Source organism: Cervus canadensis, chromosome 24 (genome assembly GCF_019320065.1).
Source record: "Cervus canadensis isolate Bull #8, Minnesota chromosome 24, ASM1932006v1, whole genome shotgun sequence".
Lineage (NCBI taxonomy): Eukaryota > Metazoa > Chordata > Mammalia > Artiodactyla > Cervidae > Cervus > Cervus canadensis.
The window spans coordinates 6,257,528-6,329,401 of NC_057409.1; the positions used below are offsets into that span (position 1 = coordinate 6,257,528).

A 71,874-nucleotide genomic window follows, 5' to 3' on the forward strand; every position below is an offset into this window, starting at 1 on the left:
ATATTTCTGCTCAGATCACACCCCTCTTACCTCTCTTTATAATCTGAAATTTTATCCCTGTTACCTTATTATTTCTCCTTGTTCCGTTAATTGCCTCACTACCCACCCATCTAGTTTTCCATCATACGACTATAAGATCCTTGGGATGGAGACTTTATTTTTTGGCGGGGGGGCGGATGGAGACTTAAAAACAAAAGTCTAACATAATCACCAGTCCTCAAGTTCCTACCCCCCAAAAACTTAGCAAATGTTAAGAAGTACATAATTTTATCAAATTATATTAAAACCATCCCATGCTGCACTCCAGGACAGCTGTGGTAGAAAGCATTAAAATTGTTATTCCTGACATAAACTTACCAGAGTCCATTACATTATTACACAAACAGCCTAACTGCATTTGTTATATCTTCTATCTTCAATTAGCTTCTGTATATTCCATAACAGTCTTTCATGTTAAAGACATTTACTGTATCTTTAAGTTTATCAAGACCTAAAAATGGTATTCTTCCTATCCTCAGGAACGTAAGCCAAAGCTGACCTCATTTACTCAGGGAATAATGATCTTAAATGGACACAGTTCATAAAATCATCTCGTCTTCTGGTTTGAGCAATGTAATTTTCAAGAGCAAAGATGGAGTCAAAACCTAGCTTGGCATTCACCAGTTGACTTTGGGCAACCGAGCTCATATCTTAAGGATTTTTCATCTATTAAATGGGGATAATTAACAGTATCTACCCCCAAAGGGTTTTTAAGAGGAAGATTAAATAAAGATATAAAAAGCACTTAAGTACAGTGGCTGGAACATAGTCAATAAACACTAGGTTTCATTATTAGTCCTCAATAAGAAAGATTCCTTAGAAAAATTTTCTAGTATAAGACTTAAATGAGCTGATTCATTGATATTAGATATAAATCACTCAGATGGACTAAACCAGATAAATTATCCCAAGTAATTAGAAATAGACAGTGTATTTGAAATCTGTTTCAAGGTTTAAAGAGCCAAAAACTGCTTCTATTATCTGTTCAGCATTCACTTTTTCCAGTTAAATGCTTGAAACTGGATGAAAGTAGAGATTTTATGTTTAAAAACAGGAAAATGCTGTCATTTTTCTATTTGAACTCTTTAGCCTCTGCAGAAAGTCAATACAAATAATGCCTTGGTAAGTGGGAAAATACCTTTCACTTTTTTATTGTAAGTAATTTCAAATCTGTTCCCATATAGATTTGACTCTCAGCACACTAAAAATGTTCCTTTTCCCCTTTTCAAAAACTTTTAGTAAAAAAAAAAAAAAAAAGATTAATTTTTAAAAGGCTACAAATAAAACCATGTTGATATTAATATAAGATAATGCTTTCATTAGAGAGTTTCCACTCAATCATAATACAAGTTAAATAAGTTCATGTAATTATTGTTATCTTTAGAGGGTAAAAATGAGTACTGTTATACAAGTCATTTTGGGAAGCAAGTTTTGCTTTCAACAATGCCGCCAAGGCTCAAAACCTTTTTGAAACTTCTTTTCTGAGATTCTTAAAGACAAGCCTCATACACCAAAAATATCCTAGTCTCCACCTTGAGAATTACATCTAATTTATGACCAACATAATGTTGATTACTCACTTCATTCACCAGACTTATCCCCAAAAATTAAGTATAATTCCCCCAAATGAAGACTTAACAGGATTAAGAACATGAAATATGTTCTATAGATAAGTTCAAAAGAAGCACACCAAATATTTCAGTTTGGAAATCTCATTAAAATAAATATATAACTATTCATTTTGGAAACTGTTTTTAAAAAGCAGTCATATTCCCTTACACATACCCTTTACAGGGACTTCCTGGTGGTCCAGTGGCTAAGACTCCATGCTCCCAATGGAGGGATCAATCCCTGATCAGGGAACTAGATCCCACATGCCACAACTAATACCCAGTGCAGCCAAACAAATAAATAAAAATCTTTTAAAAAACTACATAGTAACAAAACTAGAAATCTGAATGAGTACTGGATCTATGTAAAGCAAGAAAATAGTACTGTGGATAATGACTAAAGTTGTTCAATTTGAACCATTAAACTCCATGCTTCCGTATTTGCTCCCCCCTTGAGTGCCTCTGAAGGAACAACATTTAATAAGGTTATTAATATCCATTTCTCTTGAAAATTTAATTTGATTCACACCAGTTTGGGTAAACTGCGTGCTTGTTAAGTCGCCTCAGTGGTGTCTGACTCTTTGTGACCCTATGGACTGTAGCCCACCAGGCTCCTCTGTCCATGGAATTCTCCAGGCAAGAATACTGGAGTGGGTTGCCATTCCCTTCTCCAGGGGATTTTCCCAACCCAAGGATCAAACTCAGGTCTCCTGCACTGCAGGCAGATTCTTTACCATCTTAGCCACCAGAGACCCACCCTAACATTATGATCTAACTGTTTTTATCCATTTGTTTTGTTTAGTCACTAAGTCTGTGTTCAACTCTTTTGCAACCCCATGGACTGCAAGTCCACCAGGATCCTCTATCCATTGGATTTTCCCAGGCAAGAATTCTGGAGTGGGTTGCTATTTCCTTCTCCAGGGATCTTCTCAACCCACAGGTCTGGATCAAACCCGTGTCTCCTGCATTGGCAGGTGGATTCTTTACCATTGAGCCACCAGGAAAGACTTTTATATGTTGAATTATTTAATCCTCACAACCACTCTCACCATCTTAAAAATGGGGAAATGAAGGCTTTCTCAGGCTACAGAACTGGAATCATAGAGTTTTACATAATCTTACTTATAAGGTAAGGTGCTATTTAACCAAAATAGTCACAAGTATGAAAATAAAGCACAAATGAATAATCTGTCAAAGAATCAGAAAACAATAAACCACATTAATAAAGCTTTATTTGAATAAAATCTAATGATTCAGAAATGTACTCCAAGATCTCATGATGCTTAGAAGCCAACATTACAAACAATTCTACAGTGAATGTGTAAAGTGTAGGCGATTAGTTTGAATATATACAAACTTTGTAATATATTCTGAAAATTATTTTTTGTAATGAATTCACCACAGCTTATCATTTGCTTCCTTACACTTCAAAAGAAAGTTCTGATTACTGAAGTTTACTAGTGTTTTGAAGTATGGATAAATGTAAATGCATTCCACCTATACTTATTATCTTTACACCTAATTGGAGTAAAAGCTAAAAAGCAATAGACTGATTTCATAAAATATTATTAAATTGCTAAAGAATAATGTAACAATAAGAAGATTATGAAAGTTTAAAAAATCACTCCAATGTCTCAGAAATTTCCTAAATATCTGTCCAATAATTCCATAAAAACAATTATTAAGTTACCCTATAATCTTCTGATATAGTTCCATCAGAAAACTCAAATGATCACTGCTTTAGAACACATAGTATCAAAAATTCCCGAGCGATCCAGTGGTTTTGGACTGTGTTTTCACTGCTGAGGGCCCAAGCTCAATCCCGAGTCAATCCCCGAAAGTCACACAGCCAGCCGAAAAAGAAGAAAAGAAATTTAGAATACATAGGTATCTCTTAAAAAACAGATTTATATTTATCACTCAATTGTGTTACACTTATATTAAGTTAAACTCTCCCAGTTACTACTAATTCAAATTTGCACTTAAACTGGCTTAAAGTAAATATGTAGGAAATTCATATATACATTCTTCCTTTTTTCTTTTTCTTTTTTTTTTTTTTTGGCCACACCAGGAAGCATGTGGGATCCCCTTGAATTGGAAGTATCTTAACCGCTGGACCAACAAGGAAGTCCCACATTTTCCTACCTTTAATAAAAAAGAATAACTACTGAGAGAGCTTATTGGCAAGTCAAAGAAGGTGGCTTTAAACAGACTTAAGTGGCTTAAATTTTTCTTTGTTGATATCAAAATAAAATATTATTCAACAAAGTAATTCAAATGAGGTACTACCCAGTATCTCATTTCAGTTAAGAGCTCAATCTGAGCATTAGACAAACACTTGATTAAGGGTCATTCCAAAAAGAAACTGTACATAGTCCTTTGCCAGTGACAGATTCCAAAGTAGCTGCACCAGGAATGGACTCCTGTACCTTCTCACCTGAAGCAACTGGGGCATCTCAGCCTTTGGATTAGAGAAAATATTAAGCAGAATTCTCATTAAAATGTTAATAAGCCTAAGAAATTAAACTGTTACCTATACATAAGCATCATTATGATCAATCACCTGAAACTCTACTGAGGGTCTAGTATGTGCAAAACTCAGTGAAAGGAATTGAGGTGAGTACCAGTGAAGACAAACGCCCCCCCCCAAAAAAAAGACAAACCCAGCTTCTAATCAAGAACCTTCTGATCAAATTAATTAATGAAGATACGAGCTAATCAAATTAACCAAGAACACGAAGGGTACGAGCATTACAAGCCGCAAGATTTTTGAGAAAGTAAGAAGCTTCTGACCTGACTAAGGAAATACAAGCTAGTGTGACTTAACCAAGAACTTGAGGAGTATCAGCAATAAATGTCAAAATTTTAGAGAAGAAACACTACTGCAAAGTCAGGACAGACTTCAAAGATGGGGAACTGAGCTGAGCCCTGAAGGGTGGAAAAAATGAAATTAAACAGCAAAAAAGAAAAGGACAAAAGATAGTGGAAATAAAGGTGCTAAATTGTGAATATGGTCATTAAATATTTATTAAATACCTACTACATGTCAGTCACTGTGTTATGTACTAGGTGAACAAAGCAGATGAGTTTCCTGCCCCTGTGAAGTCTACTGGGGAAGACAGATAATAATCAGGCAGGCAGATATACCATTATAATTGTAACAGGTGTTATAAAGAGAAGCAACAGACGCCAGTAACAGGGAATAACGGGAAAGGACTAGCAAGATAAGATGATGAAGAAAAGTATCTCTGAATCATAAGCTGAGGCTAGAAGGAGGCAGCCAGGCAAAGAGCAGGGGAGAGAGTGTTCGAAAAAGAAAGAGCCACATGTACAAAGGCCCTGAGACAGGAAAGAACTTGGGTTTAAAAATAAGTAAGCAGCTAGTGGGACAGAAGCATAACAGTACCATGAAACTAACATAAGATGAAGTGGTACCCAGGGGCCAGGTTATACAAACCATTACAGGCCAAGACAGAGTTCAAATTTGGATTTTATTTAAGTCTCAAAGAAAGTTAAATCCATTGAAAGTTTCTGCAGGACTTCTCTTGTATGCCAGCGGTTAAGAATGCGCCAACCAATACAGGGGACATGGGTTCGACCCCTGGTCCAGGAAGATTTCACATGCTGAGGGGCAACTAAGCCTGCTCCCCACAACTACTGAGCCCACCTACCACAACTACTGAAGCCCAGGTGCTCTGGAGCCTGCGGTCTGCAACAAGAGAAACCACTGCAATGAGAAGCCCACACACCAAACTAGAGAGTAACCCCCGCTCACCCTAACTACAGAAAGCCCTTGAGCACAATGAAGACCCAGAACAGCCAAATAAATAAATAAAAGTTTCTACATACTCACATACTGCTGAATAAGAGGAGGCAGACCCAAAAGGGTATATGCTATATGATTCCATTTTTACAAAAGTACAAAAACTGATCTAAAAGAAGTCAGGATGGTGATTATGCTGGGTGGGTGGAAGGGCAGCAAGAACCTGAAGGGAACTCAACAGGGGCTTCTTCTAGGTCCTGGTAACATTGTTTCTTGATCTGGGAGCTGGTTAGATGAGTACATTCAGTTTGTGAAAAAATCATCAAGTTGTACTGGTAAATGTACTTTCCTACATATAAATACTACATACTCCAATTAAAACATGTAATAATGTTTCAATTTTGAGGGGAAGTTTTTAGTAACATGTTTTTAAAATATTACTCTGTCCAGATAAAATGGCAACAGAGGAGCACATGCAAATATGGAAGGACTTGATTGACAGATTAACCTGGTAGAAGTTTTCAGATACATATAATATAGGGGAAAGGGTAAGTCAAGCAACCAGTGAATACAAAGTACCATGTTTATAAAGAATAAAAGTTAGGTCTAGAAAGGGAGTTATGCAATAAAAGATAAGCTATAAAGTCCTTAGAATGTAAGGAGGTACCTCTAGAAATTAAAAAAGGAATAGACGAAAGCAGCAATGCCTAAAAAGTTTAGCAATGCTTGTTATCTTTTAACTTATTTTTTATATGGTATTTTCAAGCACTTCCCTTCCTGTCCCAACTCCAAAACAACAGTGTGATGAAACAGAAAGATTCTAAACTTGAGCATCAATCAAATCTGAGCTGAAATGAAGTCTGCCCCTCACCAGCTCTGGCAGTAACTGCTCTGAGCTCAGCTCCCTCATGTACAAAGAGGATAATGACTACCTCATAGTTATTGTTTTCTATCACCACCTAAAATGTTGAGTTGGTAGACTGGTATTTTAATTTATAATTTCCTAATGGTATATGGCTGAGTGACTAAGCAGCAGCCGCAATGGTACATGGAGGGTCGAATGGGTTTCCATCCTCAAGATTCACAGGTGGGAGAAGAGGATTATATAAGAGTCAACATACAGAAACAGCATGGATAAGGAAAAACAAGAGAGGAACTTCCCTAGCGGTCCAGTGGTTAAGACTCTGCACTTCCGCTGCAGGGGGCACAGGTTCAATCCCTGGTTGGGGAACTAACATCCTGAATGCCATGCGGGGGGGAGGGGGGCGGCGCAGAATACAAGGGGTCGAAGATAAACAAGTGGCTTCTAGCAGTTCGGATAAAGTGGTTTCAAGCATTTTCTAAGACAGAGACTTGTGCTAAAGCAGACTGGGGACAGGTGCAGTGACTTGAGAAATTAAGAGAAGGAAAAGACAATATACGTTTCCCCAGCAAGATGGAATTCCTACCTAATGTATTCCCTTTGTGGAATATTAGCTAAAACAAGTTAGAGATTAACACTAAGAATATTCTATCACAGGTGGAAGGGCAAGGCCTTTAATCATTTTATGGCATCCCCACCCTTCAGAATTATTTGAACAACCATAATGTGTAAAGTACTCCTTAAGTATAGCCAAAGATGTTAAGTTTCATATTTCAAGAGCTACCATTTCAAAAAAGATACAAAAATCAAAGTTCAAGTTTTTAACAAATTTTCAGGTAATTTTTATTTTCCCCACAGTGTACCCCCATCCTAAAAAGTAATGAAAACCTGGTTGCTCATGAATTTATCTTTCTGCTGATCTGATAAGTGTCCCCATCTCTACCTCTCACTCTTCTCATGCACCTCACCATTAAACACCTATAGTTCCCGCTGCTTCCTACAAAGTTGGCACGCTGACTCACTAGGATTCACTCTGATCTCACCAGTATTGATTCTAAACATAGAAACTTCACAGCATTCCCAACTGATCACTTTGCTAACCAATAGCTAAGAGATAACACATGGTTTAAACAAACAAAGGCGGTCGTGGTGATTACACAACTGTATGTGTTTATCAAAGCTCATTAAACTGTACATTTCAAACTGGTGAATCTTATCGTATGTAAATTACACCTCAATAAAGCTGATTTTTTTTTTTACAAGAGAATGCATGCATTCATTCATCCAGCAAATATTTACTGAGCATCTATTGTGCATCAAAGTTTATATCACATCTTTCAGCTTGACTATCTGGGTCCTATCTGTATGTAATGTGTATGCTCTACTCATAAACTAATACTGTCCTCAAAAGCCATGTTCCACGAAAATGGCTCCATTTCTGATTATGAATGTCACCTTAATGATGGCCTCTACAGCAGAAGGACCATTAGCTATCCATCATCTTCCATCACATCAATGAAATCTATGCTCTTTATTTTAATACAAACCCTTCCATCACAAGAAAAAAATTAAGCACCTACTGTATATATCACCACCACACCCTTATGTTTATCTTTCTATCAAAAAAAAAAGAAAGAAATATATCAAAACTTACTGACAACATTGCCAGAAGACAGTATTATCGGGGAATAGGCTTAATTGACTCATTCTAGGATCCATGGTGACACCATAGCTGACTCAAAGGCCTAGAAACTAGGCCTCCTGGATCCCAACTCAATACGCACAGTGGACCTTAGAAACAAACTTGGGTTCGAATTCCAGCTCCACTTCTTACTAGCTATATGCATACACTTAGCAAAGTCAACTTCAGTTTGCTCATCTGTGAAACAGGGATGCCAACTACCATCTCACAGCATTGTTGTGAAGACTATACGAGACCAATACCACCCAGTACAATTACTGGGCATGACATGATTAGTTCCCTTTCTTGGTCTTCAATTATTTAAGAGTAAGAAAATATCTATTAGTCAAAGTTAATTCACAATTCCTATTTTCTGCCTTGTTCATACTCCACATCAACTTCCTTCCCATCCCAGTTCTTCAAACTTCAGTTACTATGTTTAGAAGTGACTTAATTTTAGAAACCTGGAAAATTCTTCTGAGTAAATTGAGCAAAACCTTCATCTGCCCCAAGGGGAATTCTGAGCAAAATAATTATTTCTAACAAGAAAAGAATTTTTTCTATGGAGGTTATTCATTTTAACCACATGAATGCCACCAAGGCTGCACACAAAGTAACAGAAAACCATCTGGAACATACTGTACAGATCCTCCGAAGGGAAACAGCCCCCTAAAATCCAAACACCTCCCTCCCTAGTCTTAGGTAGTAAAATCTTAACAGGCGATCTGAATTCCCCCAGCTCTGACACCAGTCCAACTCCTTAGGCCAGAAGTGCAGCAGTCTGTAAAATGCCCTGAACAAACCCCACCTCTCGAAATATCCCCAAAAGGCAGGGAGGTCCAGAGAGTATTTTCTCCTTCATCGACAGATAAAGCACTAGAGGCACAATTCCTTTCATTCAAGGTCATTCAAGTCAGTGGAGGTGCGACGGGGAATCTGCAGTCTCTCTGGCTTTCTGGAGATCACACTGCAGGGATTTTTTTTCCTTTTTTTTTTTTTGGAAGCGGGTGGGGGGACTGCCTATTCTCTTCCCCTCTCCCACCCTTCAAGTGTGAGCACTGGTCTCGGCATTTCCGAAACAAGCCACAACAAGCTCTGCAGCGTAAGGAAAGGGGCTGACGCGATGAAGAAACAGATGCTCCAAAGCAAGATGGTCTTTCTCGGCTCGCAGAGCCTCCTCCAGGGTTATTAACAGAAACCGCAGGCACCCCAGGGAGTTCTGTACTCCCGGCTCCTAACACCCCCAGCCCGGCCGCCCCGGGGACGCCGAGCTTCCTTCAGCAGCCTTCGCCGCCCGAGGCCACCGGCCCCAGAAACCGCACTTCATTCCTGCGCTCCGGGAAGCCATGGCTCCTTCCCCGCCCCGCGCGGGGCTGGGGGGTGCAGTGCGGAGAGGCGGGCCGCGCGCGCTGCGGAAAGTTCACCGCGGCGGCCGGCCGGCGGGCGGGCGGGCTAGGGGCGGCCCCGGCCCCGCTCGCCCGCGTTCCCCAGCAGATTCCACCATTAATTAGTCCTGAGGACTGTCTACTGGCAACTTAAACAAAGCGAATGCCTCGAATTCCTTCCCGGCCCAGCGGTCTGGCCGCGAGAGCACCATCGGGCCGGGGCGCGCGGGGCGGGCGCTGCGGGCCGACCGACGGCTGCGGCGGAGCCCTTCCCTTGCGCGGTCCGCGCCCCCGCCCCCGCCGCCGGGCCCCGCAGCCCTGCCCGCAAGCCGGCCCGCGCGCTCCCAAATCTCTCCTCCTCCTCTCCTCCTCCTCCTCCTCGGGAGCTCTCGGGCTCTTCCTGTAAGATCACTTCCTTCCTCCCCGGGTGCCCGCGGGCCCCGCGCAGCCCCCCTCCCCGGCGGTCCCGGCTCCCCCCCACACCCCGCCCGGCCAAGCCGCTCCCCGCCCCCCACCGGGCCCCCGCGCCCCGCGCGTCTCCCCACCACCACCACCACCCCCCCACAACTCCCAAACTCGACCCCAAAACTCCTCCTCTGCCCCCTCAAACACGTTCCCCTCAGTTCTTGGCCCCAAACATTTTTTTTTCTACCTCAGATTCTCGCTCTCCCACCAAGAAGTCTCTCAGAACCTTCCCTGCCCCCCCACCACCCACCCTCCAAAGGAAAAAAAAGAAAAAAAATCTCTCAACTCCAAAAGAATTCTCAAGGTCTCGCTCCAGAGATGTCCCCTTCGGAGCTCTTTCTCCGAAATGCCGCTCAAACTCTACCCCCCACTTCAACTCCACACACCTCACCCCCGCCCGCCCTCGCCGGGGTGCGCCCGCCGGTTCTGCTGGGTCACCCCTGGGTGCCCCGACCCCCTTTGGCGGAGCAGGCCGCCCCCTCCGAGCGCTCTCCTCTCTCTGCCCGGCCGCCCGGCCTCCCGCGCCGCCCTCCCGCCACTTCCCCGCGGACTCCTCACCTCAGCGGCTCTGGCCCGCGCTCCCGCCCGCCACGGGCTCCGGCGCTCAGCTCTCCACAGCCGGCGCCTCCTCCGGCTCCCGGGACTGACAATGAGGGGCGGGACTATCTGGTGACGTCAAGGTCCTAAAAGGCGTGGTTTTGTTTAGGGGCGGGGCTAATCGATGGTCCCGCCCCCTTCATCTTGCCTTTTCCCCGTCTCTAGGACTTGAACTATTCCAAGTTTTTACCGCCGGTCTAGCTAGAGTGCCCAGCGCCTGTGCTAGGCGCGGTGGCAAATCGAAATGGAAGACAAGACCAGTTTTCAAGAGGGGCATTCTCAGGGGATTGTGGGATTAAATGAGATAATCCATATAAAGGTATTTAGCCCAGGGCCTGGTATGGAGTAATCTCTCAACAAACACTATTTCTATTACTCAGCAAAATGTAGAAAAGGAACTCAGCTTGAACTCAGAAGGCATGGTGGGTTCCAGTCCCCACCTCCGCTATTAATTCCTTGTGTGATCCTAGGAAAGTCCTTTGCTATCTACATTCCCTCCTGTTGCCTTTAAAATGGGAGGGGGCCATGACCAGATGGTCTCAAAGAGCCCTCCAATAATACTGTGACATTTACCTGTGGAACTATACTATGTGCAAAGCACCTTGGGGGCCCAGAGAAGTGGGGAGGGGGCCTTTGAAGGGAGTCCAAGACCCAGCCCCAGCATGGTACAGGACAGAGCTCTAGACGCTCTCCTGGCTGGTGCCCTCCCACGTACTGGCGTAGAGTTGCATTCACAAGCCGGGACACAGATGCACGAGGCCCGCTTCCTCTCTGATTGCAGCAGCATAGCTGGTCTCTTGAGACATCACTTGTGTAAGCTCCTTATTGTCTATGGAATAAAGGCCAAATGTCTGGCCTGGTCTGATCTCTTCCTACCTTTACACACACACACACACACACACACACACACACACACACACACGCAGAGTTTATCCAAACTTCCCCTAGCACACCCACTGCTTTCCCACATCTGCCCATTGCTCATGCTCTGCCCTTACTGTCTCATCTCAGTTTACAACTCCTCCTAGTTTCCCCCAGCCAGAAGCTGACTCTCCCTTCCCTGCATGGCATTGTGTTAACTCTCATGTAGGCACAAACATTTTAACTTGTGTCAAACTGACCTCCCCTTTGTTTCTTAGCACTTCCTCACTTCCTTGAGGTCAGAACCCACACATAAGTTTGTGGAGCTCAGCTTCTGATGCCAGAAAACCTTGTGATGATATATCCATGTTCTGGCCCATACTAGCTCTCTTTGAAACTCATTCTCCTCATCTGTCAAATGGGCATATTAAGACAGTCATTGTGGTGTTTGTTTTAAAATCAGAGAAGACACTGTGTGGAAAGCACCAAAAGCAGTGCTCCACAAATGATGTAGCTGCCATTCCTATTTATTTTTGTTGTTATTATTATTATTATCAGCAATACTGTTTCTAGTTCCTAACACCAGATAGCATCCCTAGTGATGATACACCCAATCATTTCATAGTGGGAGACTCTAAGGGGCTGAGAGAGAAAGAGACTCTCTGAGAGGGACCCTGCACAGCATGGCCATTGGGATAGGAACTCCAGTTTCTAGACCCCAGGTGGATTCTGCAGAGTCACAGCTGATACGCTGGAGTGTCTCTGTCACTCAGCACCCGTCCAGGTTGGGGACACCTTCGAGTTCTCATCTTTGGCAGCAGAGCTGACCCGGTTCTCCCTCGTGCCTCTCTCCTCTCATTTTCCTTACAGAGAGATGGATCTGTGTTAAACTGCCCTTGACACCCCCACAGTCTTCTAGCAGAGCTGTAGCAAGGCACTGGGCGTTTCCAGAGTGCTGGCCTGTGGGAAAAGGGAAAAGGCTTTGGGGTTCTGATTAATTTCCTGCGAGGCTGACAGGCAAATGGCTGTTCTGAATTGCCTGGGCTGGTCCTCAAGGGCTCCTAACAAATTGCAGCTTATTTTTAGAATAAGAGATTCAAAAATGCCACTTCCCTTGAAAGGAAGGCACAGCCACGGGATTGCTGCCGGCAAAGAATGGGCCTTGACTGAGTCCCTCTTATGTGCTGAGTCCAAGCATTGCAGACACTGGGAAGTGAGAACCCAGGACATACAGGGGAGGTTCTGAAGATAGAACTTTCTCTCCAGGACCCATGACCCCATCAGCCACTTATTCATTCATTTAAGCAAAAGCCTTGTCACAGGACAGATAGGATTCAAATCTCAATTCCACCACTTACCAGTTGTGTGACCTTGGGCTTTCAAGGGTCTGCACCTCAGTTTCTGGTCTGAAGAATGTGAGTAATAACAGTACCTATTTCAGACAGTGGCACAGGGGCTGTGAGGATCAAATGGTATAACGTGTGAAAGAGCTGTGTCCAGAGGCTGGCATCTAGTTCATGTCAGGATATGGTGGCTACTGTTACCATTCCAGCAGGACCTCCCGGTAAGGCCTCTCATGTGCTGGCATGTGGAGTGGAAGTAACAGTCCTGACCATGAGAAGCTCATTTGGTAAAAGGAATGGAGGAGATTTTCAGGAATAACCAAGAGAAGGTGTCTACCGGATATTGTTAAACAAACAAAAATTGCAGAATTATCAGGTGTAGTAGCATCTCATAATTATATACTTAGTATATGCACTAAAAATGGAGAATACTGGGGACTTCTTTGGTGGTCCAAAGAATCTGCCCTTCAATGCAGGCGACACAGGTTCAATCCCTGGTCGAGAACTAAAATCTCGCATGTTGAGTAGCAATGAAGCCCACGTACCACAACTACTGAAGCCTGTGGACCACAGCTAGAGAGTCTGTGTGTGGCAAAGAAGGGCTGTAGTACCACAGCTGGGACTTGACACAGCCAAAGAAGAAAGAAAGAAAATTTTTAATGGAGAATATAGAAAACTAAATAAGAAATTTTCACCTTTTCTCCTTCCTTTTTGCTTTGCTTTCTTTGTGTCTGTGCCTGTGTGTATATATAGCAGGAATTTTCAAAAAAAGACTCCACTGAATGCTAAGAGAGAGGAAAAAGGATGAAGACATAGCTACAAGGTGTATCCAGCAACGGACATCTGGGCCAACTCTTCATAAGCTGTAGAAAATTCTACAGGTTCCATCTCATTCTTCTTGGCATTCCAAGGAAAGCCCCTGCCCAGACAATTCTCACCTTCTCCATCTCCCCAGCCTTTAGCTGCAGTTGAACTTTTCAGTGGTATAGTCAGAGGCAGGACTCTGAACAGAACTCCCAGGAACCATGGCAAGGCCAGGAGGAGAGACCTTTACGCAGGAAGAATTTTTTTTTTTCTCCCTGTCCTATGCCCAATTCCCACCTCCCAAGGAAAAACAATCTGTCAGCATCTTATACCCACAGTGCCTAAACCTGACTGCAGTCTAATTCTCTCATTATATATTTCTGTAATTTAAGTTTTTTACAAGGAGGACATATTACTTGGTCATCAGAAGAGCGGCAGTAAGGATGCAGGTAAAAAAGAAAGCTAACCAAGCCCAAGGTGGTTCCCTTTTGTTGATTTGCAATCAATAAATTAGAACAATGTGGTTGCGGCCAGTGCTTAAGTCTCACAGGATCAGAGAAAGTGAGAGCGGGAAGGGAGAAAATCACCCTCAGTTTCTCCTACCACCCCTCAAATGTCACGCTTTTAAGTCTCCTCACATTTCAGACCATGCATCAACACATGTATTTCATTCATCCACTCAACAAACACCTATGGATCCTCTGCTATAAACCAAGCACCATACAGGTTATGAAGGTCATTATTCCCACCTTGCAGATTAGAAAAACAAGGCTCAAGGAAGTAAAGTAACTTGCCCAAAGTCTCACATCTAGAGGAATCTAAAGGAAGACCTTCATAACATTAAAACCCAATTCCTAAAGTATGAGGACTGAATTCCAAAGTGAATGAGCTGCGCACTCAGGCCACTATGATTGCCTGGGTGGCTTCGGGCAAGTCACTGAACTCTTCCAGGAGCAGTTTGCCCATCTCTCGGGAGTAAGGGCATACCTGGATATTTTGCATAAGTTGAGTGCTTTGTAAGTTATATCACAAAGAGAAGTTGTTACATCAGCTCTTCTGGAAATGATTCCACTTGGCACATTCCTGTTAGTGTGTATCCCCATGAATGTTTTACTCCCCATTAACACATTTAGGACATTCTTCCTCACAGAAACGCATATTATTCCCCCCACTAGCCTGGGACCTTCTCAAGTAGGGGAACGATGCTTATTCATTTCTGATCCCTTTCTGATCTGATCTCCAGCACAGGGTCTGGTGTTTCCTCCTTTCCTTCATTCTTTTCTTTATTTCATAACAAGTGATTGAGAGCCTAACATGTGTAAGATAGCAAAGGTCTCTGCCTTTTTGGACCTTAAGACTGATGAAGGGACTTCCCTGGTGGTGCAGTGGTTAAGAATCCACCTTGCAATGCAGGGGCTGCAGGTTCAATCTCTGGTCCAGGAATGAAAATCCCACATGTTATAGAGCAACTAAGCCCATGCCACAACTACAGAAGCCTATGTGTCACAACTAGAGAATTCACAAGCCACAACGAAAGATCCTGCATGATCCAACAAAGATCTCCCATATGGCAACTAAGACCCAATGCAGGCAAATAAGTAAGTAATTTTTTTTTTTTAAAGCAGTGCTCAAAAAAAAAAATTTCAAAAACCAAAACAAACAAAAAAGACTGGTGGGTGGAGGGACAAGAAAAAATTAAGCACAATTAATTATTTCATAACAACTGGATTAAATCCCACAGAGTATCAGGCCAGGTGCAATAACAGCTTGGGGAATGTGGAGTGGGGACCTAAATGAATTCCAGACACAGGGAAGGCTTCCTAGAGGAGGTGGCCTTGAGGCTCAGAGAGGTTAAGAAATCTGCTTAAGGTCACACAGCTGCTAGGTGGTAAAGCGGGGATTTTAACCCAGAAGCCCCGACTCCCAAACACATATTCCTCTACTAGACAACATTGCCTTTTATCTCCTCTCTCCTACTTTTTCCTGACTCTTAACAGGGAGAGGGAGCAAGGCCTGTCTAACATAGGATGCTCCAAAGCAATATTTTCCCCAGATTGAGGGGTCAGAGCCCTCTTTGAAAATCTGGTGAAATCCATGAAACCTCTCCTAGGAACTACATGGACACAGACCCACAGAATCTTGCCTGCAATTTCAGGGGGTTCATAGGCATTGTGAGGCCCAGGTTTAGAGCTCACACCATGAGAACCTTACAGTGAGATTCTCAGAACCTCAGACAAGACACCAGGGCCCCATGGGGACCTCGGATTCAGAGACAGACCCCAGAACTCCATAAAAGGATTCTCAAGATCCAGGAGAAAGATCCTGGGACCATGTAGAGACCCCAAGTCCCTCCCCCACAGAGACATTCTTAAGATGCTATAAAGACTATAGAGGAGGCTCAGGCCCCCAAAAAGCCAGCATCAACCCCTGCGCCTTGGAAAGCTAAGACGGTTTTGGAGTCACTGACACTTTGAGGGAAAAAAAATGCAACCTACAACAGGCTTTGCACAAAATCCAGGCGTTCACAGACCTCTAGGAGGTCATCAATTACCCAGGCCTCCTGTTCTCGGGCCTCCATAAGAACCTGGACCCTCCCGAGCCCCTCACGAACCGGGACAAGGTCCACAGATTCAAGACACAAACTTGAGAGTCGAGCAGCCCATGGGTCGAATTCCGGCCCTACAGTTTACTAGCCATGACCTTGGACCACTCACCTACAAACCCTCGGGCCTTAGCGTCTCACCTCCGCAAAGAAAGACTCGGCCACCTCTCCCTTCCCAGTCCGGCCCCCCGCGGCGTGGGCTGCGTGCCGGGTCGGCGCTGGCGCCCGCGGGACCCAGGCCGCTCGGCTCGGGAGCCGAGACCGGGGCTGCGGCGCTTCGCTGTTGGTCCTGATGGACCGACTGCAGCGAGAGCGCGGGCGGCGGGGGAGGCGGCGTGCCTGCCGCAGTGACAGCTCCGCGCCGCCGCGGGCCTGGGAAGCCGGCGAGGCCGTTCCCACCCGCCGGGCAGGGCGTTCCCGCCGGCCGGCTTCCTGCAGTCCGGGGCAGCCGAGGGGGGGAGGCGCGGAGGGGCCGCGGGGCCCGGCAGGCCTGGTTCCTGGCTTTCTCTCCGCGTTTCCTGAGCTGGACCGGCCGGGGGATGGGACCCAGCACAAACCTCCTTCCCGGGAGCGCAGCCAGGAAATCGCGTCCTGGTTCGCTCAGGTTCCTGCTGTGTCCCAGGACGATGCCGGTCGTGGTCCATAATCTTCTCGTCCTGACATATTGAGCACGATGCAAGAAGAAACGGCAGACCCCAGACCACACAGCCCAGAGAGATTCCAATCCCGCGATGGAAGTTAGTTAATTTCATTATACGGATGAGAAACCGAAGGCTGAAAAAGTGAAGTGACATCATAAAAACATTGCTACTGATTAAAAAAAAAAAGTGCTCACTACCTACCAGGTGCTGTGCTACAAATGCGCTAAAGTAACTGTGTCTCTGAGCCCCCAGAACCTATGAAGATAATTATTGTCCTTATGTTATAAATGAGGAACTGAGAACCAGAGAAGTCAAGTGGTTTCTGCAGTGTCACACAGCTAGGAGTTAAATGCCAGTCTCCTGTTTCTGGAGCTCAGGCCATCCCACTGTCCTGCTTCCCAGATGTCCTATTTCAACTACTTACAGTGAGTAACCTGAGAGTCAGAACCCTGTTTTCTTTGTTTCTGGGTCCCCCAAACGCCACTTGGAATTTGACACAAAACAAGTGCTCGGAGGGGACCCTGGAGCCCAGCGCGTTGCGCACATGCTCAGTCATGTTGGACTCTTTGCAACCCCATGGGCTGTAGTCTGCCAGATTCTTCTGTCCCTGGGATTTTTCCAGGCAAGGATACTGGAATGGGTTGCCATCTTCCCTACCCAGGGATCAAACCTGCATCTCTTGCATATCCTGCATTGGCAGGTGGATTCTTTACCTCTGCACCACCAGGGAAGCCTCCTGGAACCTAGCAGAGAAGCTCAAAGTTAGCAAGACTAGTAGGAGGCATCTTATCTGACTCCTTATAGAGCCTTCATCACAGGGAAAATTCAACCTCTGCTTCAATACGTCCTACCATGACAAACTCTCTGTCTCTCCCACCGTAATCCTTTCCTCTGTTGAACAAATATGTTTGGTCTAAAATGTAAATACTTCATTTGGCTCATGGTTCCTTGTAAACAGAGGAAGACCATTTCTCTTCTCATGACCAGAGTGTATACCACATGGTATTCTTAGCCGTTTTATAAAGGTTTAATAATTTTAAGTGTTTGTGAACTTAAACAACACCAGCTCTTCACCAAAGGCATTCCTCTTCCATTGTGTTGAGTTGTTTCAGAGAAAAGCAGCCCAGACTACATTTTCCAGCACCCCTTGCAAATAAGTATGTGACAATGGGCTATGGGCAGAGACAATGTGTGCCATGTCCAGGCCAAATCCAAGTTAAAAACTATGTATGTTTTCTCAAAGCTCTGTCTTCTCTCTCTGTCTGCCAACTGTATGGGCTTCCCAGGTGGCGCTACTGGTAAAGAAACTGCCTGCCAATGCAGGAGACACAGGTTCGATCCCTGAGTCAGGAAGATGCCCTGGAGGAGGGTGTGGTAACCCACTCCAGTATTCTTGCCTGGAGAATCCCATGGACAGAGGAGCCTGGTGGGCTACAGTCCATAGGGTCTCAAAGAGTTGGACACGACTGAAGTGACTTAGCACATGCACACGCCAACTGCATGCCAACACAGGTGAACTTGGGAAACCACGTGTTAAACACAGGAGAACCTTGGTCAGCCTGGGTTTCACTCAAGTCACTTGACTGAATTGTGCCACATTGAACCAACTTCTACTTAGTGTTCAGACATTGATCTCTCAGGATTTCTCTATTTCATCAGTTAGCATCACTTTAACAAACACTGGGACCAACCTGGGTTCATTGTTACGACCTCCACTTCACAAAGCAAGGTGTTGGTCATAGAAAAGCTGCTTAAAGATGTCCATTTGTACTGACTGTGTCCAGCTGGTTCAGCTGGGCAAGAAATAGTCTCTGTTCATCTCACTGATTCACTTCATCCTTTCTATTCCCAAAAGGGTTTTGAGGTGGTTTCCATTGTAGCCACAAGCCTATTTGATGGTTAATTAAAGAGCAAGAATCAAGGGGTAATGAAAGCCTGGGCCAAAGGCCAGTGGAGAAGAAGGAAAGAAAAATGAAAAATTGACTAATTATAGCAGAAATGCTTGGTCAAGTTTTCTAAGGATAACAACTGTGACAGAGCAAAAAAGCCCATAGCTCTGAGTTTCCTGGCAGTCCAAGCAAAGAGGGAAAGAGGATGTTACAAATTATGTAGGAAGCAGTAAATGTTTGATTAGCCACACAAACCCCAGAACCAGATTGTGTTGCTTTGAAGCCCAGCTCTACCACTTACTTAGGCAATTACTTAAATTCTCGGTGCTTCTTTTTTTTTTTTTTAATCTAAAAAATGGAGATGATGTGCTCTTATGATCAATAAAAGGATTAAATGAGCCAAGGCATATTCAGATCTTATAACAGGCCTATCACATGGGGTGAATTCTATATAAGAATTAGCTATTGCCACAGTCTGATTGGAAGAATCAGGTTGGTGATTTGCAAAAGACAATTTTTTTCCCTTTACTAAACTCTCAGAGGAATGTATTCTATAAGGGACCCCAACTAATACAATGGACTATGCCTTAATCAGATTTACAACAACTGCTGGAGCCTGTATCACACAGTCATTTGTCTTATTGGCTTTTGGTCCAGACAAGCCTTAGCATTCTATTCAGTAGGTAATTTGGGGGGCAGATTGTTGGGGTGCCTTAGGTGCCTTACTGATGACCCGCCCCCAAGGCAGGTAAGTGTTGTGGCGACAAGCAAAGGGGCTGATGTCAGATAGACTCAGGTTCGTTTGTCAACCTTTTCAAGCCTCAGTTCTTCATCCATAGAGGGGGGACAATAAGAAATAGTATCTACCCAAGAGAGTTGCTACAAAGACTATGGGAAAGGATGGATACAAAACCATTGTCACAATGACTGGAACTATGGGAAGACTGTGCCACACTGACACTCACAAAATAGGGAAGAAACTGCCAAATTTAAAATAGGGAATCTCACCTGAGACCCCTGGAGTAAGGAGAATCTTATTTTTAAAGGTTTATTTATTTATTTATTGGCTATGGGAGGTCTTTGTTGCTGTACTCAGACTGCGGGGAGTAAGGGCTACTCTTTGTTGCTATCCGCGGGCTTCTCATTGCAATGGCTTTTCTTGTAGCGGAGCATGGGCTCTAGGCACTCAGGCTTCAGGAGCTGCAGCATGTGGGCTCAGGAGTTTTGGCTCTCGGCCTTTTTAGCGCTGGCTCAGTAGTTGTGACACATCGCTAGTTGCTCCGCAGCATGTGGGATCTTCCCGGAGCAGGGGTGAAACAGGTGTCCCTTGCATTTCAAGGCGCTTTTTAAACATTGGACCACGAGGGAAGCCTGAGAATAATTTTTAATGCTTCCAAAAGGAGAACAGGTAAGACTCTGAGTTTTCACTATAGGGGGCTCAGGTTCCATCCCTGGTCAGGGAACTAAGATCCCACATGCCATGCGACGAAAATAAATAAATATAAAATTTTTAAAAATGGAAACAGAATTGGTCCATTTGCCCCGGGATGTGTTCCTGGGGCTGACCAAAGCATTACTTTCTTGCTTCTGGCTGGAATCCCCTTGGCCTGATTCAGTATGTTGTGCAGCACAAGCTGGTCTGTTTTTGGAGCCCCCTCTGCCCAGTGAGGTACCGCACAGCCAGAATGACCACTGTGTGCTCAGTTGTGTCCGACTCTTTGTGACCCCGTGGACTGTAGCCCACCAGGCTCCTCTGTCCATGGGATTCTCCAGGCAAGAATACTGGAGTGGGTTGCAATGCTCTCCTCCAGGGGATCTTCCCAACCCAGGGATCGAACTCACGTCTCCTGCATTGCAGGTGGATTCTTTACCACTGGGCCACCTGGAAAGCCCAGAATAACTACTATGCTACAGCAAAAGACTGTCTTTGAGGGGAAATGAGAACTAAAATCTCCTCCTTGGGTTTCCACGTGTTGGGTGCTTCACATATTATCTTGCCTAACCGCCACAACAGCTTCAAAGGGCAAGCCGTGTCAGCAATCACATTTTATGTATGAGTAAACTGAAGGACTTCCCTGGTGGCTCAGACGGCAAAGAGTCTGCCTACAAAGCGGGAGACCTGGGTTTAATCCTTGGATTGGGAAGATCTCCTGGAGAAGGAAATGGTAACCCACTCCAGTATCCTTGCCTGGAAATTCCCATGGACGGAGGAGGCTGGTAGGCTACAGTCCACGGAGTTGCAAAGAGTCAGACACGACTGAGTGACTTCACTTATGCTTTTCACTTTCTTTTCAAACTGAAGATCAGAGAAGCAAAGTGATCTGTCTAGGGTCACACAGCTAAGAAGTGGCAAGGCTGGGACATGAGAGAGATGTGTCTGACACTAGCATGCATTTCTAACCCCTAGGCAACACGGCCTCTCCCTTCCACCCTGGGCCAGGATCTCCTCTCTCTCATGAACCTAAGCTGTTTGTTTTTCTCAAGGATCTTCTAGGAAACATATGCTGCAGGGACCAACTTATTCCTCCTGTCTGGGCAGTCCCTTCCCCTGTGAGAACCATCTCTTGGGTAAGACACACAGTGTCAGTGGAGTGACTCAAGCTGGTCGGAAGCTCTGAGTGGGTGGAAAACCAGCCACCGATATCATCACCAAGTCCAGTCTCATCTCCTGGTTGGTCTCTCTTTCAGTTTCCAGGCTCCACCACCACCCTTCCTCCTTTCACATACAGCTCAGGTGATGGTTTTCAACACTTATCTAACCAAGTCATTCCTCTGCTAAATAACCTTCTGTAGCTCCCTGTTGCTCCCAGAATAAAGTTTGAAGTCAGTTATTTGCTGTGACCCTCAAGGTCCAGCCTACCTCTCCAACCCACTCTTTGCTCTCAGGCATCTTTGGGCCCCATGGACCCAAATATTCATGGTTTCCAGCCCTGGGGTTCCCTGTGTGATATGAGGTGAACGAGCTGCCAGCCTAAGCTGGGTATCTGTCAGTCTGTCAGTCTCACCTTCTCCCTGCCCTCTGACCGAAACATCTTTGCCAGGAGGAACTGCTAACCATCGACCCGGAAAAGGGATCAGTCGGGAAGCCAGCACCAGCAACTCAGGCTCTGTGTAGAACCCTGGAAAACGAGGACATTATCCGGCATCCTTTCTCTGTGTCCGAGGCTAACTGTTGGGGAGCTGACATGATAAAACAGTGAAGGGAAGCTAGATTTCCTTCCAAGTCTCCATGATGCCTGTGCCCAAGCTTTTAACAATTCCCTTACATGGTCTCCTTGGTGGAGGCAGAATTCACCCCTGTGTATGTCCATAATGAACACAGTTGCCGGATGCTGTCCCAGAGCACGTAGTCTTCCCATCTCATTATTCCCACTTGCCAAAGAGAATTGCTCTGAATGAGGAAGGCACCCACCCGCCCGCCGATTTCTGTGCCTTTCTCTGGTGCCCTTCCGCCACCTGGTGGTCATACCTGGAATAGAGGGCTTTCTGCTCTGAGGATGGAAGCACATTAAACAAATTCTCCAGGGTAAAAAGCATTTTCATCTCAGCCTACATTCCCCTCTAAGACCCCAGGGCTCACCTGCACCTGAAATTTGGAGAAAGGCAGACTCACTTGCCTTGATTCCGTCTCAATTCCGTGGATTCTTGGGCCTGTCACTTCCCCTCTCTGGGTTCAGGATCCTCATTTATAAAAACGGGCCTGAAGAGACTGGGCCCTACCAGCTCTGGTGTTCTAGGGTTATGTCTGAAGTTCACTAAGTGACCTGTGACTCTGCCTCCTTCCTTAGCTCCGTGGGAAGAATGTAAATTCCAGGAAGTCAGGGAAGTTGCTGGCTTGTTCCCTCTCTATCACAAGCGCACCAGTCAGTGCTTCATTCATAGATGCGTTACTGGGTTTGCGGCTGCATTCACAGAAACACTGAAGATACCATGTGGGGCTTCCCTGGTGGGTCAATGGTAAAGAACGCAGCTGCCAATGCAGGAGCCACAGGAGACGCAGGTTTGATGCCTGGGTTGGGACGATCCCCTGGAGGAGGAAATGGCGACCCACTCCGTTTATGGGGTCATGAAAGAGTCGGACATGAAAGAGTCAGAAGGGACTTAGCAAGTAAGCAACAACGGTATACAATGAAAGAGGTGAAAGGCATTCTGCCCATGTCTGAGGTCCCATTTGGAATCAGAACTTTGAAAATGACACGGAGAAAGTATAACTCATTCACGAAATAATAGCTGAAAGAGGGATCTCAAAAAACCACATTATACGGGGGAACAGTTGAAGGAACCAGAATATTGACTCTGGTCTAAAAAAGACTCAAGGGGTACATGTGTCTTCCTTCAAATATCTGGAGAGGGAATCTGGGGGAAAGGACTGGGAGAACTAGGAATAAAGGCTGCTACTTCAAGGGGACAGATATTTCTCCCCCCTAACCAAAAGAAGTTTTCAGTCTGAGCTAGAAAAAAAAGAACAGACCTGAATTTAAATCCCAGTCTGCGCCTAACTAGATATTTTTAAAAAATAGAGTATAGCTGCTCTACAAGGATGTGCCAGCCTCTGCTGTACCACAAGGTGAATTAGTTACATACAAACCTATATCCCCTCACTGTGGGATCTGCCTCCCACCCCGCTCCCATCCCATCCATCTAGGTCACCATAGAGTTCCCAATGGCTGTGTGTTTGTAACCTTGGACAAGTTTCTTCATCATGGTAAGCCTTGGTTCACTCATCTGTAAAATGGGTATAATGTGGGGTACACAGGACTGTTGCAAGGAAAGAACGATACGAAATATTTTTAAAATGCCTAGTGCAAGGCCCAGGGCCTAGTTGGTGCTGGGTGAGTATAGCTGTGGTTAAAAACGTAGACAGGGAGTGAGCACCCGTCACTGGACGTGTGAGCAGAGGCTCCAGGATAACTTGATAGGAATGGGAAGGAGTTGAGCAGCCAGCAGAACTGTGGCTCGGGGAGGCCGTGCAGGCTGATAGTTAGCAATACTGATTCTTGGCACACCGACTAGATGTTTATCCTGGCTTTGCCATTTAATTGCTGTGTAACTCACTTCACCGTTCTGAGTCTCAGTCTCCCCAGCTGCAGAATGGGGATAAGTAGTTCCTGCCTCACCAAGTTGTTGGCGGATGAAGAAGGTAAAGCAATCAAAACGTGCACTGCTGCTTTGATGTTGGAGAAGGGCATGGCAACCCACTCCAGTATTCTTGCCTGGAGAATCCCTGGACAGAAGAGCCTGGCGGGCTACAATCCATGGGGTCGCAAAAAGTCGGACATGACTGAAGCGACTTAGCACACCTGCACGCTTTGATGTTAGTGGTTTGATTGGGGTTGTCCTGGATGACCTTGAAGGTCCCCTCCCGTCTGATATTCTTCAGGTCTGGATTCTCTGCCTTTGCCTCTGGGAGCAGAATGCAGGGGACCCTGGGGAAGGAGGTAAATGCACTGTCCTAAGACTCCCAGAGGAGTGCTTGCATCTGCTCCTTGCCAGGGGCAGGTAACCAGGGCACTGCCCTCCCCTGCTCCACAAGCCAGCCTTTCCTGTGTTTGAGTTTGGCATCTGAGGAAGCCGAGGGGGCGGACACAGGATGGTTATGGGACAGTGCAGTGGTGAACAGGCTGTCTGGCTCTCTAATCTGCTCGTGCACTTTGGTCCCCAGATAAACTATGAGCCCCATGAGGGATCCAACTGCTGTCCAGGGTACAAACATTAACCAATAGCCGGGGGAGGTTCAGAGGTTGCCACATGGTGGCCCAGGGGCCAGATCGGGCCCTCGGGTTTGATTTGCGGTCTGGATAGTTGCACAGTGGTTTGCTTTTAAACTAGTTGTCAACATTTAAAAATAAGGGAATTTCATAGAAAATCCCAGTTCCTTACTCTTTTCAGAGTCAGTAGAGCTGGTATATTTCTGCCTGGGAGAGGTCATAGGAGATGAGCAGTGGCTGCCACCTTAGGTCAGGGCACATGAGCCCCAGTCACCGGTCCCCATACCTCCTAGTCGTATCACACCAGTCAGCTTCAGGCACTTACGACTGTGCAAGTCACTTAACCATTCTGAGCCTTAGTCCCTTGAGTTTATGATCCCTGAGATTCTTTGTGACCCTGGGAGCAGCCTGCAGGGGACCCTGGGGAAGAGCATGGGCTTTGTAATATCTAAGGACAATGGGACAAATCCTAGTCTGTTATGTGATGCACGAGCGCTCTGAACTCCATTTCCTTGTCTGCAAGAAGGAGGATAACGACACAGACTCCTCCCAGAGTTGATGCGAAGATTAAATACGAAAATGTATGTAAAGCATCTGGAACATAGCAGGTGCTCAATGAAAATTCCTCATGAGTAAACCATGGCCCAGGCTCAATCAGTATTCTCCCTGCTTCTGTTTTGTTTTAAATATTTATTTATTCGGCTGTGCTGGGTCTTGGTTGCAGCATGTGGGATCTTTTAAGTTGTGGCATGTGTAATCTTTGGCTGTGGCATACAAACTCCTTATTGTGGAACATGGATTAGTTTCCTGATCAGGGATAAAACCCGGGCTGCCTGCATTGGGAGAGTTTTAGCCAATTTAGCCAAGTTTAGCCTCCCTGGGCCATCAGGGAAGTCCCAATAGTCCGCCTGGTTTTGAATGCCACAGTCCTGGACACTGAGTCAGGTCTCAACCACCCTGTGAGGCCAGCGTTATCATTATCTGTGCCGCACAGAGAGCAAACCAAGGCTCACGGAGATGGTAAACAAGCAATGGAAGAGCTGGCTTATGTAGCCCCATCCGTCTGATTCTCAAGCCTGTGCTTTTCCCTCACAACCACATGCCATTTTGGCCCTGGACACATCCTCTGGGGTTGAGTGTGAACTCTTGAGTTATAACTGTAGGGCTAGAATTCGGGCTCTACCACTAACTAGCTTCCCAGGTGACGCTGTTGGTAATGAATCTGCCCGCCAGTGCAGTAGATACAAGAGATGCAGGTTTGATCCTGGGTTGGGAAGACCCGCCCCCTCTGGAGTAGGAAACGGCAATCCACTCCATTATTCTTGCCTGGAAAATTCCATGGACAGAGGAGCCTGATGGGCTACAGCGCATGGGGTCGCAAAGAATCGGACACTTCACTTGGCACTAACTAGCAGCGTGATGCTGGGCAAATCATCTAACCTCTCGGGACGTCTGGGATTTGGACCATCTGCATGCAGGTTAAATGAGTTAATGCCCATAAAACACTTAGGACTGTACCTGGGTACACAGTAAGAGTTCAATAAATGCTGGCTATTGTTATCATCAGTTGAGCACTGGCTGTGTGCCAGGTACTGGGAGTACAAAGATCAATGAGAGTCCCTGTGGGGCTCAAGGTCTGATCAGAGGACAGAGGTCAGAGCGACTGCTGTCAGGGAGCCTGGCTGGGGAAGCAAGGCGGGTGGTGGTGGACTCTACATGTCAGCTTGTCAGGACCACAGTGCCCAGATAGTCAGTCAAATATTACTCTGGATGTTTCCGTGAGGTTCTTTTTGGATGAGATGGATGTTTAAGCCAGTGGACTTTGAGAAAAGCAGATTGCCCTCCATAATGTGGGTGGGCCTTATCCGATCAGTTTAAAGCCCAAATAAAACACAAGCAAGAGTGACTTCTTAAGAAGATGGCCTTTGGACTTCATCAGCAATGCTGGCTCTTCTACAGCAGACTGCCTTTAGACTCAAGGTGGAACTTTCTAAAAAAAATGTTTATTTATTTACTTAGTTGGCTGTACCAGTTTAGTTGTGGCACACAGGATCTTCGATTTTCATTGCAGTATGTGAGATCTTTCAGCTGAAGCATGTGAGATCTAGTTTCCTGACCAGGGATTGAACCTGGGCCCCCCTGCATTCGGAACATAGAGTCTTAGCCGCTGGACCATCTGGAAAGTCTGCAAGGTGGGACTCTTTTGTCTGAATCTACAGCCTGTTGGCCTCCCCATCAGATTTTGGATTCATCAAGCCTCCACAATTACATAAGTCGATTCCTTGAAATAAATCTCCTTTTATATAAATGCATGTCCTATTTGTTCCATTTCTCTGGAGAATTCTGAAAAAGGAGGGGCAGTACCAATACCTTTGCCAGAAGAGATATCCTTCTTATGTTTAGCGATCCTAGCCTGAAGAAGCTCGTCCAAGGGCCTTGACACTGTCCCCAGTAGATGTAACAGTTGGTTAATATTTGGGATGCATTTACTACAAGGATCACACAAAGCCGGGAGAGAGAGCAAATATAGAGGCTGAAATAATCAGGATTCAAAACCCACTTAATCTTCAGAACAATGTGTAGGAATCTACAAGAAGTGTAACACGGATCAGTGAAAAGTCCTCCCCTTGGGCTCAATTGTGCAGAGATAGAGTCAGGGGTCGGGGGTGGGAGAGTGCGGGCAGATAAAAAACACTAGACGTGGATAAATACTTGGCATTTTGAGGAACTTCTCTGGTGACCCAGTGGTTCAGAATTGACCTTGCAATGTAGGGCACACAGATTCGATTCCTGGTCCAGGGACTAAGGTTCCACACGCCACAGGGCAGCTGAGCCTGGGCACCACGACTGCTGAGCCCACACCATGGAGCCCAAGTGCACAGCTGGAGAGCAGCCCTTGTGCATGCCACAGCTAAGACTCGACACAGTCAAATACATGAATATATATTTAAAAGAAAAGACTTGGCACTTTTAGTTTGACTAGAAGTCATACTTTGATTCCTTCCTGGGTTAAGTCATGATGAGACATGAGGCTGATCAGCCTGAGGAGACACATCTCTGGCCTCCAGGTTTCAGAAAGTCAAGATAGGGACAGGCAGGGCTTCCCTAGTGGCTCAGTGGTAAAGACTCCGACTGCCAGCGCAAGAGACATGGGTTCGATCCCTGGTGCAGGAAGATCCCACATGTTGTGGAGCAACTAAGCCCATGTACCACAGCTATTGAGCCCTTGCTCTAGAGTTCAGGAGCCAAAACTACTGAACCCATGTGCCATAACTACTGAAGCCCGAAAACCCTAGAGCTTGAAATAAGAGACAATACTGCAATGAGACACCCGTGGACCACAACTAGAAAGTAGCCCCCATCGCCAAAACTAGAGAAAACCACTCAAGCAGCAACAAAAACCCAGCACAACCAAAAATAAATAAATAAGATTATTAAAAAAAAAAAAAGGCACAGGCAAGTGGAAGTTACCAGAAATCAGATTTGGACCCAGAGGGAAGATCAGTCAGTGCTGACCACGATGGCCTGGGCATCTCCTGGGCACTGATCTCCTTGTCACCAAGAATGTTCTAAGAGGTATCCCTTCTTTGAGATGTAACCAAGACTGTGTTGTGAAGAGAAAGAAAAGAGTATGCACTTTGGATGGGACGGACCTCGATTCAGACTAGTTAATGTGAGCGTGACCTCAGAGAAGTCCTCCTCTCTGCGCCCGTGGACCTCAGAGGGCACTCGTGATGCGCTGGAAATCCCTGGGTCATCTCTCGAAGCAGCCAGTGAACATCAGCTATTTACCCCACGGACTGGCTCACACTGAGAAACATCCTCTGGCTGTCCCCAGATCCCTGCTCAGGACACCAGCCCCGTGCCAGTCTGAGAGTGCTGCCCACCCTCACTGCCATCCAGCCTCTGGGAGGACCGAATAGCAAGAAAGAGGTGTGTCCTCCTGGTGTCTGTCTGGACGTGATCAGAAGCAAGTAACGGAAAAATCCAGCGAACAGTGTTACTGTTACAGGATGGTCTCTACTCACTTAACAAGTAATCTGCAACAGGTGGTTCCAGGGATGCTTTGGTATCTCGGTGATTCAGTCAAGGATGTTGCTCTTTCTCCTCTGCCATCTTCAGGGCATCCACAATGTTTTCCTGCAGGATCACGGGATGACTGCCTAAGCCTCCCATCCTCACCAGACAGCCCTTAAGCAGGAAGAACCTTTTTTCCCTTGCATGTTTCTCTTTTCCTATAAGGAGTATCTTTCCCAAAGCCACTAGCAAATTCCCCTTGTATCTTTTTATTTATTACTTTTAAAAATTGAAGTATAGTTGATTTACGATGCTGTGTTAGTTTCCCCTTATACCTTGCATAACAATTTTGTCCTGGTTTGCCAGGTACTTTTCCATTTTTTACCTAAATTTGCAGATCCTGGGAACCCCCTCCTCCCTGGCAGATCTAACCAGTTGGTGTCCCTACTTATATCCCATTGGCCAGAACTGGGTCAATGTCCATCCCTTGACCAATCACTAGTAAAGAGAATGGAAGTATTCCAACTGGTTTAAACCAATCAAGATTTACCTCTTGGGGGAAATGGCATGTTGCCGTTTAACCTGCTGTGAGGTTCTGTGAGCAAGGAAGCAGGATTGGCTGCTAGACGGGCATCTGCAGTGTCTGCCACACTTGTGTGCATCAGAAACCAGAAAACTCCTGTCCTAGGCTAGGCTCTGCTCTCCCCCGGCATCATCACCACCATGCTGCGTGTGTGTGTTTGTGACTAAGTGTGAAAGAATTAGGAGCATGACAAGGATGTTGGGGGAGGGGGGAAGGAGAAAGGCCCCAAAATACAGGCTTCCTCTGTGGTCATGGAAAACAAGTTTATTTTTAATCTGACACTAATGTGATCTAATTAGTGTGCAATTCTTCAGGCATGATTTCTAAACGGGCAATTTTTAGGTAATACTAACAAACCCAGAAAACAGTTGATTTTTCTCCTAAGCTGGATTTTCCTTTGACTGTCCCTGGGTAGAGACTGTGGAGGAGGGGACATCTGAGCAGGACAGAGGGGCTGGGCTGAGGGCAGGCTAAGGGGTCAGCCCCAGCTCCAGCTCCAGCGGGATACTGGGGTCACCTAGCCTCCTCCCTCACCTCTTACCTTAGCTACACTCAGGACAGAACCACCCTGAGTCTGACTGACGTTTACCTGACAGCAAAGCTCATGATTTGTGAGGTTCCAGCCACAGGAACCAGTCACCATCTCTTAAAACTTTAAAGACAAAAGCTTTGAGAAGAAGTCATTTGTAAACCTGGAAATGACATTTCATTCATTCAAACAAACAAATATTTACTGAATACCTACCATGTCTAGGCACTTCAGTGTGTTGGAGATCAAATCATGGTATGTAAAGATCCTCACCCTTATGAAGCTGACATTCTAGAGATGGCAGACAGACAACAAGCAAGAACTAATATGTATCATCATCAGTAGTAAATATAATAGAGAAAACCAGAGACGGGGGTAGAGGTGGTTAGGCAGATGAAGGAAAGGGGTACCTGCTTTTCTGGATCAGAGGTCTTCTTACCTATTTAGTAAATAACATTTTATTGGAATACAACCAAGCTCATCGATTTATGTATTGTTTATGACTGTTTTCATGCTACAGTGGCAGAGTTGAATAATTACAACAGAGGTTATATGACCTGTGAAGCTGAAAATATTTACTATCTGGCTCTTAAAGTTAGCCTTCACAAGGAGATACTGTTTCACACCCACTAGAATGGCTATCATAAAAGACACACAGTGACAAGTACAGATGAGGATGTGAACAAACTGGAACTCTCACACACTGCTAAAGAGAATGAAAAATGGTGCAGCCACTTTGGAAAAAAGTCTGGCAGTCCCTCCAAGGGGAGACATAGATAACCATATGACCCAGCAGCTCAACTCCTCGGTATATACCTAAGAGAAATGAAAGTATATGTCCACAAAAAACTTGTACCATAAATTTCAGAGCAGCATTATTCATAGTAGCCAGTGATGAATGAATGAATAAATAAAAAGTAGTATAGTTATACAATGGAATATTTTCTAACGATAAGAAGAAATGTAATAGTGATACATGCTACAATATGGGCGAACTGTGAAAAGATTATGCTAAGTAAAAGAAGCCAGTCACAAAGTGACACAGTGTATGATTCCATTTATGAAATATCCAGAAGAGTCCATCTATAGCAAAAATGAACTACTGACTGCTTAGGACTAGAGAGACTGGGCAGTGATGGCTAAAGGGTGAAGGGTTTCTTTTTGGGGTGATGAAAACTGAATGTGGTGATAGTTCCACAACTCTATGAAAATACTAATAAGGCATGGAATTGTACACTTTAAATGAGTGAGTTGTGTGGTGTATGAATTATATCTCAATAAAGCTGTTTTTAAAAGGTTTACCAGAATTCCCTGGTGGTCCAGTGGTTGAGAATGGACTTCCACTGCAGGGGGCACAAGCTGGCTCTCTGGTCAGAGAACTAAGATCCCATATGGTGCAGCCTAGCGCCACAGCCTCTGACTGTGTGGATCGCAATAAACGGTGGGAAATTCCTCAAGAGATGGAAATACCAGACCACTTGACCTGCCTCCTGAGAAATCTGTATGCAGGTCAGGAAGCAACAGTTAGAACTGGACATGGAACAACAGACTGGTTCCAAATAGGAAAAGGAGTACGTCAAGGCTGTATATTGTCACCCTGCTTACTTAACTTATATGCAGAGTACATCATGAGAAATGCTGGGCTGGAGGAAGCACAAGCTGGAATCAAGATTGCCAGGAGAAATATCAGTAACCTCAGATATGCAGATGACACCACCCTTATGGCAGAAAGTGAAGAAGAACTAAAGAGCCTCTTGATGAAAGTGAAAGAGGAGAGTGAAAAAGTTGGCCTAAAGCTCAACATTCGAAAACTAAGATCATGGTATCTGATCCCATCACTTCATGGCAAATGGATAGGGAAACAGTGGAAAGAGTGGCTGACTTTATTTTTGGGGGCTCCAAAATCACTGCAGATGGTGACTGCTGCCAAGAAATTAAAAGACATTTGCTCCTTGGAAGAAAAGTTATGACCAACCTAGACAGCATATTATAAAGCAGAGACATTACTTTGTCAGCAAAGGTCCATCTAGTCAAGGCTATGGTTTTTCCAGTAGTCATGTATGGATGTGAGAGTTGGACTATAAAGAAAGCTGAACGCCAAAGAATTGATGCTTTTGAACTGTGATGTTGGAGAAGACTCTTGAGAGTCCATTGGACTGCAAGGAGATCCAACCAGTCAATCCTAAAGGAGATCAGTCCTGGGTGTTCATTGAAAGGACTGATGCTGAAGCTGAAACTCCAATACTTTGGCCACCTGATGGGAAGAGCTGACTCATTGGAAAAGACCCTGATGCTGGGAAAGATTGAGGGCAGGAAGAGAAGGGGACGACAGAGGATGAGATGGTTGGATGGCATCACTGACTCAATGGACATGAACCTGAGTAAATTCCAGGAGTTGGTGATGGACCTGGAGGCCTGGAGTGCTGCAGTTCATGGGGTCTCAAAGAATCGGACATGACTGAGCGACTAAACTGAACAGAACTGAAATAAAGAAAAAACTTTTGTTCTAGACAGTTAAAGAAGGCTCAAATGGTGTCATTTGAGCCTCTTTTGGAACTGGCTCAAAGTTCTCAAACAGTAACAGATATGGAAACCCACTCCAGTGTTCTTGCCTGGAGAATCCCAGGGACGGGGGAGCCTGGTGGGCTGCCATCTATGGGGTCGCACAGAGTCGGACACGACTGAAGCGACTTAGCAGCAGCAGCGTTTCACAGAGCACTTAGTGTCAGGCTAAGTGCTACGTGAGAAGCATTTTGCAAATCACTGCCTCATCTAATCTTCACAGAGATCCTATGACTTAGATATGGACAACTCCATTAACCAATGAAGAAACTGGAGCATGGAGAGATTAGGGACTTGCCCCAGCTCACAGAGCTGATAAATGGCAGAACTGGGCTCCGGCTGCAGGTATTTCTGACCTCACAGCCTGTGCCCTTAACCACTGATGCGTACTGTGTGTACATAGATCCCTGTCCAGTCTTTGGTTTCCTAATCTTTCCCAGATCAGAAAGATGGCCCTAGGTGAGACAGAGTTGGTGAGGAAGAGTGCAGCCTTAAAGGAAAGTCAGGAAGGGCACTCAGGAGCAGAGGAGAGGAGTGAGTGTGCAGAGACATGTCTCTGGACTCAGGGAGCACTCCCATGGAGGGAGCAAGATAATAATGCAGTCATTTTAGAAACTATAGAATACTGGGAACAACCTAGTGCATAGAATTCACCTAATGCAAGAAGTGAAGAGAGGTTTATTTAAAACCCAATTCCTGGGTTTAACTGATGTAGTGGGTCTGAGTTGGGAACCAGAAATTCAAGGTTGACAGAGTCTCCCTGGGAGATTCTGATGCAGATGGTCAGCAAACACACTGTGAGTTTTGCTGAGCAGAAACTTAAAGGTCAGCACAGGACTCCTCTGGGTGCTCCTCTTACCCCAATCTTGGCCTCCCTGCGTATCTCTCCCTTTCTGATATTCCGTATTCCTGACTCTTCGCCATGTACCCAGCGATCCCATGGAGCCTTATGGGCCTCCTAGGCTCTGTCCTTGCTCTTTTCTCCATCTGGCGTGACCTTCGCTACCTTCCTTTTGCTCTAAACCAACTTCCCCCGAAGCTCCATCACACCTCCCCTTTCTCAGTTTCCCATCCCCTAAAGGTTCATCATCTGATGTGTCACCTCCTTATGAAACCTTCCCTAATCATAGGCAAGTTTCTTTACTGCATCTGTAAAATGAGGATGGAAAGCAAGACAGAAATCGTATATGAGGAGCATTGCAGGCACTCAGTACATAGCAGCTATTATTTTTATGTTGCTTAATCTTGGGCAGGTGAGTTTCTGCATCTCTGAAATGATAAGAGCTCTTGTGCCAACCACTGTATTAAAATCTACAATAACCACCCATTATTTTCCTCATTTCACATTTGAGGAACGTGAGGTAAAGAGAGATTAAGAAACTTGTCCAAGGTCATCCAGGTAGAAATTGATAGTACTTGGATTTGAAGAGGCATCAGTCATCATGTTATATTGACTTCCATTGTTACAGGGCTTCCCAAGGGGTGCTGGTGATAAAGAATCCACCTGCAATGCAGGAGATGTAAAGAGATGGGGGTTCGATCCCTGGGTTGGGAAGATCCCCTGGAGGAGGGCATGGCAACCCACTCCAGTATTGCCTGGAGAATCCCTTAGAGGGGCCTGGTGGGCTACAGTCCATAGGGTCGCACAGAGCCGGTCACAACTGAAGCAACTTAGCCTGCCCTGTTGTTATCAGACTGCAATCAAACAATAAATACCAGGATTCTGGCACAGGGCCTGGCATGTGGTAGGTGCTCAATAAATGCTAGAGACTAAATTGAATTGAAAAGTTCCTACATCCAGGGAGGGGGTAAAAACTACTCAAAGACTTTACTGAAAATGAGGTCTCATGCTTTTTATTTGACAAGACTCAACACCTTAAGATCTTTAATGAGAATGGGACATAAAAAAATAATTCAGGAAAAAAGTTCAGAATGGTGTTCCATTGAAAGCCTGGTAGGTGCAAATTCTGTCAATCTGCTTCAGTGGGGGTAATTGTGGGTTTTAACTTCAGGACATTCAGATGGTGCAGAAGGAGGATGGGTAGCTGATCTGGTCCCAGCCATCCACTCCCCTGCCCCTGGCTTCCAAATCTCTCTCTGTCACTCTGTATCATCACTCTATATCATTGGCACCTCAGATGCTGACTCTTTCCTCATGAACAACGAAGGGAGGTTCAATCTAAGAAGGACTCAGTGCAAGATATACTTGGGTGTTATTTTCCAGCTAAGGTGCCGCATGGAATGGAAACCCTTCATCCCACTCCAATTCTGTTTCAACTCAGGTCATTCATTTCACTGACTCTCTTTAGAGCACCATAAAAAAACTTTGGTAGACCAGAAAGCCTCCCATTTTGAGCTTGGGGTCTTTCTACAGAGTCAGCCAGCTTTCTGTTTGAATTGCATCAATGGAGAAACCTGTAGATCACATTCTTTCCAACATGGATGAACCATGAAAATATTACACTAAGTGAAGTCTTGTCCCCTTTCACACAGCTACCCAGCTTTTGGTGGCTCAAAAGTCTAGAAGACAACAGCAAAAAAGAACGCTGAACAATTCTATCAACTGGACCAAACCCCAAGATATTGGAACTAACCCAACTCTCAGGAAAAATAAAAAAGACAATTTCCAGTTGGTTTACAGGACATAAAAGATAACAAGAGTTACCACCAAATAAGACTAACAGGTTTTCCTGAAACGGACAACTTTCTGAAACGCTTGCCGAAACTCTTCGTTAAACACAGTATAGATTATTGGATTGATGAGGGAGTTCAGATAGCCTAGCCAGGTGAAAAAGTCAAAAAGTGCTGGGTGGATCCAGCAGGAGTCTCTGCAGATGGGAAGGACCAGAGATGCTACAAAGAAGGGCAGCCAGCAGACGATAAAGGCCCCCAGAATGATCCCCAGGGTTTTTGTGGCTTTCCTCTCTCGGGCAGCAGAAATCCTCTTGCGTTCCAGGACACTATCGGCAAGCTTGATTTTCACATGGTTAAAAAAGAGAGGGGAGCCGGCTGAATGAGAATGCCCCTCGTGAAGGCTGGGGTTGAGTGAGCACAGTGAGGACCCTGCAGAGCCTGTGATGAGATGCGCGGTGGTGAAGCGCTTCCCGTAGAGGGACGATGGGTTCAGGATGCGGTTTCGGGCGGCCATGTAGATACGGCCATAGAGGATGATGAGCAACACGGACGGGATGTAGAAGGCCCCACAGGTGGAGTAGATAGTGTAGGAGATCTGAGACGTGTTCACCAGGCAGTCCGACATCTCTTCGTGAGTTTTGGCCTGCCGCCAAAAGAGGGGTGGGATGGAGATGCAGACCGAGATGGCCCAGACCATGGCGATCATGGCGGCTGCGTGGCCCGCAGTCCGGCGTTTACTGTACTCCAGGGCATCCGTGATGGCCCAGTACCTGTCCAGAGCAATGACGCAGAGATGCAGGATAGAGGCCGTGCAGCATGTGACGTCAGAGGACAGCCAGATGTCACACAGGAGTTGGCCGAAGCTCCAGGTGTGGGTGGTGGTATAGGCGATGCTGATGGGCATGACCAAGATGGAAACCAAGAGGTCGGTCATGGCCAGGGAGCCAATGAGACAGTTGGCTGGGGTATGGAGCTTCTTGGTCAGGAAGATGGTGGTAAGCACAAAGGCATTGGAAAGGACTGTGGCCAGGGTGATGATGGAAAGGACCACGGCAAAAGCAATCTTGAGGGCTTGGAGGGTCCCTGGGTCCCAAGCCCCTGGGGTTTCTGTGGCATTCAGGGATCTGTTGGGAGCCCCCTGCAGAAGCCCTTCTGCTGACTGGTTTGGGGGGGACATTCTAGGTGGCTCTGTCTTTCCACAGACTTTCACATACACAGCTCCTTCTTTCACAGTTGTCCTGCTCACAGAATAAGGTCATCCTTTTGTTTCGCACTGGTGGGAGGCAGCCGTCAGAACAGAACCCAGCGAAAAGCCCTCAAAACTCGACCGTTGAAAGAACACTGAGGTGCCTACCACCTGGTAGTTAAAGGTCTTTCCTAAATCAGATGAAACCCAAGATGTCTCACTGTTTTGGAACTCTGCCCAGCAACTGATCAGGCGTTGAGGACACATGCTGGATTTGTTAGACATTTACCAGGATGTCAAAACAGTGTCTGCAACGCTCTGGAATTCTTGCTTTTGGCATTTTGGCTCCATCCAAAGCTTGAGAGATAAATGTGTTTAATGAGAACTTAAGAATTTCCTCCATTCTATTCTGAGAAGATTCTGGATTTCAGGTCGCCCCTGGGGATTTTTTTTTTTTTTTTTAACTAGAGACAAAAAGAAGTGCCAGCTGGTTCAGCGAGGCAGTGCAGTCAACAGCTCACAGTTTTCCCAGGTTCGTCTGCATGTGTCATGAGGATGTTAACTTTGGTTCCTGTCCCACTCAACGTCTGGAGCCTGAACAGACAAAACATTCCAGTTACCAAGACTCGAAGATGCCTGAGCTGGGAGAAGGCAAAACAAAGAGATGATTGTAGGCTCATCCCGAAGGGCACGTGTTCAGAAGTTCTGGGGGTTAAGGAAAGACAAAAAGTAGAGTTAGGTTCTAGAAGGACAATTTAGACGTTTGAAATTAACTATGAGGTTAAAAGGATGCTGTTTAGTGCTGGCAGTGGTGCAGCCAAACTGGCATTTTCACACAGGTCTGGAGAAGACAGGGGAGGGCAAGGTGCCCCACCCCCACAATTCTCAGAGTGGGCAAAGTATCACAGCTGCTGGACATATCACAGGTTTCTTACAAGTACATGAAACTAGCTCTGTGCATTGTGAATCAGGAATCATCCTACTTATTCATAAACAATGGAAACTAAACAAAATAACTGTGTACACACACACACACACACACACAGAGGCCACTGGGAAAGATACCAAATTGTTACCATGTGTTTCTCTAGGAATTGGGGGAGGGGGCGGTGGTGACCTTTTTCCTATCATATGAGTTTTCCAAATTTCCTAGAGTGAGCATGTATGACTCTTAAAGTAAAAAGTGGAAACAACACCTTTTCATTAAGCAAAGAAATTGAACTGCAGGGAACTCCCTGGTGGTCCAGCGGTAAAGACTCTCCACTTTCATGACTGTGGGCCCGGGTTTGATCCTTGGTTGGGGAACTAAGATCCCACGAGCCATGTGGCTAAAAAAACAAAAACAAAAACAACTAACTGCAAAAATAAAAATCCTGTGCTTTTTTTCACAGTGAAAGTTTAAATACAAAAATAAAATTGGCTTTGCAAATGAGAATTGGAAATTAAGTCACAAAAAAATCTTGAAGAATCATTTTCTTTTCTTCTCTGTGTCTGTGGACTTGAATCTGGGTTTCAGTATTTGAGACACAGGCAAGTCCTGGTATCTGAAGTCCACAGGGCCTGGCAGGAAGCCCCTGGGTGTATGGGGTTGGGAAGAAGAATGCTAAGACCCCTTAGCCCGATCAATAACCCTACTGTGTCTCCCCCATCTTGTGTGGAATGCTACAACTCCACTAGGAATCCCTATAATTCATTTATCGTTATCTCTTCCAGCTCAATTTAGCAAACAGGTCTTGCCCTGAGAGCATTCACAGCCCAGGAAGGGAGGCAGACATGTAATGTCAAGGACCCTGGGATGGAGCTGGCAAGGCAGAATATATATTATATATACATGCTTTTCTAAAAAGTGTGATGTCACTTTCTTTATTGGTGGTACCGAGCAGCGGGTGGGATCTTAGTTCCCCTACCAGGGTTCGAAACCCCAGTCCCCTGTGTTTTGCAAGGCAGATTCTTAACCACTGGACCACCAGAGAAGTCCCCACAATTTCATTCTTAAGGACTGCATGTTGTTCCATTGGTTGCCTACATTAAGGAGAAGGGTCTCAGTAGTCAGCATCGAGAGGGATGGCGTTCCTGGTGGCTGGAAAGATAACAGTAAAGGTCTGGAGCCTGGAGTGCGGAGAGCAGAGGATCAGGCTTCAGGCGTGGGGGGTGCTGGTGGGCAGCAGGGCATGGGGTAAGAGTTTCGCTTGGACTGGGGTGGTCTAGGCTCTAGTCCTTGTTCTACCCCAGCCCTCCTGGGTGACCTTGGGCAAGTCCTTAAGTCTCAGATTTCTTCCCCAAAACAGCTGCCACCCCATCTGCCAACCAGGACTGCTGTGGGGCTTTCATTGCTCCTGGCAAGGTCAGCCTTTGAAACCCACTGAAAGCCCGAGAGATGTCAAGAATCACTGTCACCCTACTTCCCTCCTTCTGCTCGGCTCAGGGCTTTGTTGGGAAAGTTCAGTCTATGGCTGTTGATTGGTTTTATTTTTGATTTAATTAATTAATTTGGTTGTGTTGGGTCTTAGTTGTGGGACACAGGGTCTTTGTTGTGTCATGTGGGATCTTTAGTTGCAGCCCAAGAATTCTCCTGATGTGGCCCATGGACATAGCAGGTGTAGTATGCAGGCTTAGTTACTCCTCATGACATGTGGGATCTGAGTTCCTGGACCAGCATCGAACCCACATCCCTTGCATTGGAAGGTGGATTCTTAACTGCTGAACCACCAGGGAAGTCCGTATTTTTTTTATTTTTTTTATTTTAATTTTATTTATTTATTTTTTATTTAATTAATTAATTTATTATTTTTTTTTTTAAATCATTAAGAAGCTAAACATGCTGGGAGAATGTGAGGGTGGGATATTTCAAAAGAACAGCATGTATACTATCTATGGTGAAACAGATCACCAGCCCAGGTGGGATGCATGAGACAAGTGCTCCGGCCTGGTGCACTGGGAAGACCCAGAGGAATCGGGTGGAGAGGGAGGTGGGAGGGGGGATCGGGATTGGGAATACATGTAAATCCATGGCTGATTCATATCAATGTATGACAAAACCCACTGGAAAAAAAAAAGTAATAATAAAAAAAATAAAAATTAAAAAAAAAAAAAAAAAGAAGCTAAACATGCAAGATGGTAGTTTCCCTCTCACACCCCAAAAGTGTGCTTTGTCTTTAAAAAAAAAAAAAATCTGCCTAGAGGACGGAAAACAGCCTGAGTTTAAGAAAACCCTTCTTAAGCTACCTGTTCTGAAACATACCCTGAATTTGAGGAATATTATCGTCGCACCTTTGATGGAGCTCTTGGTATGTTCCAGGCTGGGACCCACTCCACCTATGCCCCCAACTGACAAATGAACCAACCAGTGCTCAGAAAGGTGATGTCACCTGCCCCAAGGTCACCAGGTGGAAGTGGAAAAACCGGGTCCAGGGTCAGCTCTGACATTTCCACTCCTCTCCACACTGCCTCAGTTCAGGAAGAAAAGCCCTCCGGCAAGTTTGCTTCTAGGCATGAAGCTGGTTTGGGATCTCCTGGAGATAAATGAAAGTGGTGATTCCTTCACGCTACCCCACCCCCTCTCCTTGTCCCATCCTCCACCCCAAAGGCCTCTGGCTGAAGCTCTCCTTTGGTTCACAGGGAAAATGTGAAGTCAGGTTGGACTGTTCAGAATTTTCTTCGCTCCAGATGGTCTGGGTGAGCAAGGTGGTGTCATCTCCCACGGAAGACTGGTATGCTTGCCCCACAGACCCAGGCGGTTACTCCCTGGGTTCCAGGCATTCCAGCGAAAGGCGTGGGCTCAGAAAGGCCCAGGAGGCTGGTGGGTGACATCTTGGGAAGAAGGACAGTGTGGATTGCCTTGGTCAGGAATGCCAGGCTGGAGTTTTGTAGCAAGCCACATGATTCTTTTTTTTTTTTAATTAATTTTTATTGGCATATAGCTGTTTACAGTGTTGTGTTAGTCTCTGCTGTATAGCAAAGGGAATCATGAATACATGAATCATGAACCATGAATACAATACGAATACATCTACCTTCTCTTCTTTGGATTTGCTTCCCATTTAGCTCACCACGGAGCACTCAGTAGAGTTCGCTGTGCTATACAGGCAGTTCTCATCAGCTACCTATTTTATACACGGTAGTGTATATCTGTCGATCCCCATCTCCCAGCTCATCCTTTCCCCATTCACCCCTTGGCATCCACAACTTTGTTCTCTAGGTCTGTGTCTCTATTTCTGCTTTGCAGATAAGTTCATCTGTACCAAATCTTTGTAGATTCCGCACAGAAGCATTAAATACAACAGCTGCTTTTCTTTCTGACTTACTTCACTCTGTATGACTGCTTCTAGGTCTGTCCATGTCTCTGCAAATAACACTATTTTGTTCCTTTTACAGCTGAGTAATAGTCCCCCGTTTCTGTGTGCCTCTTGGGAGTCCCATAATTCTGAGGCTGTCTCCTGCCTACCGTTCTTCCCCAACTTGAACAAAGTTGGGGGAATTTCCCACAATCTAGCTACCTTTGGAGATATAGACTCTAGGTCCATAGTCAACCCTCCCATTAAATAAAAAGATAAAAAACAGAAATCTTATGCAATTTCAAATAATAAGGTAAAAAAACAGAAATTCAAACAATGAGTTACCGTCTTCAGTCAGCAGATAGGTAAAAAATTTTAATCTAGTTGTGTCATGTCATTTGATAAAGGCGGGAGCAACAGGAATTATCACCTCCCACTGGTTAAGTATACTTTGGAGGACACTTGTTAGCAAACAATTTGGCCTTACGTCATAAATCTAAAAATGTAATGACCACCTCATGACCCAGTAACTCCACTCCCAGGTATATGAGACAGAGACACTTTTCAATGTGTTCCCCGGCAGACAGCAACAAGAATAATCACAGTAGTAATGACTGTAACAGCAAACAACTGGAAACCACCCAATCATCCATCAGGAGCAGGATGGCAGAATGTGGTATATTCCTGAGCCGGCTGCTACAGAGAAGCGAGACTGGGTAAATCAAAGCGCGTGAATAACAGTGCCAACAACAAAAACATGCCAGAAGAAACAAACTGTTTAAGGATATAAATATATGTGGCAAAGCCATAAGGAAAAGCAAGGGAACATTCAACATAAAACTCAGGGGAATTCCCTGGCGGTCCAGAGCTTTCTTGGAAGGGGAGTGGGTTTGATCCCTGATCAGGGAATTAAAATCCCACAAGCGGCGTAGTAAATAAATAAATAAAAACAGCAATAAAATTCAGGCTAGTGGTTACCACTAGAGGGGAAAGGAAACAGGGATGTAATCATCACGGAAGGGTTTTAAAGGTTATCAGTGATGTTTTTTAAGGCAGTAGTGAGTACGTGGTTGTTAATTGTTAGTCTTTAATCAGTAAGTATGTTTTATAAATACATTCACACAGACACACACACACACACATGTATTCTTTTGTAGGAAATTGATATTTTCATATTTTTTCTTAATCAATTTTGTACATTATAAAAAAGAAATGCACATGACCAGCACTGGTAGTATTGGAACCAGCACCAATACCTTGATTTTGACACGTTAATACCTATCCATACATCCTAGTACCAAATTTCTGAGTTCTGATCCCAGCTCTGCCTCTGATCAGCAGGGTAACCATGGGCAAGATATGATTTCTCTTTGACTATCAGTTTCTTCATTTGTAAAAAACGGGAACATTAGCATGGCTGTGCTGCCCCAAAGGGGTGTTCCAATAAGATCGTATATATGATAGGATGTAATTGTAGCATCCTGAACAAATGTAACCATAATAACGGGGCTGGAGGGGAATGGCTATAAGCATACATTTTGGGTCAGGCAGGCTCAAGTCCCAATCCCCGTTGCTCCACTCTCTGGCTGTAACCATTGGGTAAGTTACTTAAGCTCTCCGAGTTCCAGTGATGAAGGTGATAATTCACACCTCACCAGAATTTAGGGAGAACTGATTAGAGCATGGATCTTAATGCCCAACGTAGTAAACGATGACTTCCTGGTTTCTCCAGGATGGATCCAATCATCTTCAGGTCTCCAGGCAGTCAGGTCTCTTCCCTTGCTAGAAACAAGGCATCACTGTCCATTTTAGCGAGTGATGGCACCATTGTCAGAACTACCAGCTGTACCAGGGAGCTTCTCCCCTGCCCACCACAGTCCTGGTAGTCATCAAAGCGGAAGTTAGGACCTTCCTCGGCCTCTCCCAAGCCCAGCTGCATCTTCCCTGGAGTCCACATCACACAGACTCTAGCCATACCATACGCCTCCCAGCGCCAATATCTCTGCAGAGGGGTAGAGAGGAAAAAGCAGCGATGCCTGGGTCCCAGTTCCGACTTGGTCCACAGGCTACCTCTGACCACAGCTGGCTGGACCAGGGTGGACTTGTGAGCCAAAACCAGCAGGTTTTCTTTGGGGAATTTAAACTGGAGACTGTGAACAGCTGGGTAGAGAGCTGATGGAGGGGGAGCAACTCAACGCTAAGGATGCTGGGGCAGGAATTGGGCCACAGCCGTGACCAAGGGGCACGTGATGGTGGGGGGTGGGGTGGGAAAAGCCATCAGTAAACACCAACCAACAGGTCCGCAGAGAGAGGCAGGGGGACAGGGCACACGGAGAAGGGAGCAGGGAGGCAGGAGACCCACCTCCCCCAGGAGAGGAGAAGGAAGGAGCCTTCCAAGCCTAGTGAATACTCCTTACCCTTAGATGTCCACGAGCAGCCTCTGGGCCAAGGAAACCTCATTTGTAGCAACTTACACTTTTCCTGTGGAGAAGGCAATGGCACCCCACTCCAGTACTCTTGCTGGAAAATCCCGTGGATGGAGGAGCCTGGTAGGCTGCAGTCCATGGGGTCGCTAAGAGTCGGACACGACTGAGTGACTTCACTTTCATTTTTCACTTTCATGCATTGGAGAAGGCAATGGCAACCCACTCCAGTGTTCTTGCCTGGAGAATCCCAGGGACGGGAGAGCCTGGTGGGCTGCCGTCTATGGGGTCACACAGAGTCGGACGCGACTGAAGTGACTTAGGAGCAGCAGCAGCACACTTTTCCTGTTGAGCCAGTTCAAATGGACACAACAGGCCGGGAGAAAGAGAAATCAGACAGAGGATTTTCAGCTCCTTCCCACCAAACAATCCCTGCTGTGGGAAGGAGGCAAGTCATTTCACCTGCGCTTTTCTTTCTCATCTGCAAATTGGGGTCCTAACGCCTTTTGCCCAGAACTGCAATGTGGATGCCGGGAAGGCACAGCGGCTGTCACGCCGCAGGCGTCCTTTTTAATTCCTCTTCACTAAGGCTTCCCACCCAGGCTCATCTCCTCCAGCCTGCAGAAGAATTTGTCACCCCCCCTTTCAGAAGAAGCTTTATTTTAACTGAGTGAGTCATAAAACCTTGCCAGAAACAAAGAGGATGTATGCGTTTAATGTATCCTCAGAAGTCTGTCCCGTCCTTTTGGAGGGGAAAAAAAAAAACAAAACCAACAAGCCTGTGATAAAGATTTGATGCAGCAGAATCAATGCTCCACGGAGGAATTCATGTCTGTTCTTTCTCTGGAAGCTGTGAGGTACGGATGAGTGAGCCCTGACCGGGGAAACCATTCTCCTCAAATCTGAACACTGCTTTATATTTTACAAAGCACATCCACAGCTGTTATTTTATCTATTCTCTCTACAGCATGGGACCTCCCACAGTCTCGGGCTTCTCTGTAAAATCAGGGTATCAAGTCTATCTCCCACGGGTGAAATAAATATGAGAGGAAGATTAAAAAATTTTAATAGGAGCGTGTGTCCATCTATCCGTCAATCAGTATATCTGTAAATGAATGCAAGTTTTGAAATCTAGTCAGTTTCTTGAGCAAGTCAACATTTCACCTCAATTATAAAATCTGGAAAATCGGGACTTCCTTGGTGGTCCAGTAGCTAAGAATCCGCCTTCCAATGCATAGGACATGGGTTCGATCCCTGGTCAGGGAACTAAGATCCCACATGCTGCCGGGCAGCTAAGCTCAGGTGCTGCAACTGGAGAAGCCTGTGTGCCACAACAAAGACCCAGCACACTCACGATAAAATAATAACAAAATAAAATGGCCTCTTAAAAAATCTGGCAAATGTCAAAAAATCAAAAGCAGCCAAACCTCTGACCTAGAACTTCTGCTCCCAGATATATACACGATAAAAACACAGACAACTGTTCACCAAAAGGCATGTGCAAGAATTATTCATAACAGCACTATTGAGCAACCCCAAACTGGAAGCCACCCAAAACAAAGGTCAACAGTTGAATGGATAAATCCACTGTGGCATATTCCTACAGCAGAACACTACAGGTCAGTGAGAATGAGTCCCACCTCCCTGCCACACACAGCCACGCGGATGAACTTCACGGAACAGAAGAAACTCAATACTATGTCCCCACATGTGAGTCAAACTTCCTGAAGCTCATGAGTGGGCAAAACTGACCTGCTGTGATGGAAGTCATGCTAGTGTGTTGTGTTTGAGGGGAAAGAGGCAGTGATGGGGAGGGAATATGAGAGGGGCTGCTGGGTGAAGGTCATATAGTCAGCCCGCTACATGTGAACTTTCAAGTTGTGAACTTTCAAAGATATTTGCATCTGGTTCCAGCAAGGAACCAGAACCTGTGCCATCAACGTCCGGCGTGAGTGAAACTGCAGCTTGCCCCCCGTCTCCTGTTGCTGACGATCCTTCAGATCTATCATCTCCCACCTCTCCTCCCTCATGCAGTCAGTAACTCTTCTTGCCTGTTCACTCGATGCCAGCCCTTGGATGCCAGCTATTGTACTGTACTACTGTACTTCCCAAGGTACTGCACTATAAAATTAAAAATGCTTTATTTTTTGTTTTTTAAAATGTATTATTTGTGTGAAAAGTATTATAGACCTATCACACAGTATTAAATAGCTGATTGTGTTAGTTGGGTACCTAGGCTAATGGGGTCAGACTTACAAACAAATTGGACTTGTGTTCTCAGACCATAATTCGTTTGTATGGAGGGGACTTACTGTATTCAGTTTCTTGAACGAGGTGTGTTCACTTTGTGAATATTCATCAGGCTGTACATTCGTGTTTGGGGTACTTTCGCTTTCATAAAAATGTTTACCCCCCAAAATTAGTGATTAAGTGCCTAAGAACTCTGGGTACCAGTTTTGCGCTTAAAGGGGACCTGGAACTTGTCATTTAACCTCTTGAGTTTAGTTTCTCCATGTGGAAAATGGGTATGGAAACAGTACCAACACCACAAGGCTATTTTGTTTGAATGAGCTGGATAAAAAGCACCCGCTGTGGAGCAGATGTTTCAGATATTTTAGTTAGTTGTAATTAACAGTCCCTCCCTAGCAAACATGATCTTGAAGGAACTTTTATTTATTTATTTTTTGTTTATTTTTAAAAACATTTATTTATTTGACTGCATTGGGTCCTAGTTGCGGGGGATCTTTAGTTGCAGCATGTGGGATCTAGTTCCCTCACCAGGGATCGAACCGGGGCCCCTTGCACTAGGATCATGGAGTCTTAGCCACTAGACCACCAGGGACATCCCTTGAAGGAACTTTTAAAATGATATAATCCAATATAATGAGCTGAGATGCTAAGACCCAAAGAGACGGGTGTCTTGCCCAAGATTAGAGAGGAAAGTTTTACCTCCCTCCCAACTCAGCTCAGTGTTTCCACCACCCCATGCTGCCCCCATCTCCCCCTGTCAAGAGAAGGCATATATTTCCTGAATCTGGGCTCAGCATGGACCACCTATAGCCAACAGGGTCAGGCAAAGGTGACAGTGAACTTGTTCTAAATCTAGTTCTCAAGATGCTGTGCATATTTCTGCCTGTGGTCCATCATCTCCATGAGAAGACCATGTATGGGCTAACCACTGGTCCCAAGAGGAGGGGACAAAGACATGTGGAACAGAGCTGCTTATACCAATGGCCCCAGCAAATCCCCACGGAGAATAGAGCGCCTCAGTTGACTGGCAGATACATGTGTGAGCCCAGCTAAAATAGCAAAAATGCCCGGTCCATTTCAGATTAAATCAGCCGGTCTCCAGAAGCATGAATTTTAGTAGTAAATGTTACTGTTTTAATCCACTGAGTTTGAGGGTAGCTTGTTACACAGCCATAGTGACTGGTATAGTCTCCTCTTAGTATAGTAAGTATAGTATAGTGGTACTGAACTACTGAATTCTACCAATTTCACTGCCTAGACCTAACTCTGCCTTGGCTCTCTTCATTCTTCTCTACCCCTGTTGCCACTTCCTGTTTGGGGCCAAAATTTCCTCTGGCTTAATAGAGTTTTTATTTATTAATTTATTTTATCTATTTATTTAGCTGTACCAGGTCTTAGCTGCAGCACGCAGGATCTTCAATCTTCTTTGCAGCATGCAAGATCTTTAGTTGAGGTATGCAAACTCTTATCTGTGACATGTGGGATCTAGTTCCCTGACCAGGGATTGAACCCGAGCCCCCTGCACTGGAAGCATGGAGTCACAGCCACTGGACCACCAGGGAAGTCTGTCTCTGGCTTAAACTATCTCCCTGCCTCCACTCCCTTCCATTCTCTTACCACGTAACACTCAGAATCTTCCTTTTAACTAAAAGTCTGACCAACAAAAGTCTCTTAAAATCCTCCAGTGGCTCCCCCTGCACCTGGGATTAAGTCTCAGCTCCATCATTGGGTCTAAGAGAACCTTCATGAACCTTTTTTTTCATTTATTTTTATTAGTTGGAGGCTAATTACTTTACAATATTGTAGTGGTTTTCGTCATACATTGAATGAATCAGCCATGGATTTACATGTATTCCCCATCCCGATCCCCCCTCCCACCTCCCTCTCTACCCAATCCCCTTCATGAACCTTTAATTACATCTGCAGCATCACCTCTGAATCTAGCAGGCTGTGACCTTCACAGTCTAGCATCACAGACCTGCTTGATTTCCTGATGGCACCCTCCTGCCATACCCATTCCCAGTGCTGTGTCCTGCTCTATACCTCTGTCTCTTCTGTGTCCTCTGCCTAAGTCACCCTTCAGGACTAAACTGGCATCTCCCCAGGAAGCCTTTTCTAAAGGCTTTCCCCCCACCAGCTCGGGTTAGGTACCCCTCTTCTGGATGCCCACCACCAAGGCTCTTACCACACCAAACTCTCCATCACTGAAGATTGAGTGCAGGGACCATATCTTATTTAGCTCCTATAACCATGACACCTAGCCCACAGCAAGAGGTCAATAAAGGTTTATGAAAGGCTCCATGAACTGAGGAACGGGCCTAAGAACAGGGTACTGGACTGAGAGATGGCAGCCCTGGGCTTTAGCTTGGTTCTGCCATGAATTCTCTGTGACCTCCTCTGAAACTATCTTTATCTTGAAAATGAAAGGGTTGGGTCAGATCAGAGATTCTCTTGCTGTGCATCAGAATCACCTGGGGGAACTTTAAAAAAAATACAAATGCCGTTACAAACAACAAGAAAATACAGATGTCCAGGCTTAAACCCCTGAGGGACAGAGCCCGGGCACTGTAATTGTTCAGAGCTCCTCATGTGTTTCAGAGGTGCGACCAGGTTTGGAAACCACTGGCCTGGATGATCTCTGGGGATCTTCATCCCTGGCAATCTGGTTATCTTGAAACAAGGTAAAGGTTGTTTCCAAGGCCTTTATAACAGGGAAACACGAGAATCCAAACCTGTTTTACTTTCAACCTTGTGCTGTGTCAGTTACCAGCCCTCAACAGGGAAGGAACCACTTTGAACGACTAAATTGCACAAAGACCCCCCCGGGTGCTCTCATGCTTGTGAGAAAGAGGGCAGAAACGTTTTAAACTCTCACCAGTAACCTCTCACACTACCTCTTGGGGCAGAAATTGCCCCATATTACAGATGAAGAAGCTGAAGTTCAGAGAGGTAAAACGACTAGCCCAAGGCCACACAGGCAGTAAGAGGCACAGCTGGAATTCACAGCCAGTCCCGAGAAACTGGAGAATAGTCACTACTGGCCACATGTGGCCCCGAGAGCCTCAAAGTGTGAAACACACTGGACTTCAGTCTTACTTCAAAAAAGAATGTAAAATACCCCATTAATAGAATAAATATTTATATCAATCACATGATGACATTTTGGATATGTTGAATAAGTAAAATATATATCAAAATCAATTTCACTTTTATTTTAAAGTGGCTACCTCTAAATTTTCTAGGTCTACAGTTACATCTGTGGGGTCTTCCCTGATTGCCCAGTGGTTAAGACTTCGCTTTCCAATGCTTGGTAAGCTGGCTCAATCCCTGGTCTGGGAGCTAAAATCCCATATGCAAAAAAAAAACAAAACATGAAAACAAAAGCAATATTGCCCCCTAGGGATCATTTTGGGACTCTAGTCTCAAAAAAGAAAAATGCAAGTAGGCAAAGTGGTTGTCTGAGGAAGCCTTAAACAGCTGAGAAAAGAGAGAAGTGAAAGCAAAGAAGAAAGGGAAAGATATACCCAACTGAATGCAGAGTTCCAGAGAATAGGAAGGAGAGATAAGAAAGCCTTCTTAAGTGAACAATGTAAAGAAATAGAGGAAAGCAATAGAATGGGAAAGATTAGAGATCTCTTCAAGAAAATTGGAGGGATGGGAATATTTCATGCATAGATGAGCACAAAAAAGGACAGAAATGGCAAGAAAGGACCTAATAGAAGCAGAAGAGATTAAGAAGAGATGGCAAGAATACTCAGAAGACCTATACAAAAAAAGGATTTAATGATCTGAATAACCACGAAAGTGTGGTCACTCGCCTAGAGCCAGACATCCTGGAATGCGAAGTCAAGCAGGCCTTGGGAAGCATTATTACAAACAAAGCTAGTGAAGGTGATGGAATTCCAGTTGAGCTATTTCAGATCTTAAAAGATGATGCTGTTAAAGTGCTGCACTCAAATATGCCAGCAAATTTGGAAAACTCAGCAGTAGCCACCGGACTGGAAAAGGTCAGTTTTCATTCCAATCCCAAATAAAGGTGATGCCAAAGAATGTTTCAACTACCGTACAATTGGGCTCATTTCACATGCTAGTAAGGTAATGCTCAAAATCCTTCAAGCTAGGCTTCAACAGTATGTGAACTGAGAGCTTCCAGATGTTCAAGCAGGATTTAGAAAAGGCTGAGGAACCAGAGATCAAATAACCAACATCCTCTGGATCACAGAAAAAGCAAAGGAATTTCAAAAAACATCTACTTCTGCTTCATCGACCACACTAAAACCTTTGACCATGTGGATCACAACAAACTGTGGAAAATTCTTCAAGAGATGGGAATACCAGACCACCTTACCTGTCTCCTGAGAAACCTGTAGGCAGGCCAATAAGCAACAGTTATAACCAGATATGGAACAATGGACTGGCTCAAAATTGGAAAAGGTGTATGTCAAGGCTGTATATTGTCACCCTGCTTATTTAACTTATATGAAGAGTACATCATGCAAAATGCCAGGCTGGAGTGAAGATTGCCAGGAGAAATATCAATAACCCCAGATATGCAGATGACACCACCCTTATGGCAGAAAGCAAAAAGGATCTAAAGAGCCTCTTGATGAAGGTGAAAGAGGAGAGTGAAAAAGCTGGCTTAAAACTCAACATTCAAAAAACAAAGATCATGGCATCCAGTCTCATCACTTCATGGCAAATAGATGGGGAAACAAAGGAAACAGTGACAGACTTTATTTTCTTGGGCTTCAAAATCACTGCGGACAGTGACTGCAGCCATGAAATTAAAAGACCCTTGCTCTTTGGAAGGAACGCTATGACAAACCTAGACAGTATATTAAAAACCGGGGACATCACTTTGCCAACAAAAGTCTACAGTCAAAACTATGGTTTTTCTAATAGTCATGTACAGATGTGAGAGTTGGACCATAAAGAAGGCTGAATGCCAAAGAATTACTGCTTTTGAACTGTGGTGCTGGAGAAGACTCTTGAGAGTCCCTTGGACTGCAAGGAGATCAAACCAGTCAATCCTAAATAAAATCAACCTGAAAATTCAGTGGAAGGACTGATGCTGAAGCTGAAGTTCAAATACTTTGGCCTGGTGTGAAGAGCCGACTCATTGGAGAAGACCCTGATGCTGGGAAAGATTGAGCAAGAGGAGAAGGGGGCCATAGAAGATGAGATGGTTGGATGATATTACTACTTGAGCAAACTCTGGGAGATAGTGAAGGACAGGGAAGCCTGGTGTTCTGCAGTTCATGGGGTCACAAAAAGTCGGACACAACTTAGCAACTCAACAACAATTCTCATGAAATTCCATGCAGTCCCAGGACGGGGTTTAGGACACTACCTGGAGCTTGTGGGCAGGGGTTGGAATAGCAGTAGTAGTCAAGTAATGGGCGACATTATTAACAGCTTACTATGTGCCAGGCACTGTGCTAAGCACTTCCTCTATATCAGCTCGCTGAAGTCTGGACACAACCCTCTGAGGTTGGTGTTATTATTATATCCATTTCCCAGGGAAGGAAGCTGAGGCTCAAAGAAGTGTTTTGTCTAAGGCCCCAAAGTTAGGACACTACAGATCTAAATTGGAACCTGGATTGCTCTGTTCCAAGCTCCACCACTCATAAAAGGTGCTGAGTCAAGTCAGTCCCTGTTGCTTCTTCATTCACAACTATTAAACTACATGTGATGCCACATGTTCAAAAAGCTCCGCTGGGTCCCTGGCATGTTCTGGGCTCCATCACTCTCGCCTGAATAGGGCCTCCCTCTGCCAGGTCCAGAGAGAGACTCAGGCCCAGGGGAGGGTGCCCAGACACCCGCCTTTCGCACTCTGCACACGATCCTCTGCTTGCTTTTTCACCACAGCCCAAAGAGAAGGGCAGGAAGGTGGTTATAGCAGTGCTTCTCACACTTGAATGTACACATGCATTACCTACAATCTTTTTAAAAATGCAGATTCTGGGACTTCCCTGGTCCAATGGCTAAGACTCCGCACTCCCAACGCTGGAGACCCAGGTTCGAACACTGGTCAGGGAACTAGATCCCACATGCTGCAGCTAAGAGATCCCACCTGCTGCAACTAAGAGCTGATATAGCCAAATAAATTTTTTTTTAATTAAAAATTTTTTAATTTTCGCTATGCTGGGTCTTTGTTGCTGTGCGGGCTTTTTCTCTAGCTGCGGCGAGCAGGGGCGACTCTAGCTACGGCGTGAGGGCTTCTCATTGTGGTGGCTTCCCTCCTTCCAGAGCACGGGCTCCAGAAGTGTGAGCTTCAGAAGTGTGGCACGTGGGCTCAGTCGTTGCTCCAGAGCCCAGGCTCAGTCGTTGTGGCACAGGGGCTTAGATGCTCCGCGGCACGTAGGATCTTCCCAGGCCAGGGATCAAACCCATGTCTCCTGCATTGGCAGGCAGACTCTACCATTGAGCCACCAGGGAAGTCCCAATAAATAACTACTTCTTAAAAATGCAGATTCCGATTCTGTGGGTCTGGAGCAGGAGCTGAGACGCAGCATTTCAGACTGGCTGCCAGGTGATGCTGCAGCTCCGCTGATGACACCGACTCGCATGAGGATAACAGTAATGTCAGCCCTGGGGTTTAGGCAGGATCTCAGCATGTCAGAGCAAGAAGGACCCTTAGGAATGACCCACTCCAGCTCCCTGATGGTGCTGATAGGGAGAGAAAGGGCAAGACACTAGCCAAAGGTCACATGGCGAGTTACAGGCAGAGACTGCATCTTCGGAGTCCCATCCATGCCCCTTTCCATCCACCGTCTCCAGCTGGCGGCAGAATCCAGGGCAGGTGTATGCAGACGCTGTCACACCCAAGTCATACCACATGCTTCCGGCATTGTCACATCCTCTCCCCACTTCCCCTCTGAGCTTCCACACAAAGGAAGTAATCCCGGGAGCAGACTGGCAGGGCAGACCACACTGCAAGAAACCTCTAGGGCCGCAGCCTCTGGTCCTACAGCTCAACTTGCCCCTCCCCGCCAGATGCTACACATCTGGGTCCCCAGAAAGCACTTGAGCTAATGGATGGAGTGAAACCGTTTTCAGGACGGGGGAGAGGCTGACTTCTCCAGACTGGTTGAGCAGGGTACTTACAACAGGAATTCATTTCCTAGAAATGAAACACTGAATTTGTTGGTATTTACAGGATTCACCATCTGCTTTCCCTGCTGGGACGCACAAGACAAGCCATGATGAGAATATAAACTTCAAAGTCAGGTAGGGCTTTGGAGTTAGGGGAATTTGCTTCCCAGCTCGGCCATTTATTAGCTCTGTGACCTTGGGCAAACTATTCCACCTGTCTGAAGCTGTTGACTCATCGTCCCTTCAATAGTGAATGACTTAAAGCCTATCACAGGAATTCCCTGTCGGTCCAGTGGTTAAGAATCCATGCTCCCGTTGCAAGGGGCACGGGTTCGATCCCTGGTGGGGCAACTAAGATTCCACAAGCTGTACAGTGTGGCCGAAAAAAAGGCCTATCACATGTTGCCAAGAGCCACACAGATGTGGGTCCTGCTCTTAGGAAGACACCATGGCCCTGGGGAAACCCTCCTGGAAGCTGCCACCACGGAGGAGGACATTGGAGCAGGCAAGGAGCCATGGGAAAGACAAGCCGCCCGCAGCAGCCCTAAGATCCCTGCTGAAAGTGGCTTTGAAGGAACTTCCTTGGTGGTGTAGTAGATAAGAATCCTCCTGCCAACGCAGGGGACACAGGTTCGCTCCCTGGACTGGGAAGATTCCACATGCTGTGGGGCCACTAAGCCCGTGCACCACAATGACCCTATTTGAGCCTGTAAGCCACGGCTACTGAAGCTCTTGAACCCTAGAGCCCACCTACCGCAACGAAGAGTAGCCCCCACTTGCTGCCAACTAGAGAAAGTCTGCACAGAGCAAGGAAGACTCAGTGGAGCCAAAATAAATAAATGAATAAAAAAGAAAGAAAAGGCAGCTTTGAAGCTAAGCCCTGGCAACAAATAGAGTCAGCAAGTGAAGAGGACCCGGGGCCAATGATGTCTATTCCACGAGACCTCCCTTCCAGGGAAACAAAATCTTCCCTGCCATGCACCCCAAATTCTTTTCCTTTTTCTTTCTTTTTTTTTTTTTTGGCTGCACCATGGTGGCATGGGGATCTTAGTTCCCTGACCAGGGATCGAACTTATGTCCCATCAGACAACTGACAAACTGAGGAAGCATCTCTGTATTTCCCAGCCTGTCCTAGGCACCACTAGGAGATGAAGAGGCCCCAGACCCTGCCAGTCACGCCCAGGTGGCCACCCCCTCCCATGCTATCCTCTAGGTGCTGGCTTCCCAATGCCTTCATGCCAAAGGCCACCCACTTCTCCCCACAACCTGGACAGGACTGAAAGCTGCAAAAGGCCCAGTTGCCCCAGTGACTTTTTCTTTTTTTGTGCCCCAGTGACTTTTGCTGGTGGCTGTTGATAAAGAGTTCCTTGATGCCCTGGTGAGGAAGGCCAAGACCCTGGGCTGTGGAGGAAGAGAACCACCCGGAGGAGAGCAATGTGTGGTGATTAGAAAACACTGGAGGGACTTCCCTGGTGGTCCAGTGGCTAAGACTCCATGCTCCCAGAGCAGGGGATCCAGGTTCAATCCCTGCTCAGGGAGCTAGATCCCATGCTGCAACTAGGAGTTGGCATGCCACAACTAAAACCTGGAGAGCCAAATAATAAAAATCAATGAGTATTAAAAAAAAAAGCATTGGAAGCTGATTCCAGGGAAGACAGTGAGAGGTTGCTCCTACCAACCGGAGCAATGACGGCCACAAGTGCCTGAGCTGCTGTCTGCAGCCAGGCGCTGTGCTCAGTAATGACCCTATTTGATTTGCACAGCCACGCTGTGAGGTGGCCACCCGAAATCCCGTTTTGACATGGGAGGAAATCAAGGCTCAGAGAAATAAAGGGCTTTCCCAAGGTCACACAGCTAGTAAATAGCCAAGCGCTGTGTGCTAAGGCAGCCAATCTGACTGAGAGCCCCTGCTCTTAACCTTAGACCTTCCCCAGCTAGTGAGGCAAGGGACTTCGGTCTTCTCTTCTCTTCCACGCAGCATGACCTTGGGCGAGGTTTATCCCCTGCTCTCTGCGCCTGCAGTCAAGCAGCTTTCTTAGTACTCTTCCATGTCCGATGTTATGTAATTTACTGGGATTTGGACAGAGCTTTACAGTATATAAAAAGACATTCATAAGGCATCTCATTTTTCCCCCCCGCACGGACCCTGTAGGGTGAAAGAATTAGCTTCTCCATTTGATAGATGTGCAAACTGAGGCTCGAGGAGACGCAGTGACCCGCCCAAGGTCACAAAGCAAGTTAGGGCCGCCGGATTTCGCTCTCCACACTAGACGTTCCTCCGACTCCAGAAAGGAGCGGCCCCGCGGCGCCCGGACCTGGTGGACAGGGGGCGGCACCCGGCTTCCCTCGGCCGCCCCCGGCCACTTGGGGCGGGGGGCGTCGCAGCCCCCGGCCCGGGGGGTGAGGGGAAGCCTCCCGCCCCGCCAGATCTCCGGGAACGCGCGCCAGGCAGGCATCCCGCAGCCGCCCCCGGGCGCTGCCTCGACCCACCCTCCATCCTGGGGCTCGGGACGGCGCCCCCCGCGACGCGCCCCTCCGGCCGGGCAGGTCCTCCGGGGACCCCCTTCAGGCGTTCGGGCGAGAGCCCCCCGCGTCCGAAGGCGCCGAGAGGCGGGACGCTCGGGCCCGCGGGGCGCTGAGGAGGGCGCCGCCTCCCCGCCCAGCTCCACCTGGGTGGCCGGACTGCGAGCCGCCGGGGCCCCGGCGCCCCTCCCCGGGGCGGCACCGGGCTCCGAGCGCTTACCCGCTCCCGGGCACGCAGGTGCGGACCGCGGGCTCGCCGGCCCGGGTCCTTGTCTTCGGCCAGCGCTTCGTCTCCCCGCTGGCGGCCGCCGCATCTCCGCCGCGACCTCCCTAGTGGAGCTCGGGGCTCGCCGCCCGCCCCGCCGCCCCGGGGGCCCTTCCCTGGCCCCGCGCCCTCGCGATGCCCACCTCCCGGCGCCCTGCGGCTCTGGCTCCAGGCTCCCCTTCCCGCGCCCGCCGCCGCTCTGCGCTCCCTGCCCCCAGCTCCTCCCCCGCGAGGCTCCCTCCCCACCCTGCCCGCCGCCCGCCCGAGGGAGGCTCGGCCCCCTTCCGATCCCGGACGCGTGGCCCCGAGCTCCGAGCCCACGTCTCCCGCCCTCGCAGCAGCCCCAGCTTCATGGGTAGGTGGGCGCGAAGGAAGAGAGGTTGAGGAAATCCCCAGCCCGGTACCTCGGGGCCCCACCTGTAGGAGAGAGGACAGACTGGGTCCAGAGGAAGGGTGGTGACAGGTGGGCCCTGCCCGAGACCCCTGGTGAAAGCCTAGCCTCCCCCATCTGTCCCTGTCCCCTGTCTTTCTCTCTAGCTAGGGATCGAGCCTGGGTCTCCCGCACTGCAGGCAGACACTTCAGCATCTGAGCCACCACGGAAGCCCCTTTCCTTCATTTAACAAATACTGATGGATGTGTGTGTCAGGCACGTTCTAGGCAGTGGGGACGGACCAGTGAACAAAACGGATGTTGACCTAAAGGAGGTGACGAGCAGGTAGTGAGTAAAAGGTAAGAAGTGATTTTAGAGGTAAATGGCGTGGAGGACGATGAAGCAGAGAAAGGAGATAGAGTGAAGTGCAGGCTCGAACAGGGAGGTCGGGGGAGGCCTCCCTGGGAAAGTGACATCTGAACAGGGGGTGAGAGAGTGAGCCCTGCAGAAATAAGGGGGCACCACACCCCACGTGAGGACGGCCCGGGGGGCAGTGAGGAGTAGGAGTTGAGGTCAGGGAGGCCGGGGAAGGGGCAGTTGCCTCCCTCTTGCAAACAGCAAATTCTCAACCCCCAGGTTCCAGCAGGTATTGGGGGTGCCTGGTTCCGAGAACAGGGTCAAGAGAAGACTTTGAGCACAAAGAGGAACCACAGGAAAGGTTCAGGAGGAGGTCCAGGCCTGGCTAGGTCCAGGTTTCACGCCTTCAGAGGGAGCTGGCCTTCTGTCTCCTTATGAGCTTTCTATCTCCTTGTTCATGTATTTCCAGGCTGTGTTATTTGGATTATTTCCAATCTGTGCATCCGCTGCTAGGGTTGTCATGTCTTCTTGATGAACTGATCCTTTTAGCATTATGAAGTGACCCTCTGTCCCTGGTAACAGCTCTTGTGGTGACGTCTCCTTAACTGGCTGTCAGGAGAGGCTGGTTTATTTACAGCGCCCACAGCTGTTTGACATCTGGTTTACCCCAAACTCAGCAGCTCCTCCAGACTTCCTTTCCAGTGTCCTTCTGTGCCCTTCTGCTCCACGCATTCTCTACCCACCTGGCCCTCCCCACCTTCCTCCAGTCCTCACCCTCCTGGCTTACCATCTAATGGTCGGCCTGGAACCTTCAGCTCTCTCCCTCTTTCTCTTTTTTGGAAGGCTGTGATCGATGAGTATTAATAATGCAAACGTTCTTTTTGTCTTAGTGCAAATCCCAGGCAGATAAATCACTGGCAAATAGGAGTTACCGGCAGCCATACCTCAGCCTTCTCCACTCTACTCAGGCCCTGGGTTCTTCTCCCAGCGAGGAAGTGGGAAGATGGGCCGATGAGTGCCAAATGTAGGCATTGCCCAAAATGGGTGTGCTGCTGATGTCCCGCGTTGAAGGTTTGTAGAGGAGGAAGGGGTCCTGTCTACACAACTCAAGCATTTGTAGGTGCCGCCAAGATCCTAGCCTGAGATCGGCGGTGGAAATCACATAGCAGTGTAAATATAGATACGCCTAGGGTGTGTCCTCACTGAAAAGACCCTGACAGCCCCAGAAGCGACCCTAACCAGAGATGAGAAACAGAAGGGACAGGAGAGAGGGCAAAAAGAGTGAGACTGCAGCCTCTCAGCAGACAGCTGACATCATTTAACAATAAAAGCAGCCAGAGATGCGCAGTGCTGTTGGAAAGATGGTTTAGGGGAAAGGCTGGGTCTGCGGGAGAGGGTTCAATTCAGCTCAGCCCTCACCCAGGGCCAGCGGATGTGTGAAGCCCAGTCCCAGCTCTCAGGAAGCACACAGACCAGGAAGGAAAACCCACAGGCATTTAAGCATAGCACCGTGTGGGGGAGGGGGAGGGGGAGAGGTGGGGAGGGCATGGTAAGGAACTCAGAGGACTCCCTGCCCCACCTGGAGGTGAGCAAGGGCCAACTCTGTGCTGAGCCTTGAAGGGCGAGTAGGAGGCTTCTGAGCAAAGAAGGGGGAAGGAGAGCAGACAAGTTCTCTGGCAGTTCAGTTCAGTTGCTCAGTCGTGTCTGACTCTTTGCAACCCCATGGATTGCAGCATGCCAGGCTTCCGTGTCCATCACTAACTCCCGGAGCCTGCTCAAACTCATGTCCATCAAGTCGGTGATGCCATCCAACCATCTCATCCTCTGTCGTCCCCTTCTCCTCCCACCTTCAATCTTTCCCAGCATCAGGGTCTTTTCAAAAGAGTCAGCTCTTCACACCAGGTGGCCAAAGTATTGGAGTTTCAGCTTCAGCATCAGTCCTTCCAATGAATATTCAGGACTGATTTCCTTAAGGATGGACTGGTTGGATCTCCTTCCAGTCCAAGGGACTCTTAAGAGTCTTCTCCAACACCACAGTTCAAAAGCATCAGTTCTTCCACACTCAGCTTTCTTTATAGTCCAACTCTCAGATCCATACATGACTACTCGAAAAACCATAGCTTTGACTAGACGAACCTTTGTTCCTTCCCTGGTAGAAGGAACACCGTGTGCAAAGGGGTGAAAAGAGTGAATTTGGTTACGGAAACTGGAAGCCTGCAGATACTGCTAGAGTGGGGAGAAGTAGTCAGCATGAGGCTGGACATAAAAAGGATCAAAACTGTGTCATGTGCAGAGATGTGGATGGACCCAGAGACTGTCATAGAATGAAGTAAGTCAGACAGAGGAAAACAAATACCGTATATGAATGCATATATGTGGAATCTAGAAAAATGGTATAGATGATCTTATTTGCAAAGCAGAAATAGAGACACAGATGTAGAGAACAAAGATATGGATACCAAAGGGGAAGGGGGTGAGTGGGATGAACTGGGAGACTGGGATTGACATATATGCACTTTGGACACCATGTATAAAACGGATAACTAATGGGAACCTACTGCACAGAGCAGGGAACTGTACGCAGTGCTGTGTGGTGACCTACGTGGGGAGGAAATCCAAACAAGAGAGGAGATATGTGAACATATAGCGGATTCACTTTGCTAACAGCAGAAACTAACACAGCTTCGTAAAGCAGCTATATTCCAATAAAACTAATAATAATAACAATAAAAAGATGAAGCTGGAGAGGCAGGAAGGGACCAGTTCATGAAGAGCCTTGAATGGCAGGTAAAGGTGCCCATGTTTTATCCTGAGAGCTGTGGGAGCCAGGGAAGGGCTTTGGGCAAGGGAGAGGCATGACTGGCAGACTGGCAATCCATGGTACCCTGAACTCTGACCCCCAGGTAGAAATCACCACGATCCCCACTTCTGCCACCATGATGAAAAAAACCTGGGGGCAATTTCTGATGGGCTCTCTCCCACTCCAAACCATCCTCCGTGTTTTAAGAGGGCAGGTTTCCTAAACTCATGGACCCCCACTGCCCAGACAGCTCCAGTCCCTCCCCTCTCCCTCCTGAAGAGGTCCTGACTCCCTTGTCCTGGCATCCCAGGCTCTTCCCAGCCTGGCCCCACTCTGTATCCTGACTTCTCAAACCTGGCTTATGCTTTTCCTCCCATGCGGAAAGTTCTGACCTTCATTTCCTTTGCTCAGAATCCCCCCCACCCCCATTCCAGAATCTTTCATGCCTCCTTGGCTCACCATGACTCATCCCTCCAGGCCCAGCTCCAAAATCCCCTTCTCTGCCAGGTCCGTCTCCTTCCTTTGAGCAGAAATGGTGGTTCCCTCCTTGGAGTGCGACTCCCTCCTTGGGGAGTCAAAAGTGTTGCCTCAGTGATCAGACTGAGTTTGAATCTTGATCTCACTGCTCAGTAACCGTGCAACCCTGGACAAGTTATCTCAATTCTGTGCTGCTGCTGCTGCTATTTAATCACTAAGTTGTGCGTGTCTGACTCTGCGACCCCATGGACGGTAGCCCGCCAGGCTCCTCTGTCCATGCGATTTCCCAGGCAAGAATACTGGAGTGGGATGTCATTTCCTTCTCTAGGGGATCTACCTGACCCGGGGATTGAACCCAGATCTGCTTAGCAGGAGGATTCTTTACGCTGAGCCACCTGGAAGCCCATCTAAATGCCCTGAGCCTCAGTTTATTCATGTGTCAAAGGATCACAATAACAGTCCCTGCTTTGTGGGATTATCATGAGGGCCAACTTAAAGTCATGTATCTCAGTTCATAGCCCAGTGCCTGGCACACAGTAAGCCCTCCATGAGTGTTCACTATCACTGTCATTCTAACTGGAATGCCACACTTTTCACAATTATATTGCATCCACCTCCCTCAATATCAGGAGTTCCCCAAGGGTAGAGGTTATACATCTAACCACGCTCCATGTCCAGCACTGAGTTTCGGGCTTTGTAGGCACTCAACCAAAGATGAATGGATGAATGGATAGATGGATGGATGGATAAATTAATGAAAGAAGCCATCCAGACACTCCTGCTCTCATAAAATCCACCCCAACTTGCTCTTTTCTGAAGAGGGCTGAATGAATTGGTGTGTCAGGGGACTAGTGTCTGGGGCAAGCTTTGTCATCGGACAGTCAGCGGTTTGTAATTTCTTCAGGGGAGAGCAGTCTAGACAGAGACAGCTGTACCAGGGAGGAGCAGTCACTGCTTGGGAATCAGAATCCAGGGAATTTCAGAGAACCGGAAGACCAGCCTCCTCCCTGTTTTCTTCCTTCCTCATCTCTCAGGAGCTGGCTAAGCAAATTGGCTACTAGTCCCCAGCAGTGGAAATTAGTTCTCAGCTTTGACCTGGGGAGGGATACAGCATGGCCCCTCATCAGCTGGTGTCAAGAGTCAGGGGAAGGATGGAGAATCCATCAAGGGAAGGAACCAATATTTACTGAGCAGTTCTTATGGACTTCCCTGGTGACTTAGACAATAAGGCGTCTGCCTGTACTGCGGAAGACCCGGGTTCAATCCCTGTGTCGGGAAGATCTCCTAGAGAAGGAAATGGCAACCCACTCCAGTACTCTTGCCTCAAAAATCCCATGGACAGAGGAGCCTGGTAGGCTATAGTCCATGGGGTCTCAAAGAGTTGGACATGACTGAGCGACTTCACTTTCCTTTCCAATGTGCCAAGCACTAGGCTAAGTGTTTGATGTGTACTCCCCGCTCCATAACCCTGCAACGAAGTACCATTGCAGGTTGCTGCTGGATAAGCAACCAGACACAGAAGTGAGGGGGTTTTCTCTTGCAAGGGTAGTAAGCGGATGGGACCTTGATTTTATCTATTTATTATTTTTTTGACTGTGCTAGGTCCTCATCGCTGTTTTCTCTAGTTTCGGCACATAGGGGCTTCTTATTGCAATGGCTTCTTTTGTCACGGAGCACAGGCTCTAGTGCACTCGGCCTTTGGTAGTTGTGGTGCAAAGGTTTAGCTGCCCCGTGGCATGTGGGATCTTTCCGAACCAGGGATGGGACCCACGTCCCCTGCATTGGCAGGCAGATTCTTAACCACTGGACCACCAGGGAAGTCCTTCAATTATGTCTAAGTCCCTATGCCCGTACTCCCCCATGAATCATATGTCTAGTCAACAAATACTTTGAGCAACTTCTCTTCAAGGTGGCTGAGGGAAGCAGTGCAGGTGAGTAAGGATAATTCCACTGTGATTTCTACTCTCAAAGAGTTTATAACCTGGTGACAGAGGTTAAGCCTCACTCATCTTTGTATTCCCAGCCCAGAGAATTCCCTGGGAATATTGAATATGGCGCAGATTGTCAGAGTTGGGAGGGTCTTTGGAGTGCAAGAACACCGATCCTGTTCATTTACAGATGGAGAAGCTGAGACCTAGACGGGGGAACTAACTAGAGGATGTGGTCAGGAGCTTGGGCTCTGCAGACAGACTGGTTTGAATCTCTCTGCTCTACCACTTACGAGCTGTGTGACTTTGGGTTGGCCACTTAACCTCTCTGAACTTCAGTTTCTTTGGGGGGAAAAAATAGGGGTAAAATTGTAAGAATGAAGTAAGATTATCCACGTGTGGCATTTAGCATAACACTTAACAGGTAACACCATGACACATTTTGCTCTGATTACGATGAACCAGTCACGCGTTGAGTTAGTGACAGATCTGATCTAGACGCCGGGCTTCCTGACTCACAGTCCAGTGCTCTTTCTAGCTCTCCGCGGCTTCTTGGGTCCATTCGAGTGTAGTCGGAGGAGAGTGGGAGTCGCCTGGGGAGGAAGGATGTCTGTGATCGGGTATCTGCTGTCCTTGGGGAGAAGAGCCCAGAGGCCCCTGAGCCCTGTCACAGGACTTCCTGCCTCTGCTCCTCGCCACCTTGGAAAGCTTCAAGCCCCCACCCTCCCGGCCTGACTGGGGTCCAGAGACTCCTCCTCACTGGAACACGCAGGAGACTCTTGATAACATCCCAAACATCTCCCTTTGCAATTTCCTCTGGGCCAGACGGGGTGGGGCCGCGGCGGGGAAGGCGCCAACAGGAAATGCCCGAGGAGCAGCGAGGGATGGCCGTCGGGGTGCAGCTGAGATCCTATCTCCAGCTTCAAACGTCCCTGCAAGGAAGAGACAGGTCCCACAGGAGAGGTTTTTCTGTTTGTTTTCCTCTGGCTTGACTTCTAACCAGAGAATTTAATTACGAGCTTGATTGCTTTGCCCAGGGAATAGAAATCCAAGGGGAGGGGAGCGCTGAGGCTGGTGATAGCCCAAGAGGGTGGCAGGGCCTCTTTTGACTCAGATCAACCCATGGGGTTTAGCTGCAGCAGAGAAGTTCGGCTCACAGAGGACATTTGGTGTGAACCACCCAAGGCAAGACTCTTTCCCTACAGGATCTTGGGACGTTTTAGATTCTGTGATACAAACTGTAAGAAGTTTAAACCAGCCACAGAATTTGGCAAAGTTTGATATTTCTCATTTTTCCCATTCACATCACTCCAACTGTCTTCCTTGGGGCTGTTGGGCTATAGTGTAAAGCCAGTGAGCCTGAGTTCAAATTCTGATACTTTAACTTCCCGAGCCTCAGCATCCTCATCTGTAAAATGGAAATAACTCCACCCATGCATTCACCTGATCTACCTATAAAATGAGAATAACAACATCTTTCTTGTTATTGGGTGACAGGGAATAAATAAGACAGAAACTGGAAAACAGAAGGGAGATAAGTGTCAGAAAAATGCACTTGGGAATTATGCCCAGGAAAAAATTCCAGTGCTGCTATTCTTTTACGGTCTGAACTTGGGCAGGTAGGGTACTTCTCTGAGCCACACTTTTCTCATCTGTAAACTAGGGATGTTAGTGCCTACTTTACTGTGTTATTGTGAAAACGAAATGAGACATGGATATGGAAATACCTCACTGAGCCTGGCCCACAGCAGGCACTTCTTAAGTGTTTGTTAAATCTGAACATTATTCAGCCCTTCTATCACCACCAGGTCCTCAGGATTTTTCATGGAGGGAAGAAATTTCTGAGGAAAGATTGTGGTTTAGAATAACTTTCTTCCTCTCTGAAACGTCTCCAGGCTAAGTTGGAGAGTTAGTCATTTGCAAAAAAGGAGAACGCATTTTCCTCACTTCCTGGAGGGCTGACTTGTGGTTGGGGCCAGATTAGTCATTTTAACAAAATCCACTGATCAGTTCTGTTGAAAGGAGAAAAAAGGCAAAATTCAACTTGGTCTAACTGTTTAATTATTTGAGGATGGAGGTATGTCCCCCAAGAGGAGCTGATTTTCTGGTTCAGTTCAGTTCAGTCGCTCAGTTGTGTCTGACTCTTTGCGACCCCATTGCCTGCAGCATGCCAGGCTTCACTGTCCATCACCAACTCCCAGAGCTTGCTCAAACTCATTTCCATCAAGTCGGTGATATCATCCAATCATCTCATCCTCTGTTGTCCCCTTCTCCTCCTGCCTTCAATCTTTCCCAGCATCAGGGTCTTTTCAAATGAGTCGGTTCTTCACATCAGGTGGCCAAAGTATTGGAGTTTCAGCTTCAGCATCAGCCCTTCTAATGAATATTCAGGACTGATTTCCCTTAGGATGAACTGGTTGGATCTCCTTGCAGTCCAAGGGACTCTTAAGAGTCTTCTCCAACACCACAGTTCAAAAAGCCCAGGTTTGATCCTTGGTCAGGGAACAACATCCCACATGCTACAAGTAAGAGTTTGCATGCTGCAACTAAGATCCAGCATAGCCAAATAAGTGAATAAATTTTGAAGAGAGAGAGAGAGAAAGAAAAAACACTTTCTCTAAAAACCATCAGGGGTTCAGGTCTTTTGAGCGTTAGCTGCCTGGACTCCTTGCTCGGTGCTCGGCAATAAATGCTGCACTGGTCTTCACAGCAACTGAGTGTCAGTTCACTGGTTTTACTGCCCAGGTGAGTGGACCCAGGTTTGGTTTGGTAACACAGACTTGGTGTGTGATGTGGAGGGTAAAGGGTGGGTGAAGATGAGGATCTGCACAAGGGAAGACCAGGCAGGAGGAGGTGTGGGGCCTGACTGCAGGCAGTGGTTGTGGGGAAGATGAGGGAAGAAAAATCAGACTATTTCTGAGAAGCCCATGAGGTCCACAGGACCAATTTTAGACTCAGGGAGAGACACAGAGAGCATCCTCAGTCAATCCTGCCGCCCTCCACAATCTTGTAGTTCCCAGAGAATTCCAGGACGCCACTCCTCTCAACGTGTCCATCAACAAGAGAAAGAGCTAAGGCCAGAGAAACAGATGAGGCCAGGAGGGTGTCAAGGTGCTGGGCACAGCACTCAAATAATTCCTTAACTAATCTCACAACAGCATTTGAGGAGTGGACTCTCATTCCCATTTTTTAAAAAATTTATTTGATTTATTTGGCTGCACTGGGTCTTAATTGCAGCATGTGGGATCTAGTTCCCTGACCTGGGATTGAACCTGGGATCCACTGGGAGTCCAGAGTCTTAGGCATTGGACCACCACGGAAGTCCCTGTTGTTCCCATTTTACAGATGGACTATCTGAGGCTCAGAGGGCTGAAATAACTCTCTGGGGCTCCGTTGCGAGAGCTGGGAAAAATCAAGAGCCACCCACTAAGGGCCCGTTGGATGCCAACCACCACCTTGAGGCACACTTTTCATGAAATAGCTCCCAGCTGATCATGAGGTCTGTACTTGATTATCCCAATTTTACAGATGAGGAAACAACACAGAGAGGGTGGTAATTTTCCTAAGGTCTCACAGGTAGTAAATGACGGCGCCAGGATTCCAATGCAGGCAGCTGGCCCTGGGGCCCACATTTATTTATTTGGCTGTGCAGGATCCTTTAATTTTTAATGTGGGATCTAGTTCCCCAACCAAGGATTGAAACCCAGCCCCTTGCTTTAAGAACTCTAAGGCTTAGCCTCTGGACCACCAGGGAAGCCCACAGATTCTTAAAGTTGGACTGAGCAGAGACAAGTGGGGCTGATGCTGTAAACCCACACATCTACCGGTCTCATTACTTTATAACCCCATCATACCACACCCACTGGGCCCCAACTAAGCTGAAAGGCACAATTTAATTCTACAAAGTGGTTTGGAAGAAAAAAAATGCACGGATGCTTCCAAATTTAATCATCAGGTAAAGATCAGCTCTCATCACTCCAAAAAAAGAGAAAGTTTGACAGTTTCTGAAATTCAAGGGAACTTTCTGACATGGATAATGACTTGACAGATCCATTTGAGATTCCCAAGCATCCTTTTAAAATCTCAGGTGGTGGTGGGGAACACATGTAAATCCATGGCTGATTCATGTCAATGTATGACAAAAACCACTACAATATTGTAAAGTAATTAGCCTCCAACTAATAAAAATAAATGAAAATAAATAAATAAAATAAAATCTCAGGTGTTTCCTTCAAAATGTAAAAAAAAAAAAACCCTCTGAATTCCATGCAGCTATAAACTTTCATCTGAAACACAATTTGTAAAATTAGAACTGACTTTCACCCATCAGAGAAGTTTTAAAATCCCAACGTTGACTAGGGTGTGGGGAAACGGCACCCTCATTCACTACTATGCTCAGTCGTCACACCTGACTCTTTGCAGCCCCATGGACTGTAGACCACCAGGCTTCTCAAAATTCCATGGAATTCTCCAGGCAAGAATACTGAAGTGGGTAGCCATTCCCTTCTTCAGGGGATCTTCCCAACCGAGGGATCGAATCTGGGTCTCTGGCATTGCAGGCAGATTCTTTACTGTTATGAACCTTCAGGGAAGCCCTATTCACTACTGAGAGAAGTGCAAATAAGGGTAGTCTTTTTGGAAGATAAATTGGCTTCAACTATCAAAAGTTTGAGTAAGCATGCTTTTGACAATTCCATTGCTAAGCATCATTGTAAAAATAAACTCTCCCATGTGTACACAGATGTATGTTTATCATTGTAAAAAAATGAAGATGACTTCAAAGCCTTTGTATTCCTTTAGCTAACTAAGTTATTTTATGTCTACTTATGAGTTACCATAAAGCAATTAAAAATAGGCAGATTTCTGTGTATTGGTGTGATAAGCTCTCTGAGTGAAAAAAGCTAAAGTGAAAAAAGTAAGTTACAGAACAGTGTATGGTGTGATTCCACTCATGTACCAAAACTACATTTGTGTATATGTAAAACTTTAAAAATGCACATAACTGCTAGCAAAGTGACCTGGAAGGAATCACACCAAGTTATTAACAGTGGTCAGCTGGGGACTTCCCTGGTGGTCCAGTGGCTAAGCCTCCTTCCTCCTAATGCAGGGGGCCCAAGTTTGATTCCTAGTCAGGGAACTATGTCCCACCATGCTGCAACTAAGACCTGGCACAGCTAAAATAAATAAAAATAAATATTTTTTTAAAAGTCAGCTGAGGAGGGAAGGGAACAGAGTGAATGCAAAGGAATTTCATCTTTTACTCTCTTATATGTTGGCATTTTCCTCTTATTGTTGGCATTTTTTTAACAACTATATAACTTATGTGTATTCAAAATACATATACAAAATGATAGAAAATTTTAAGTTTCGCACTGCTTGTACTTTGGGATTTTTCTGGATTTGTTATGTCTTTGTGTGGTTTAATAAACTGTCGATAAACTTTAAAAATACATATACATATATAAGAGAAAAATTAATTATGAGGCTTTTGAGCAAGCTACACTACATTAGCAAGCTTCATGTTCCACACTATTTAAGAGAAGCTATGTAAAATTCTGGCTCTAAAATTCTACAAACACAAAAAATAAAAGCATTTTCAATAAAGCAAAGAATAGAGTTGACTCTCCTTATCCAACAGGTTCCACACCAGGGATATGTAGGACCAATTGTAAGGGACTCGAGCATCATCATTTTTTGGTGTTAGTTCTAGAAGGTCTTGTAGGTCTTCCTAGAACCGTTCAACTTCCCCTTCTTCAGCATTACTGGTCAGGGCATAGACTTGGATTACTGTGATATTGAATGGTTTGCCTTGGAAACGAACAGAGATCATTCTGTCATTTTTGAGATTGCATCCAAGTACTGCATCTCAGACTCTTTTGTTGACTACTATAGCTATTCCATTTCTTCTAAGGGATTCCTGCCCACAGTAGTAGATATAATGGTCATCTGAGTTAAATTCACCCATTCCAGTCCATTTTAGTTTGCTGATTCCTAATATGTTGATGTTCACTCTTGCCATCTCCTGTTTGACCACTTCCAATTTGCCTTGATTCATGGACCTAACATTCCAGATTCCTATGCAGTATTGCTCTTTACAGCATCGGATTTTACTTCCATCACCAGTCCCATCCACAACTGGGTGTTGTTTTTGCTTTGGTTCCATCTCTTCATTCTTTCTGGAGTTATTTCTCCACTGATCTCCAGTAGCATATTGGCACCTACCAACCTGGAGAGTTCATCTTTCAGTGTCCTATCTTTCTGTCTTTTCATACTGTTCATGGGGTACTCAAGGCAAGAATACTGAAGTGCTTTGCCATTGCCTTCTCCAGTGGACCATATTTTGTCAGAACTCTCCACCATGACCTGTCCGTCTTGGGTGGCCCTACATGGCATGGCTCATAGTTTCATTGCAGCCATGAAATTAAAAGATGCTTGCTCCTTGGAAGAAAAGCTATGACCAACCTAGACAGCATATTAAAAACCAGAGACATTACTTTGCAACAAAGGTCTGTCTAGTCAAAGCTATGGTTTTTCCAGTAGTCACGTATGGATGTGAGAGTTGGACTATAAAGAAAGCTGAGCACCAAAGAATGGATGCTTTTGAACTGTGGTGTTGGAGAAGACTCTCGAGAGTCCATTGGACTGCAAGGAGATCCAACCAGTCCATCCTAAAGGAAATCAGACCTGAATATTCATTGGAAAGACTGATGCTGAAGCTGAAACTCCAATACTTTGGCCACCTGATGTGAAGAACTGAGTCATTGGAAAAGATCCTGATGCTGGGAAAGATTGAAGGCAGGAGGAGAAGGGGACGACAGAGGATGAGATGGTTGGATGGCATCACTGACTCAATGGACATGAGTTGGAGTAAGCTCCGGGAGTTGGGAATGGACAGGGAGGCCTGTATGCTGCAGTCCATGGGGTCACAAAGAGTCGGACATGACTGAGTGACAAATGAACTGAACTGAACTGAGCATCATGGATTTTGGTATCGATAGGATGTCTGAGAACCAGTCTCCCAGGATACTGTAATTCTGAACCAGAGGGTTCCCAGCCTGGCTTGAGTCAGGATCTCTTGTGAAGCTTGTTAAGTGTCTCCAGGGATTCTGAATCAGTAAGGCTGCTCCTCAAACTATCGCTGAGTGGTTGTTTTATTTTTACGTTACCTAAGAGACAAATGTGGTCACTGAGCCTCAGAAAGGGAAAGAGACCTTCTCAGAGTCACAAAGGAAGCCCCACTCCCTCTCTTCTTGTGTCCCCTCCCCCATATCCCGCCCCAGAGGGAAAAATGCTTCCCCCACCACCCCTCTAGATTAGAGCAGCTGTGAGCATCACAGAATTAAACTTCAAACATTTTAACGCAGCTCCAAAGTTATTTCCTCCCATGTGGAGAAAGAGCATCCTTTGAGAAAGATGCTAAATTGCCTTAATTATGTTTCTTTTGAAGGCACAGAGTGCCCATCTGCTTGCAAGGTAGGAGCTGTGGATGCACGCTGAGCACACATACAAATCAACCCCAATAATGCAAACACAATTAACAGGTCCATGTAGCAGGTATCGTAGCATGCGTTAGCCGCTCAGTCTCATCCAACGCTTTGCAACCCCATGGGCTGCAGCCTGCCAGGCTCCTCTGTCCAGGGAATTCTCCAGGCAAGAATACTGGAGTGGGTAGCCATTCCCTTCTCCAGGGGATCTTCCTGACCCAGGGATTGAACCAGGTTTCCTGCATTGCAGGCGGATTCTTTAAGGTCTTAGCCCCCAGGGAAGCCCTAGCAGGTCCATGCAGCCCTGTATGAGAGACAGGAAGAGCGATATCCAAGGAGCAGGCCACTGGTCAACTCAGCTCCAAGGCTCCCCTTGAACTTGGGTTCTGGTTGGAGCAGACATGGACTACAGCCGGCACCAACTCTTGACGCCGGGGGTCGGGGTAGAGGGCACAGTGCTGTCCACGCGATAGACTCCAGGAGTGAGAGTCCCCCACCCCCAGGGGCAGCGCTGACCCCAGGCAACAGCACGAGTGTAAAGTCACAGTGTCATCGGAACTGGGAAGCAGAACAAGAGGCTTTGGAATGTCACCTGGGAAAGAGCACAGGTGCCGCGCCAGCTCAGGATTCAAGCCCTGGCCCTGCCACTTGCTCCTGGGGACTGAGGACAAGGTACTGGGTAGGGATGCCTCTATGGGGCTCCCGCTTCTGTGAGGTGGAGACAGCAATACCTGCTTCCTAGGTTGGAGCAAGGTGGTGTGAGGGGCTGTGTGTCCAGCTCTTAACACAAGGCTCCGTTCAGTTCAGTCGATCAGTGGTGTCTGACTCTTTGCAATCCATGGACTGCAGCACGCCAGGCCTCCCTGTCCACCACTAACTCCCGGAACTTGCTCAAACTCATGTCCATCGAGTCGGTGATGCCACCCAACCATCTCATCCCCTGTAGTCCCCTTCTCCTCCTGCCTTCAATCTTTCCCAGCATCAGGGTCTTTTCAAATGACTCAGTTCTTCACATCATGTGGCTGAAGTATTGGAGTTTCAGCTTCAACATCAGTCTTTCCAATGAATATTCAGGACTGATCTCCTTGAGGATGGACTGGTTGGATCTCCTTGCAGTCCAATGGACTCTCGAGAGTCTTCTCCAACACCACAGTTCAAAAGCATCCATTCTTTGGTGCTCAGCTTTCTTTATAGTCCAACTCTCACATCAATCCATACATGACTACTGGAAAAACCACAGCCTTGACCTTTGTTGGCAAAGTAATGTTTCTGCTTTTTAATATGCTGTCTAGGTTGGTCATAACTTTTCTTCCAAGGAGCAAATGTCTTTTAATTTCATGGCTTCAGTCACCATCTGCAGTGATTTTGGAGCCCAAGAAAATAAAGTCTGTCACTGTTTCCCCATCTATTTGCCATGAAGTGATGGGACCAGATACCATGATCTTCATTTTTTGAATGTTGAGTTTTAAGCCAGTTTTTTCACTCTTCTCATTCACTTTCATCAAAAGGCTCTTTAGTTCCTCTTCACTTTCTGCCATAAGGGTGGTGTCATCTGCATATCTGCGGTTATTGATATTTCTCCCTGCAGTCTTGATTCCAGCTTGTGATCATCCAGCCAGGCATTTCTCATGATGTACTCTGCATATAAGTTAAATAAGTAGGGTGATAATATACAGCCTTGACGTACTCCTTTCCCTATTTGCAACCAGTTCGTTGTTCCATGTCTGGTTCTAACTATTGCTTCTTGACTGCTTATAGATTCCTCAAGAGGCAGGTAAGGTGGTCTGGTATTCCCACCTCTTTAAGAATTTTCCAGTTTGTTGTGATCCACACAGTCAAAGGCTTTAGTGTAGTCAGTGAAGCAGAAGTTTTCTGGAATTCTCTTGTTTTTTCGATGATTCAACGGATGTTGGCAATTTGATCTCTGGTTCCTCTGCCTTTTCTAAACCCAGCTTGAACATCTGGAAGTTCTCTGTTCACATACTGTTGAAGCCTAACTTGGAGAATTTTGAGCATTACCTTGCTAGCATGTGAGATGAGTGCAATTGTGCAGTAGTTTGAGCATTCTTTGGCATTGCCTTTCTTTGGGATTGGAATGAAAACCGACTTTTTTCAGTCCTGTGGCCATTGCTGAGTTTTCCAAATTTGCTGGCATATTGAGTGCAGCACTTTCACAGCATCATCTTTCAGGATTTGAAATAGCTCAGCTGGAATTCCATCACCTCCACTAGCTTTGTTCGTAGTGATGCTTCCTAAGGCCCACCTGACCTCACAGTCCAGGATGTCTGGTTCTAGGTGAGTGATCACACTATTGTGATTATCTGTGTCATGAAAATCTTTTTTGTATAGTTCTTCTGACTATTATTGCCACCTCTTTTTAATATCTTTTGCTCCTGTTAGGTCCATACCGTTTCTGACCTTTATTGAGCCCATCTTTGCATGAAATGTTCCCTTGGTATCTCTAATTTTCTTGAAGAGATCTCTAGTCTTTCCCATTCTATCTTTGCATTGATCATTGAGGAAGACTTTCTTATCTCTCCTTGCTGTTCTTTGGAACTCCGCATTCAGATGGATATATCTTTCCTTTTCTCCTTTGCCTTTAGCTTCTCTTCTTTTCTCAGCTATTTGTAAGGCCTCCTCAGACAACCATTTGGGCTTTTTGCATTTCTTTTTCTGTATATTTTGCATTTCTTTTTCTGTTCAGGGTTATGAACCTCCATCCATAGTTCTTCAGGCATTCTGTCTAACAGATCTAATCCCTTGAATCTATTTGTCACTTCCACTGTATAATTGTAAGGGTCATACCTGAATGATCTAGTGGTTTTCCCTACTTTCTTCAATTTAAGTCTGAATTTTGCAATAAGGAGTTCATGATCTGAGCCACAATCAGCTCCCAGTCTTGTTTTTGCTGACGGTATGGAGCTTCTCCATCTTTGGCTGCAAAGAATAATCAATCTGATTTCAGTATTGACCATCTGGTGATGTCCATGTGTAGGGCTGTCTCCTGTGTTGTTGGAAGAGGGTGTTTGCTATGACCAGTGCGTTCTCTTGGCAAAACTCTGTTAGCCTTTGCCCTGCTTCATTTTGTACCACAAGGCCAGGCATGATTAAATGCTCAACAGTTAGCTCTTTTATTATTTCTCATTATTATTCACCTACGCTTTCTTGAAACACCTACATTTTCATTCTTTTTCAGGGAGGAAGGATGCAGAGAAAAGATGGAACAATTTCTAGAAAGGATAGCAACTTAATCTATGTTCTTGAAGGAAATCTGCACAACCTTGAAAAAAAAAAAAACTCTTTGTTCTCATGGGACTCAGTTTCCCCATGTATAACACAAGGTCCAAAGGTCATTTCAGCTCTGACTACCTAGTATTTTATGCGTGCGGATAGTACCAGGCTGCCTCCAGAACTATCCTGAGGGAGTGACTAGGGGAAAAGCTAAATCAGGGAGGAGAAATCCCCAGATACCTACCCAACACTTAGAAGAGATGACTAAGACCACTAAGGGGTGAGCTGAGGATGAGGCTGTTTCTCTGGCAAAGCAAGGATAACTTGGGCACGTGCTAGGCAGTGTTTGGCTTTTTTTTTTTGGATAGAAACTGTTGTGACTGTTGGTGACGAGAGCAGCTTCTATTTTTTGTTTTTAATATTTATTTATTTGGCTGTGACGGGTCTCAGTTCTGGCATGTGGGATCTAGTTTCCTGACCAGGGATGGAACCCGGGCCCCCTGCGTTGGGAACAAGGAGTCTTAGCCACTGGAACTACAAAGGAACTCTGTAGCTTCTATTTTTCAGAATCTCCTCTGCTCCAGGCACTATGTGGGGCATTTTACATATATAAAATCTTTCATGCTTGTAACACC

General features: G+C 46.3%; 2 protein-coding genes across 15 annotated transcripts in view; both read right to left on the bottom strand.

The window, feature by feature from the left end:
* The window catches only part of LUZP1 (leucine zipper protein 1), a 104,408-nt gene extending 88,088 nt beyond the window's left edge, over positions 1-16,320 (bottom strand). For 5 of the 11 annotated variants that reach the window (XM_043445539.1, XM_043445545.1, XM_043445542.1 and 2 more), the window contains exon 1: positions 10,364-10,488. The gene's annotated coding sequence lies outside the window, so the exon portion shown is untranslated. Of the gene's footprint in view, positions 1-10,363; positions 10,489-16,124 lie in introns of those variants that run through there. The other 6 variants (XM_043445549.1, XM_043445548.1, XM_043445547.1 and 3 more) reach the window with 3 other exon arrangements.
* A 17,479-nt stretch (positions 16,321-33,799) lies between these two features.
* HTR1D (5-hydroxytryptamine receptor 1D) lies at positions 33,800-54,771 on the bottom strand. 4 transcript variants are annotated; one of them, XM_043445246.1, is made up of 2 exons: positions 54,735-54,771; positions 33,800-36,466 (listed from the first exon to the last, which is right to left on the bottom strand). In XM_043445246.1, the coding sequence occupies exon 2, from the start codon at positions 35,750-35,752 to the stop codon at positions 34,619-34,621; it is 1,134 nt and encodes a 377-aa protein (XP_043301181.1). In that variant the 5' UTR covers positions 35,753-36,466; positions 54,735-54,771; the 3' UTR covers positions 33,800-34,618. The 4 variants fall into 4 exon arrangements, with proteins under 4 accessions (XP_043301181.1, XP_043301182.1, XP_043301179.1 ...); XM_043445247.1 differs by having other exon boundaries at positions 33,800-36,355; positions 54,547-54,750; XM_043445244.1 differs by having other exon boundaries at positions 54,547-54,750.
* Between the last annotated feature and the right edge of the window lie 17,103 nt (positions 54,772-71,874).

Excerpts from the sequence above, each read along its gene's own strand:
- HTR1D (XM_043445246.1), bottom strand. The coding sequence starts at position 35,752 with ATGTCCCCCCCAAACCAGTCAGCAGAAGGGCTTCTGCAGGGGGCTCCC.